The sequence below is a fragment of the Trichomonas vaginalis genome, chromosome IV, assembly GCF_026262505.1.
Source record: "Trichomonas vaginalis G3 chromosome IV, whole genome shotgun sequence".
In the NCBI taxonomy this organism is placed as follows: domain Eukaryota; phylum Parabasalia; order Trichomonadida; family Trichomonadidae; genus Trichomonas; species Trichomonas vaginalis.
Genome location: NC_067206.1, coordinates 21,078,714 through 21,150,109, shown reverse-complemented (window position 1 = coordinate 21,150,109; position 71,396 = coordinate 21,078,714). Strand labels below are relative to the sequence as shown.

The 71,396-nt window shown below is 30.8% G+C and overlaps 7 protein-coding genes across 7 annotated transcripts, besides 53 other annotated features; all 7 read left to right on the top strand.

Moving 5' to 3' along the window:
• Positions 1-322: part of a mobile genetic element that runs on past the window's edge.
• Positions 289-322: a terminal%2Cinverted (terminal inverted repeat of MuDR-4N1_TV transposon ID:TVAGG3_0139390).
• Positions 323-1,007: 685 nt separating this feature from the next.
• Positions 1,008-1,044: a mobile genetic element.
• Positions 1,008-1,044: a terminal%2Cinverted (terminal inverted repeat of Banshee-A3 transposon ID:TVAGG3_0139380).
• A 682-nt stretch (positions 1,045-1,726) lies between these two features.
• Positions 1,727-2,785: a mobile genetic element.
• A 600-nt stretch (positions 2,786-3,385) lies between these two features.
• Positions 3,386-3,423: a mobile genetic element.
• Positions 3,386-3,423: a terminal%2Cinverted (terminal inverted repeat of Banshee-A3 transposon ID:TVAGG3_0139360).
• Positions 3,424-4,623: 1,200 nt separating this feature from the next.
• TVAGG3_0139350 (uncharacterized protein) lies at positions 4,624-4,962 on the top strand (the record flags this gene model as incomplete). Its single annotated transcript, XM_051224213.1, has 1 exon — positions 4,624-4,962. One exon carries the CDS (start codon positions 4,624-4,626, stop codon positions 4,960-4,962), a length of 339 nt encoding a protein of 112 aa, XP_051109199.1.
• A 3,245-nt stretch (positions 4,963-8,207) lies between these two features.
• Positions 8,208-10,474: a mobile genetic element.
• Positions 10,474-10,511: a mobile genetic element.
• Positions 10,475-10,511: a terminal%2Cinverted (terminal inverted repeat of Banshee-A3 transposon ID:TVAGG3_0139330).
• Positions 10,512-11,064: 553 nt separating this feature from the next.
• Positions 11,065-11,101: a mobile genetic element.
• Positions 11,065-11,101: a terminal%2Cinverted (terminal inverted repeat of Banshee-A3 transposon ID:TVAGG3_0139320).
• A 2-nt stretch (positions 11,102-11,103) lies between these two features.
• Positions 11,104-11,905: a mobile genetic element.
• Positions 11,872-11,905: a terminal%2Cinverted (terminal inverted repeat of MuDR-4N1_TV transposon ID:TVAGG3_0139310).
• A 685-nt stretch (positions 11,906-12,590) lies between these two features.
• Positions 12,591-12,627: a mobile genetic element.
• Positions 12,591-12,627: a terminal%2Cinverted (terminal inverted repeat of Banshee-A3 transposon ID:TVAGG3_0139300).
• Positions 12,628-13,309: 682 nt separating this feature from the next.
• Positions 13,310-14,368: a mobile genetic element.
• Positions 14,369-14,969: 601 nt separating this feature from the next.
• Positions 14,970-15,007: a mobile genetic element.
• Positions 14,970-15,007: a terminal%2Cinverted (terminal inverted repeat of Banshee-A3 transposon ID:TVAGG3_0139280).
• Positions 15,008-16,207: 1,200 nt separating this feature from the next.
• TVAGG3_0139270 (uncharacterized protein) lies at positions 16,208-16,546 on the top strand (the record flags this gene model as incomplete). Its single annotated transcript, XM_051224212.1, has 1 exon — positions 16,208-16,546. One exon carries the CDS (start codon positions 16,208-16,210, stop codon positions 16,544-16,546), a length of 339 nt encoding a protein of 112 aa, XP_051109198.1.
• Positions 16,547-19,792: 3,246 nt separating this feature from the next.
• Positions 19,793-20,934: a mobile genetic element.
• Positions 20,901-20,934: a terminal%2Cinverted (terminal inverted repeat of MuDR-4N1_TV transposon ID:TVAGG3_0139260).
• A 685-nt stretch (positions 20,935-21,619) lies between these two features.
• Positions 21,620-21,656: a mobile genetic element.
• Positions 21,620-21,656: a terminal%2Cinverted (terminal inverted repeat of Banshee-A3 transposon ID:TVAGG3_0139250).
• Positions 21,657-22,928: 1,272 nt separating this feature from the next.
• On the top strand, positions 22,929-23,399 carry TVAGG3_0139240 (transposase family; the record flags this gene model as incomplete). Its single annotated transcript, XM_051224211.1, has 1 exon — positions 22,929-23,399. The coding sequence occupies one exon, from the start codon at positions 22,929-22,931 to the stop codon at positions 23,397-23,399; it is 471 nt and encodes a 156-aa protein (XP_051109197.1).
• Positions 23,400-23,997: 598 nt separating this feature from the next.
• Positions 23,998-24,035: a mobile genetic element.
• Positions 23,998-24,035: a terminal%2Cinverted (terminal inverted repeat of Banshee-A3 transposon ID:TVAGG3_0139230).
• A 1,200-nt stretch (positions 24,036-25,235) lies between these two features.
• Positions 25,236-25,574, top strand: TVAGG3_0139220 (uncharacterized protein; the record flags this gene model as incomplete). Its single annotated transcript, XM_051224210.1, has 1 exon — positions 25,236-25,574. The coding sequence occupies one exon, from the start codon at positions 25,236-25,238 to the stop codon at positions 25,572-25,574; it is 339 nt and encodes a 112-aa protein (XP_051109196.1).
• A 3,237-nt stretch (positions 25,575-28,811) lies between these two features.
• Positions 28,812-29,933: a mobile genetic element.
• Positions 29,900-29,933: a terminal%2Cinverted (terminal inverted repeat of MuDR-4N1_TV transposon ID:TVAGG3_0139210).
• A 683-nt stretch (positions 29,934-30,616) lies between these two features.
• Positions 30,617-30,653: a mobile genetic element.
• Positions 30,617-30,653: a terminal%2Cinverted (terminal inverted repeat of Banshee-A3 transposon ID:TVAGG3_0139200).
• A 2,336-nt stretch (positions 30,654-32,989) lies between these two features.
• Positions 32,990-33,027: a mobile genetic element.
• Positions 32,990-33,027: a terminal%2Cinverted (terminal inverted repeat of Banshee-A3 transposon ID:TVAGG3_0139190).
• A 1,196-nt stretch (positions 33,028-34,223) lies between these two features.
• TVAGG3_0139180 (uncharacterized protein) lies at positions 34,224-34,562 on the top strand (the record flags this gene model as incomplete). Its single annotated transcript, XM_051224209.1, has 1 exon — positions 34,224-34,562. One exon carries the CDS (start codon positions 34,224-34,226, stop codon positions 34,560-34,562), a length of 339 nt encoding a protein of 112 aa, XP_051109195.1.
• A 3,240-nt stretch (positions 34,563-37,802) lies between these two features.
• Positions 37,803-38,696: a mobile genetic element.
• Positions 38,663-38,696: a terminal%2Cinverted (terminal inverted repeat of MuDR-4N1_TV transposon ID:TVAGG3_0139170).
• A 683-nt stretch (positions 38,697-39,379) lies between these two features.
• Positions 39,380-39,416: a mobile genetic element.
• Positions 39,380-39,416: a terminal%2Cinverted (terminal inverted repeat of Banshee-A3 transposon ID:TVAGG3_0139160).
• A 682-nt stretch (positions 39,417-40,098) lies between these two features.
• Positions 40,099-41,154: a mobile genetic element.
• A 601-nt stretch (positions 41,155-41,755) lies between these two features.
• Positions 41,756-41,793: a mobile genetic element.
• Positions 41,756-41,793: a terminal%2Cinverted (terminal inverted repeat of Banshee-A3 transposon ID:TVAGG3_0139140).
• A 1,200-nt stretch (positions 41,794-42,993) lies between these two features.
• TVAGG3_0139130 (uncharacterized protein) lies at positions 42,994-43,332 on the top strand (the record flags this gene model as incomplete). The annotated part of the gene is made up of 1 exon (XM_051224208.1): positions 42,994-43,332. One exon carries the CDS (start codon positions 42,994-42,996, stop codon positions 43,330-43,332), a length of 339 nt encoding a protein of 112 aa, XP_051109194.1.
• A 3,241-nt stretch (positions 43,333-46,573) lies between these two features.
• Positions 46,574-47,469: a mobile genetic element.
• Positions 47,436-47,469: a terminal%2Cinverted (terminal inverted repeat of MuDR-4N1_TV transposon ID:TVAGG3_0139120).
• Positions 47,470-48,154: 685 nt separating this feature from the next.
• Positions 48,155-48,191: a mobile genetic element.
• Positions 48,155-48,191: a terminal%2Cinverted (terminal inverted repeat of Banshee-A3 transposon ID:TVAGG3_0139110).
• A 683-nt stretch (positions 48,192-48,874) lies between these two features.
• Positions 48,875-49,933: a mobile genetic element.
• A 601-nt stretch (positions 49,934-50,534) lies between these two features.
• Positions 50,535-50,572: a mobile genetic element.
• Positions 50,535-50,572: a terminal%2Cinverted (terminal inverted repeat of Banshee-A3 transposon ID:TVAGG3_0139090).
• Positions 50,573-51,772: 1,200 nt separating this feature from the next.
• TVAGG3_0139080 (uncharacterized protein) lies at positions 51,773-52,111 on the top strand (the record flags this gene model as incomplete). Its single annotated transcript, XM_051224207.1, has 1 exon — positions 51,773-52,111. One exon carries the CDS (start codon positions 51,773-51,775, stop codon positions 52,109-52,111), a length of 339 nt encoding a protein of 112 aa, XP_051109193.1.
• A 3,272-nt stretch (positions 52,112-55,383) lies between these two features.
• Positions 55,384-56,295: a mobile genetic element.
• Positions 56,262-56,295: a terminal%2Cinverted (terminal inverted repeat of MuDR-4N1_TV transposon ID:TVAGG3_0139070).
• Positions 56,296-56,993: 698 nt separating this feature from the next.
• Positions 56,994-57,027: a mobile genetic element.
• Positions 56,994-57,027: a terminal%2Cinverted (terminal inverted repeat of Banshee-A3 transposon ID:TVAGG3_0139060).
• A 4,687-nt stretch (positions 57,028-61,714) lies between these two features.
• Positions 61,715-61,751: a mobile genetic element.
• Positions 61,715-61,751: a terminal%2Cinverted (terminal inverted repeat of Banshee-A3 transposon ID:TVAGG3_0139050).
• Positions 61,752-62,507: 756 nt separating this feature from the next.
• Positions 62,508-62,543: a terminal%2Cinverted (terminal inverted repeat of MuDR-4N1_TV transposon ID:TVAGG3_0139040).
• Positions 62,508-63,421: a mobile genetic element.
• Between the last annotated feature and the right edge of the window lie 7,975 nt (positions 63,422-71,396).

The window sequence follows — 71,396 nt, the reverse complement described above, 5'->3', positions numbered from 1 at the left end:
CTCCTGAGACGAAGAATGGCTTCGCCGAATCTTTGATCAGCAGAGGCCAAATGAAAAGGCCTCTACTGATGGATTCTCAGGAGCCCTGAGGCTCCCTTTCGTAATGATTGGGAGCCTTGGGGCTCCTGAGACGAAGAATGGCTTCGCCGAATCTTTGATCAGCAGAGGCCAAATGAAAAGGCCTCTGCTGATGGATTCTCAGGAGCCCTGAGGCTCCCTTTCGTAATGATTGGGAGCCTTGGGGCTCCTGCAGCAGAGTATCGCTCCGCTCCATTAATTTTTTTTAAAAAAAAGTGCCGTGTGGCAAATTTGTCCTGTTCCCTCTCCTAACACATAACTCCACAACTACCCAAGTACTATATTGCCACTCCTTCCCGCATTGCATTTGAGAAACATTAAAAGTGGCGACAAGTGCACTTGCCATGGCATATTGTTGCGCGTATATACTACTTCTAATGAAAGAAGCAGTATATACGCGCAATTCGAGTGAGATTGCAGCAGAAAGTCGAGAAGAGAGCCCTTTCTTAAGGTTAGGACTCCCTTCTCGACTTTATTATACAATGAAATATAAATCATAGTATATTTTTGTCACTTTTCACATCGTATTACCCCGATAGAAACAAAACAAAACGACTTTCTTGATATATCAATAAATGGCACGGATAATTTATTGGATGCATTGGAAAAATATTTTAATACATATCCTATTGAGCAAAATCGATTTCAAAAAGATGAAATATTAGAATGGCCCAAGTATTTAATCATACAATTAAACTTTCGTAAGACGAAATGGTGGAAGTGAAGTGATGTTGAAACCTTGATATTTCCTCGAAATTTCTACAAAACATATATTAGACATAAAGCATATATCTTATTTTATTAAGAATGTTGAATAATAATATTATTAAATATTAAGCTTTAAAAAAGCTAATTAAATTCAAAAATGAATATATATTATTATTGGATAAATATTAATCAGAACAAATGATTTTTTTATTAATGCTATGTAATAAACAGAAATTCATCAAAAGTGACAGCTCTCAATTTTTGACATTTGTAAATTCTAAATTGAATGAGAAAAATGAAATAACACTAAGCATAATACAATATTCTAGATTTAATTATAATTAGGAAAAAGTTAGTTTTGAGAGTACTTTTCATAGGCATATAGAATGAAATCTTCTGAAAAATAATATCACATAAACTCATATTATTTTCTAATATATAACTATTTTATATAAAAATCAAATTCAATGATCTTAAAAGCGAAGGATAAACCTCAAAATTTACGAATATAATGAGTGGGAATATAATGCTTATCTATCATAAAACCATATGAAATATCAATTTTTGCTTTACGCCTAATTTTTGACGACAATTAGCAAAAAATGTTAAATGTTAACACTCAGTCCATTTGAATATGAAAAATAAAATTGACTTTGATTAAATGTTTTTATTTATCATGCAATTCTTCTTGCGACCAAAGATTTGAATAAAAGTTCAAAAAATAAGATAGCTTAAAAAATAATATACGGTAGTGTTTACTAATAGATGAATAGTATATAAATTCTATTAAAATGGATTTGATCCAAAAAATATATAAAATTTGATCATAAATAAAATCGTTTTAAATTACTTCTTCATTTAAATTATAACAATTATTTTTGATTTTTATTTATCATCCACATTCAAATTTGAATCTTATCACAAAAGAAGGACCACTTTTATGACTACTGCCAAATCTATAAACAGAGAATGGCTATTTGAAGCTAAAAGAAGAATAGAAGAAGGTGAATATTACAAAAGTGTGGGAAAGGAAGTTGAATTGGAAAATGGTAAAATTAAATTGAATGTTGCCGAAAATACAATAAGAAGAGCATTTCAACTTCAAGAAATCGAATTACCAAAAGTTAGTCGCGGCAGAAAACCAAATCCACCAACATTTGAACAAAAACAATTAATTAATTCTTGTGTTTCACAATATAAAGGAGGAATTTCAAAAACTTATTTATTGATTAAAAGGTTTCAAAATATTGTTCAAAATCCCGATTGTGAGAAAGAAAAAGAAGAAATTGCAAAAGAATTTGAAAATATAGAAGATTTGACAAAAGATCAAATTTTTGACAATTTACAAAAAATAAAGCCTCATCAAGTGGAAAAATTTATGATGGAATCAGGTTTATCTTCAAAAAGAGATTACAAACCAGCAGATCCACCTACCAAATATCGTGCCATATCAAAGAATTTGATATGGCACTGCGATATTCATTACCTTCACGGTAATGTTTCTTTTCCATTCTTTGCCATATTGAATGATATGACACGTAAAGTTCTCAAAACTAAATTATTGAAAAACAAGTCTTCCAACTCAACAGCGAATATTTTAAGAAAACTTTTAGAGGAGTTTATCCCTTACTGCATCTGGACCGATAACGGCGGTGAAAACCGCGGTGAATTCGGCCAGGTTATGCAGGAAAACGGAATAGTTTGGAAGCACACCTTGCCGTATATGCCAAGACAGAACGGCAAGGTGGAGCGCCTGTGGCCAAGCTTAGAAAAGTTTTTGCCAGACGAGTTGGATGATATTCAACAAATCAAGGACTCAGTTCAGCAGTTCATTGAAAAATACAACAATACACCACATTTATCTCTCGATATTAATCCAAAAACGAATAGTAATTACACTCCTAACGAATTATTCGAAGTTTCAAAATTTTGGTACGAGCCAGAAATGCAAAAATGGGAGTTATATATCAAAGAGGAATGGGTTTTAGCAAAATTTGAATAATTACATCATTTTAAATGACTTCTAAACAATTTTATTTATGATCAAATTTTATATATCTTTTTGGATCAAATCCATTTTAATAGAATTTATATACTATTCATCTATTAGTAAACACTACCGTATATTATTTTTAAGCTATCTTATTTTTTGAAATTTTATTCAAATCTTTGGTCGCAAGAAGAATTGCATGATAAATAAAAACATTTAATCAAAGTCAATTTTATTTTTCATATTCAAATGGACTGAGTGTTAACATTTAACATTTTTTGCTAATTGTCGTCAAAAATTAGGCGTAAAGCAAAAATTGATATTTCATATGGTTTTATGATAGATAAGCATTATATTCCCACTCATTATATTCGTAAATTTTGAGGTTTATCCTTCGCTTTTAAGATCATTGAATTTGATTTTTATATAAAATAGTTATATATTAGAAAATAATATGAGTTTATGTGATATTATTTTTCAGAAGATTTTGTGTTCTTCTTCAAAATTTTATTTTTTATTAAAAAGAATCTTTACAAATATACATTTACTTTAATTAATATTTAAAAACGTGCTCTATCAAAAGTTCCAAAAATTCAATATTATAGCTTTTCTGAGGTGTCACTTTTGATGAATTTCTGTTTTCAACACTAGACAAAAACAATTATATTAGATGCACATGATTAACATCTCTTGGTCTGATGATGTTTTTCAATTAAAAGATTATTATATACAGTTGAATTTACAAAATTCTTAATTCATAATTGCATGGCACAAGAGAGGTATGATCTGCTTATATGTTAATGATAGATATACCATATTATTTCCATTACTATAAATAACTTAAAGAAATATATCTTCTAAGTGTATTTTTTGTTCAATTTTGTTTGAAAAAAAAATTAAAACGCATTTCTTATCTTGTTTAGCTTTGATAAGTTGGATTAAATAATATTACTAAATACAAATCATGATAACAATTATATATCCATGCTAAATGCCTGAAGATCTGGTGAAAATATTGAGATATGCCTCACTTCCATCATTTCGTCTTACCACATAAAAATATGTGATTTTTAAAACAAGTTAGCTGATATGCTTTTAACAAAACCGAATCAAAAGTATTCAAAAAAATCTGAAATTGTAAAATATCTTAATCAAAAATAAAGGGTTGATCTTCATTTTCGGGATTTCAAAAAAATTTGGAATTTCACCTCCCAAACACACAGATTGTCCAGTTCATTGGCATAGAGAATATCCGATTTCCAGTGTTTTACTCTGAATCTTATTAGTTAAATACCGAATTTCGAACATAAATTCATCAAAATCGAATAAAGAGACTACCAAAAACGACACAAATATAATCAAGTCACAATCATTTAACAGGAACTCCTTAAATGAAGATTTTTACAATTTTAATCTCTATATTTTAGAAAAAAATATGCTCAGTCACAAACACAATTACTATGTTATGGAACAAGGCATTGACACTCGAATCTCTGGCCAATTCGAGGAACATCCAAAATTTCAATAATCTTATCCCACAGAATCCATAGCCCAAAAACTTTAATTTGCATAGTACATTTGAAGACGAATAATATTAGTCCAATTTTTTTTAACTTTGAAATTTTCAAAGATACAAAATTTATTACATTTAGAATTAATGCATTAATATATGCATTTGTTCCGTACCGAAAATGAACTTTACAAAAAGTGACATGAAAAGTCTTAATTACATTAAAGCCAAATGTAAACTTCATTGAGAAAAAGCAGTTTTGTCTCGTATTCAACGTAAAATCTTCAAAAGAAGACTAAACAAAAAGTGCTACACTGATAACAAAGATGAATTTCACATGGAACGCGATGATTCAATAACTGCAGAGTTGCGACATACAATTGCGGAAAATGTATGGACAACCACATGTAATGGTGGAGAACCATCGTATCTTTCAGAGGTCGAATTACTTGATTTTTATGGTGAAATCAATCAAAGAGCAAAAGGTCTTGCATGTGAAAAGGTAATCGAAGCTTATCAGATTGCCTACGAATTACTGGAGTATAGATACAGCAGAGCTTTATATCTAGCTGGCCTTGTTCATCCAGACGAATTTCCAACAAGAGGAAAAAGAATTGTTTACTTCGCTAGAAGTATATCTCCCCTCAAGATCATGGTTAAACAGAGTTTGCTCTGATCTCAACATTGAGATCAAAAGCTCAAAAGAAAATGAGGAAAAACGAGCAAAGTACTGTAACACAGCAACAGTTGCTAACTTCTTACATTAATTTCAGTATACGGCAGGAATTGATCCATGGAATAAGTGGAGTATTTATGAAACATCTCTGCTTCATCAAAGCGTTACAAAGTTATCTGCACTGAAAGCAACCCTCCTTTAACCAAAGAAGAGCATGAATTTGTGCTTGTTACTAGTATCTTCCCATATAATTCTGAAGGATACCGGATGAAACCATTTATTATTGTTCCAGGAATATAAAATTGTTCACAGGAACTCCGCTCCGTGAGAGCATTCCTTACAGGACAATCTTATGGATGGATGACAAAGAAGATATGGGATATCTTTAATTTAACTTTTATTATCGAAATCCAGAGATATCGCTCAAGTCTTGATGCTATCACAGCAGCTCAGCATAATATCGTATTCGGTGATAATCATATCAGCCGAGTAAGTTATTTTACTTGCAAACTTTTGAGTCTCTTCAGAATTGAACTCTTGACATTTCCAGCTTACTGCACAGTAGTTCTCCAGTTATTTGATGTAGGATGTGCAGCATCTTTGAGATCAAAGAATAACAGGTTAAAATATGTTCCGCTTTACACATATGAGCAAGATAATTTATCAAATACCCCAAAACCAAGGTTAAAAATTGTAAGAATTTTAATTGATGCTTGTGATTAAGTCAATGCATCAGTATGGTATTCATCCGTGGAACCCAGATAAAGCCTTATCCAACGAATTAACAAACAAAACATCAAACGCAATACCAAATCCCACATATATATTTAATTCTTCTTGCAAAAAATTAACATCTGACGCCGAATTACTTAAAATTGCGCAATTTGAAGCAATCAAATTCAAACATTAAATCAAGCACTGATAGTTATTGTAACAAATATTTCGAATTATTTAGATTATTATCCTCCAAATACAAAAATTCTCAGCAAAGGGATGAAATTGAGTCAATTTAATGGAGCAAAACGAAGTGAGGTGAAATTCACCACTTTGACACCTCGTATTTTTCAGATATATCGATTAATATTGAGTTTTATTGGGATGGAAAACATACTGAAAAACCTGCAATATCAACACCTTTTTATATAATATTGAATAAATAAAAATTTGTTTTTATTTTCCAAAAAGATATATGATACATTTTTATTATACAGGTTAAAAACTGTCTAGCTTTTGCTTTTAGTGCTCGACCAGAGGCATACATTGAAAATACAATCCTCTCCATGGTTTTTGTGTAGGATCTGATCTTCTCAAAACGATGATATTGACTATTATTATATGAATTGAATGTATTTATGAATATTTCGAAATTTTAATATAAATAATTTATTAAAAATAAAAATTGAACGTAAGTACAAAAAATATAATTTGAAAGCAAATTAAAAATTAACGATACGATAATTTGGAACTTTTACCTTTTGCCAATAAATATAAAAATAAAATTTTGGGAATTGGAACTTAAGAGTAGAGAGACCTTTGTTGATATGTATGAGGCTATGTATTTATGTGTAGATCTGAGTAAGCTTGGTTATCATATAGCGGTTTCTGATGAAATTGAGAACCTCGGAGACCCAAGACCTTTGTTGATATGTATGAGGCTATGTATTTGTGCGTAGTCATTAAACCCATTCTTGCAAATTAGAATATTATTTTATTTGTTATATTGAGCTTTCTTCCTGATAATTTGCATATCTTCAAAATCATTAAAGTAAGTAAAATCAGTTGTTTTTTCGGTGATTAATCTTAATTCTTCGCATTATATTTCTTTTTTTTGAAAAATCTTACTGTTTGGGGAAATTCTCTTTGCGAAATCTGTTGGCCTGAGGATTATCTGGTTGAATAAAAATATGTTCAATTCCCCTTTCGCATAATAATTAATGAAATTGTGTTTTATTTTCGAGAGTGTGCAAAACGTTCCCACTTCTTGAGAGGTACGTTTTGCAAATTTTTTTCTTTCATACATAGAAGATTTTTGGAAGATGATTGATCTCTACATGATATTATATCATATTTCTACATTGAGTCCTTAACAATATTAAATTGCAGGGTTTTCAAATCAAAAAACTAACTTTCGCTCTTTCAGGTCAAATCAGCAAGGCTCTTCTATATAGGTGTTGGATATATTATCAAACTGAAATGAAACTTTCCAGAGATGTCCATAAAATTATTTTGCAAAACATCCCTCTCAAAAAGTGGGAACGTTTTTGCAATTTTTCTTTATTTTTTGTACCATTATCGGTCCATAGAGCGAAATGGGGACCAGGTATTGTGCTTAATGCACGTTTGAGTACATTTGTTGTATACTCTGCAGTTTTCTGAGAAAAAGATTATGAGTGATCTCGTTTTTTCTTAAAGTCATTTTTTTCTTATCAAAAAAAATTAAAATTACGTAAAACTATGACAAAATTACGTAATTCACAATTTTAATGCTGAAAAATAGGAATATAAGCTTATAATACTACAGGTAGATTGAGCATCGATGCGCGCTAATGCCAACATGATTAATTTGAGTCGGTTTTATATATTATTGGAAATTAATCACAAATTGTCCATGAATATAAGTTATATTCTTCGATATTATGAGTTAATGAAGGCTACAATATTTGTAATCATGATTGGCTAGTTAAAATCTATTAGAATAAAAGAAATTGTAATTTAATAATATTGAATTGACATTTTAAATAATTTGAGGTCTAATCCATTATGAGTATGGTTATTACAGGTCACTTATTATTATTCTTTGATATACAAAGAGTTAAAACGATTTGGTAATGAGATATTGTAGAAAATAAAAATAACTGTAATCTATTGAAACTGATAAAAAAAATTAAATCCATTTATTTTTTATTCATATGTTATTATTGATGAGAATTAGATTCATTTAAAATTGAATACATATTTTTGAGAGAGTCAAAAATTTCAGGATCGATTTCATCTTCGCATTCATCCAAATATATTCTAAGCTCGGAATTTTCAAATGCATTCAAAATATTGGCAAAGTTTTCTTTACAAGAAGAGTTAAATAAAATTTCTTGTAAACAATTAATAATAAATTTTGGGTTAAATTCAACAAAATCCGAAAGAATTTCAAACACCTTTTCAAATTTGTCATTAAATATCGAAAGGGATATTGAATCTTTTATGATAATAGCGATGAGGATATTTATCAAAATTTCCTTATTTTTGAAGAGTGCGGGATAAATTTGTCAAGTGTCACTTTTCAATAACCTTAAATTACGCTGTTCTAATTTTTTAAAAAATAACCTTAAATTATATTTGAAGAAATTATGTCTATGATATATGTTTTATTCTAGAATCTTGGAGTTTTCATGCACTACACAAGAGCTCCAAGGTTCCAAGAGTGAATGCTCAATAGCAATTATAGAGATGTACCTTTTCAAAATGACTTTTACTGATTAAATTTAATCAATAGAAGACATTTTGAAAAGGTACCTCTACAATTAGATATACAAGAGATTCAAAGCTTCATTTCAGATAGATTTGAAACTTTGAAACTCTTGGTAGATTTTGAGTGAATGCTGACAATCATCTTTGAGAAGGTTTTCTTAAAGAAAACCTTCTCAAAGAGGTTTCTCAGGAGCCCTGAGGCTCCCTTTCGTAATGATTGGGAGCCTTGGGGCTCCTGAGACGAAGAATGGCTTCGCCGAATCTTTGATCAGCAGAGGCCAAATGAAAAGGCCTCTGCTGATGGATTCTCAGGAGCCCTGAGGCTCCCTTTCGTAATGATTGGGAGCCTTGGGGCTCCTGAGACGAAGAATGGCTTCGCCGAATCTTTGATCAGCAGAGGCCAAATGAAAAGGCCTCTGCTGATGGATTCTCAGGAGCCCTGAGGCTCCCTTTCGTAATGATTGGGAGCCTTGGGGCTCCTGAGACGAAGAATGGCTTCGCCGAATCTTTGATCAGCAGAGGCCAAATGAAAAGGCCTCTGCTGATGGATTCTCAGGAGCCCTGAGGAAACAATAAGAATTACCGAAAAAGTGACAAAACATCAAAAAACAGGGAAGGGGTCTCAATTTTATTACTTATATTATTTTACAATATTTATATAAATACTCTTTATAATATATTTTACTTAAAAATTATACCTCAAATTCAAAATATTATAATATTATTACATAATTATCTCAAAATTATATTTTTATATATTATTTTTCATATGTATAAATCATATAATCTATATCTATGCAAATCTCATCTAATTTTTTTTGAAAACAAACCGCTACCATTTTATAATGGTCCATCTTTAAATTCATCATAAATTCTGGTACATGTTAGTACCAGAGTCTTCAAATCTCAAACACTCTGGTACCAACATGTACCAGACGCGAGTTTCCAATGCCCTCGTACGATTTTCTATTAAGATCTTCTTGAATGAGAAAGGTCTTCATAGAAACTCGTACGAGGCCTTCTCTTTTAAATACTCTGGTACCTGCTGGTATCGGAGTCGACTTTACAGCCCTTTCCCAAATTTTAAGCTGGGGAAAGTTTTCAAGCAATGAAAGGGAAGCTCTCGCTATGAGGTGAAAATCTAGAATTTTTACCTCATAGCGAGTAATCCTTTGTTAATTGCTTGAAAACTTTCTTCAAATTATCAAAATTTCGAGGAAATTTTCCTTGCTTCAAAGTAGAGATGGAGCCCTTTGAGCCACTGCATATAGGTCAGTGACTCAAAATACTCCATCTCTACTAGAAATCGCCAAAATTTGGGTCGCAATCTTTGAAATGCGACGCAAGTTTTGGCAATTTCGCGAGGGACTTGCTCCATTGGTGATAGATTCACACTCTATGCACCAGATGGAACAATTCTTTCGCTGACAGCGGGAAACTTTGTCTGAATAGTTTAACATTCAGACAAAGTTTCCCGCTGTCAGAGAGGAATGGAAGGGTAAGAGGTATATATTCATAATGTATACCTCTTACTCTTCCATTCCCTCAAGAAAGTTCAAAAACTTGGTGCAATCAGTTCTGATTGCACCCAAGTTTTTGAACTTTATATAAGGAATTGTTGGCTATGTTGTACTGATCATGAATCAGTAATTCATCATAGCCAACAATCCTTCGCAAACAGTGGAAACTTTGTCTGAATAGTTTAACATTCAGACAAAGTTTCCCGCTGTCAGAGAGGGAATTAGAGGGTGGGAGATATATAGATAGACTATACATCTCTCACCTTTAATTCCCTCAAGAAAGTTCAAAAACTTGGGTGCAATCAGAACTGATTGCACCCAAGTTTTTGAATTTGTATAAGGAATTGTTGGCTATGATGTGGATAGCCGCTGCCAGACCAAATGAATTAACCGTTGTGAATAACGTTTCTGAATCTTTATTTAAAAAGATAAAATATCACGATTTTGGCTGCGTTAAAAATCAAAGAATTGATGTTTTTGTCAAAAATCTTTTAGAAGAAGTTGCACCCAATTACTTTTATCGTATTGTTGTAAACAGAAATTCATCAAAAGTGACACCTCAGAAAAGCTAAAATATGAATTTTTGGAACTTTTGATAGAGCACGTTTTTAAATATTAATTTAAGTAAATGTATATTTTGTAAAGATTCTTTTTAATAAAAAATAAAATTTTGAAGAAGAACACAAAATCTTCTGAAAAATAATATCACATAAACTCATATTATTTTCTAATATATAACTATTTTATATAAAAATCAAATTCAATGATCTTAAAAGCGAAGGATAAACCTCAAAATTTACGAATATAATGAGTGGGAATATAATGCTTATCTATCATAAAACCATATGAAATATTCCCACTCATTATATTCGTAAATTTTGAGGTTTATCCTTCGCTTTTAAGATCATTGAATTTGATTTTTATATAAAATAGTTATATATTAGAAAATAATATGAGTTTATTGATATTCTTTTTCAGAAGATTTCATTCTATATGCCTATGAAAAGTACTCTCAAAACTAACTTTTTCCTAATTATAATTAAATCTAGAATATTGTATTATGCTTAGTATTATTTCATTTTTCTCATTCAATTTAGAATTTACAAATGTCAAAAAATTGAGAGCTGTCACTTTTGATGAATTTCTGTTTATTACAGTATTAAAAAACGATTTACTTCAAACAGGTTTTATTCCTTCAATTAGAATTCGCGAGCCTCGATTGACAGATTATAAAACAAAATTGAAAAAAGAAGTTCAATCACGTTTATACCAAGTATTAAATTTTGTTCAGAATCAAGAAGCCAATTTGAATCCATTAAGATTTTTATTGGAAAATGCTGAAGAAAAACTTTCTCAAATAAATGAGAAGATACAAAATTCAATTACATATTTAAGATCGTTTGAAATTCCAAATGAATTGTTAGATACGTATATGTTAGAAATTAATGAATTTTGTTATAATTCTCCAGATTATATTTAGAACATTTCGAAGAATTTTTAGAGGATTTCAAAAGAAAAAGAATAATTTAATAGACTAAAAATTTATTATTTTTTATTGTGAATTTAAATTGTCACTTTTTAAGTGTTACTCCCTATTGAAAGTGTCACTTTTTGGGTGTCACTTTTTCGGAAATTCTTATATACTCGAAGAATGGCTTCGCCGAATCTTTGATCAGCAGAGGCCAAATGAAAAGGCCTCTGCTGATGGATTCTCAGGAGCCCTGAGGCTCCCTTTCGTAATGATTGGGAGCCTTGGGGCTCCTGAGACGAAGAATGGCTTCGCCGAATCTTTGATCAGCAGAGGCCAAATGAAAAGGCCTCTGCTGATGGATTCTCAGGAGCCCTGAGGCTCCCTTTCGTAATGATTGGGAGCCTTGGGGCTCCTGCAGCAGAGTATCGCTCCGCTCCATTAATTTTTTTTAAAAAAAAGTGCCGTGTGGCAAATTTGTCCTGTTCCCTCTCCTAACACATAACTCCACAACTACCCAAGTACTATATTGCCACTCCTTCCCGCATTGCATTTGAGAAACATTAAAAGTGGCGACAAGTGCACTTGCCATGGCATATTGTTGCGCGTATATACTACTTCTAATGAAAGAAGCAGTATATACGCGCAATTCGAGTGAGATTGCAGCAGAAAGTCGAGAAGAGAGCCCTTTCTTAAGGTTAGGACTCCCTTCTCGACTTTATTATACAATGAAATATAAATCATAGTATATTTTTGTCACTTTTCACATCGTATTACCCCGATAGAAACAAAACAAAACGACTTTCTTGATATATCAATAAATGGCACGGATAATTTATTGGATGCATTGGAAAAATATTTTAATACATATCCTATTGAGCAAAATCGATTTCAAAAAGATGAAATATTAGAATGGCCCAAGTATTTAATCATACAATTAAACTTTCGTAAGACGAAATGGTGGAAGTGAAGTGATGTTGAAACCTTGATATTTCCTCGAAATTTCTACAAAACATATATTAGACATAAAGCATATATCTTATTTTATTAAGAATGTTGAATAATAATATTATTAAATATTAAGCTTTAAAAAAGCTAATTAAATTCAAAAATGAATATATATTATTATTGGATAAATATTAATCAGAACAAATGATTTTTTTATTAATGCTATGTAATAAACAGAAATTCATCAAAAGTGACAGCTCTCAATTTTTGACATTTGTAAATTCTAAATTGAATGAGAAAAATGAAATAACACTAAGCATAATACAATATTCTAGATTTAATTATAATTAGGAAAAAGTTAGTTTTGAGAGTACTTTTCATAGGCATATAGAATGAAATCTTCTGAAAAATAATATCACATAAACTCATATTATTTTCTAATATATAACTATTTTATATAAAAATCAAATTCAATGATCTTAAAAGCGAAGGATAAACCTCAAAATTTACGAATATAATGAGTGGGAATATAATGCTTATCTATCATAAAACCATATGAAATATCAATTTTTGCTTTACGCCTAATTTTTGACGACAATTAGCAAAAAATGTTAAATGTTAACACTCAGTCCATTTGAATATGAAAAATAAAATTGACTTTGATTAAATGTTTTTATTTATCATGCAATTCTTCTTGCGACCAAAGATTTGAATAAAATTCAAAAAATAAGATAGCTTAAAAAATAATATACGGTAGTGTTTACTAATAGATGAATAGTATATAAATTCTATTAAAATGGATTTGATCCAAAAAAATATATAAAATTTGATCATAAATAAAATCGTTTTAAATTACTTCTTCATTTAAATTATAACAATTATTTTTGATTTTTATTTATCATCCACATTCAAATTTGAATCTTATCACAAAAGAAGGACCACTTTTATGACTACTGCCAAATCTATAAACAGAGAATGGCTATTTGAAGCTAAAAGAAGAATAGAAGAAGGTGAATATTACAAAAGTGTGGGAAAGGAAGTTGAATTGGAAAATGGTAAAATTAAATTGAATGTTGCCGAAAATACAATAAGAAGAGCATTTCAACTTCAAGAAATCGAATTACCAAAAGTTAGTCGCGGCAGAAAACCAAATCCACCAACATTTGAACAAAAACAATTAATTAATTCTTGTGTTTCACAATATAAAGGAGGAATTTCAAAAACTTATTTATTGATTAAAAGGTTTCAAAATATTGTTCAAAATCCCGATTGTGAGAAAGAAAAAGAAGAAATTGCAAAAGAATTTGAAAATATAGAAGATTTGACAAAAGATCAAATTTTTGACAATTTACAAAAAATAAAGCCTCATCAAGTGGAAAAATTTATGATGGAATCAGGTTTATCTTCAAAAAGAGATTACAAACCAGCAGATCCACCTACCAAATATCGTGCCATATCAAAGAATTTGATATGGCACTGCGATATTCATTACCTTCACGGTAATGTTTCTTTTCCATTCTTTGCCATATTGAATGATATGACACGTAAAGTTCTCAAAACTAAATTATTGAAAAACAAGTCTTCCAACTCAACAGCGAATATTTTAAGAAAACTTTTAGAGGAGTTTATCCCTTACTGCATCTGGACCGATAACGGCGGTGAAAACCGCGGTGAATTCGGCCAGGTTATGCAGGAAAACGGAATAGTTTGGAAGCACACCTTGCCGTATATGCCAAGACAGAACGGCAAGGTGGAGCGCCTGTGGCCAAGCTTAGAAAAGTTTTTGCCAGACGAGTTGGATGATATTCAACAAATCAAGGACTCAGTTCAGCAGTTCATTGAAAAATACAACAATACACCACATTTATCTCTCGATATTAATCCAAAAACGAATAGTAATTACACTCCTAACGAATTATTCGAAGTTTCAAAATTTTGGTACGAGCCAGAAATGCAAAAATGGGAGTTATATATCAAAGAGGAATGGGTTTTAGCAAAATTTGAATAATTACATCATTTTAAATGACTTCTAAACAATTTTATTTATGATCAAATTTTATATATCTTTTTGGATCAAATCCATTTTAATAGAATTTATATACTATTCATCTATTAGTAAACACTACCGTATATTATTTTTAAGCTATCTTATTTTTTGAAATTTTATTCAAATCTTTGGTCGCAAGAAGAATTGCATGATAAATAAAAACATTTAATCAAAGTCAATTTTATTTTTCATATTCAAATGGACTGAGTGTTAACATTTAACATTTTTTGCTAATTGTCGTCAAAAATTAGGCGTAAAGCAAAAATTGATATTTCATATGGTTTTATGATAGATAAGCATTATATTCCCACTCATTATATTCGTAAATTTTGAGGTTTATCCTTCGCTTTTAAGATCATTGAATTTGATTTTTATATAAAATAGTTATATATTAGAAAATAATATGAGTTTATGTGATATTATTTTTCAGAAGATTTTGTGTTCTTCTTCAAAATTTTATTTTTTATTAAAAAGAATCTTTACAAAATATACATTTACTTTAATTAATATTTAAAAACGTGCTCTATCAAAAGTTCCAAAAATTCAATATTATAGCTTTTCTGAGGTGTCACTTTTGATGAATTTCTGTTTTCAACACTAGACAAAAACAATTATATTAGATGCACATGATTAACATCTCTTGGTCTGATGATGTTTTTCAATTAAAAGATTATTATATACAGTTGAATTTACAAAATTCTTAATTCATAATTGCATGGCACAAGAGAGGTATGATCTGCTTATATGTTAATGATAGATATACCATATTATTTCCATTACTATAAATAACTTAAAGAAATATATCTTCTAAGTGTATTTTTTGTTCAATTTTGTTTGAAAAAAAAATTAAAACGCATTTCTTATCTTGTTTAGCTTTGATAAGTTGGATTAAATAATATTACTAAATACAAATCATGATAACAATTATATATCCATGCTAAATGCCTGAAGATCTGGTGAAAATATTGAGATATGCCTCACTTCCATCATTTCGTCTTACCACATAAAAATATGTGATTTTTAAAACAAGTTAGCTGATATGCTTTTAACAAAACCGAATCAAAAGTATTCAAAAAAATCTGAAATTGTAAAATATCTTAATCAAAAATAAAGGGTTGATCTTCATTTTCGGGATTTCAAAAAAATTTGGAATTTCACCTCCCAAACACACAGATTGTCCAGTTCATTGGCATAGAGAATATCCGATTTCCAGTGTTTTACTCTGAATCTTATTAGTTAAATACCGAATTTCGAACATAAATTCATCAAAATCGAATAAAGAGACTACCAAAAACGACACAAATATAATCAAGTCACAATCATTTAACAGGAACTCCTTAAATGAAGATTTTTACAATTTTAATCTCTATATTTTAGAAAAAAATATGCTCAGTCACAAACACAATTACTATGTTATGGAACAAGGCATTGACACTCGAATCTCTGGCCAATTCGAGGAACATCCAAAATTTCAATAATCTTATCCCACAGAATCCATAGCCCAAAAACTTTAATTTGCATAGTACATTTGAAGACGAATAATATTAGTCCAATTTTTTTTAACTTTGAAATTTTCAAAGATACAAAATTTATTACATTTAGAATTAATGCATTAATATATGCATTTGTTCCGTACCGAAAATGAACTTTACAAAAAGTGACATGAAAAGTCTTAATTACATTAAAGCCAAATGTAAACTTCATTGAGAAAAAGCAGTTTTGTCTCGTATTCAACGTAAAATCTTCAAAAGAAGACTAAACAAAAAGTGCTACACTGATAACAAAGATGAATTTCACATGGAACGCGATGATTCAATAACTGCAGAGTTGCGACATACAATTGCGGAAAATGTATGGACAACCACATGTAATGGTGGAGAACCATCGTATCTTTCAGAGGTCGAATTACTTGATTTTTATGGTGAAATCAATCAAAGAGCAAAAGGTCTTGCATGTGAAAAGGTAATCGAAGCTTATCAGATTGCCTACGAATTACTGGAGTATAGATACAGCAGAGCTTTATATCTAGCTGGCCTTGTTCATCCAGACGAATTTCCAACAAGAGGAAAAAGAATTGTTTACTTCGCTAGAAGTATATCTCCCCTCAAGATCATGGTTAAACAGAGTTTGCTCTGATCTCAACATTGAGATCAAAAGCTCAAAAGAAAATGAGGAAAAACGAGCAAAGTACTGTAACACAGCAACAGTTGCTAACTTCTTACATTAATTTCAGTATACGGCAGGAATTGATCCATGGAATAAGTGGAGTATTTATGAAACATCTCTGCTTCATCAAAGCGTTACAAAGTTATCTGCACTGAAAGCAACCCTCCTTTAACCAAAGAAGAGCATGAATTTGTGCTTGTTACTAGTATCTTCCCATATAATTCTGAAGGATACCGGATGAAACCATTTATTATTGTTCCAGGAATATAAAATTGTTCACAGGAACTCCGCTCCGTGAGAGCATTCCTTACAGGACAATCTTATGGATGGATGACAAAGAAGATATGGGATATCTTTAATTTAACTTTTATTATCGAAATCCAGAGATATCGCTCAAGTCTTGATGCTATCACAGCAGCTCAGCATAATATCGTATTCGGTGATAATCATATCAGCCGAGTAAGTTATTTTACTTGCAAACTTTTGAGTCTCTTCAGAATTGAACTCTTGACATTTCCAGCTTACTGCACAGTAGTTCTCCAGTTATTTGATGTAGGATGTGCAGCATCTTTGAGATCAAAGAATAACAGGTTAAAATATGTTCCGCTTTACACATATGAGCAAGATAATTTATCAAATACCCCAAAACCAAGGTTAAAAATTGTAAGAATTTTAATTGATGCTTGTGATTAAGTCAATGCATCAGTATGGTATTCATCCGTGGAACCCAGATAAAGCCTTATCCAACGAATTAACAAACAAAACATCAAACGCAATACCAAATCCCACATATATATTTAATTCTTCTTGCAAAAAATTAACATCTGACGCCGAATTACTTAAAATTGCGCAATTTGAAGCAATCAAATTCAAACATTAAATCAAGCACTGATAGTTATTGTAACAAATATTTCGAATTATTTAGATTATTATCCTCCAAATACAAAAATTCTCAGCAAAGGGATGAAATTGAGTCAATTTAATGGAGCAAAACGAAGTGAGGTGAAATTCACCACTTTGACACCTCGTATTTTTCAGATATATCGATTAATATTGAGTTTTATTGGGATGGAAAACATACTGAAAAACCTGCAATATCAACACCTTTTTATATAATATTGAATAAATAAAAATTTGTTTTTATTTTCCAAAAAGATATATGATACATTTTTATTATACAGGTTAAAAACTGTCTAGCTTTTGCTTTTAGTGCTCGACCAGAGGCATACATTGAAAATACAATCCTCTCCATGGTTTTTGTAGGATCTGATCTTCTCAAAACGATGATATTGACTATTATTATATGAATTGAATGTATTTATGAATATTTCGAAATTTTAATATAAATAATTTATTAAAAATAAAAATTGAACGTAAGTACAAAAAATATAATTTGAAAGCAAATTAAAAATTAACGATACGATAATTTGGAACTTTTACCTTTTGCCAATAAATATAAAAATAAAATTTTGGGAATTGGAACTTAAGAGTAGAGAGACCTTTGTTGATATGTATGAGGCTATGTATTTATGTGTAGATCTGAGTAAGCTTGGTTATCATATAGCGGTTTCTGATGAAATTGAGAACCTCGGAGACCCAAGACCTTTGTTGATATGTATGAGGCTATGTATTTGTGCGTAGTCATTAAACCCATTCTTGCAAATTAGAATATTATTTTATTTGTTATATTGAGCTTTCTTCCTGATAATTTGCATATCTTCAAAATCCATTAAAAAGTAAGTAAAATCAGTTGTTTTTTCGGTGATTAATCTTAATTCTTCGCATTATATTTCTTTTTTTTGAAAAATCTTACTGTTTGGGGAAATTCTCTTTGCGAAATCTGTTGGCCTGAGGATTATCTGGTTGAATAAAAATATGTTCAATTCCCCTTTCGCATAATAATTAATGAAATTGTGTTTTATTTTCGAGAGTGTGCAAAACGTTCCCACTTCTTGAGAGGTACGTTTTGCAAATTTTTTTCTTTCATACATAGAAGATTTTTGGAAGATGATTGATCTCTACATGATATTATATCATATTTCTACATTGAGTCCTTAACAATATTAAATTGCAGGGTTTTCAAATCAAAAAACTAACTTTCGCTCTTTCAGGTCAAATCAGCAAGGCTCTTCTATATAGGTGTTGGATATATTATCAAACTGAAATGAAACTTTCCAGAGATGTCCATAAAATTATTTTGCAAAACATCCCTCTCAAAAAGTGGGAACGTTTTTGCAATTTTTCTTTATTTTTTGTACCATTATCGGTCCATAGAGCGAAATGGGGACCAGGTATTGTGCTTAATGCACGTTTGAGTACATTTGTTGTATACTCTGCAGTTTTCTGAGAAAAAGATTATGAGTGATCTCGTTTTTTCTTAAAGTCATTTTTTTCTTATCAAAAAAAATTAAAATTACGTAAAACTATGACAAAATTACGTAATTCACAATTTTAATGCTGAAAAATAGGAATATAAGCTTATAATACTACAGGTAGATTGAGCATCGATGCGCGCTAATGCCAACATGATTAATTTGAGTCGGTTTTATATATTATTGGAAATTAATCACAAATTGTCCATGAATATAAGTTATATTCTTCGATATTATGAGTTAATGAAGGCTACAATATTTGTAATCATGATTGGCTAGTTAAAATCTATTAGAATAAAAGAAATTGTAATTTAATAATATTGAATTGACATTTTAAATAATTTGAGGTCTAATCCATTATGAGTATGGTTATTACAGGTCACTTATTATTATTCTTTGATATACAAAGAGTTAAAACGATTTGGTAATGAGATATTGTAGAAAATAAAAATAACTGTAATCTATTGAAACTGATAAAAAAAATTAAATCCATTTATTTTTTATTCATATGTTATTATTGATGAGAATTAGATTCATTTAAAATTGAATACATATTTTTGAGAGAGTCAAAAATTTCAGGATCGATTTCATCTTCGCATTCATCCAAATATATTCTAAGCTCGGAATTTTCAAATGCATTCAAAATATTGGCAAAGTTTTCTTTACAAGAAGAGTTAAATAAAATTTCTTGTAAACAATTAATAATAAATTTTGGGTTAAATTCAACAAAATCCGAAAGAATTTCAAACACCTTTTCAAATTTGTCATTAAATATCGAAAGGGATATTGAATCTTTTATGATAATAGCGATGAGGATATTTATCAAAATTTCCTTATTTTTGAAGAGTGCGGGATAAATTTGTCAAGTGTCACTTTTCAATAACCTTAAATTACGCTGTTCTAATTTTTTAAAAAATAACCTTAAATTATATTTGAAGAAATTATGTCTATGATATATGTTTTATTCTAGAATCTTGGAGTTTTCATGCACTACACAAGAGCTCCAAGGTTCCAAGAGTGAATGCTCAATAGCAATTATAGAGATGTACCTTTTCAAAATGACTTTTACTGATTAAATTTAATCAATAGAAGACATTTTGAAAAGGTACCTCTACAATTAGATATACAAGAGATTCAAAGCTTCATTTCAGATAGATTTGAAACTTTGAAACTCTTGGTAGATTTTGAGTGAATGCTGACAATCATCTTTGAGAAGGTTTTCTTAAAGAAAACCTTCTCAAAGAGGTTTCTCAGGAGCCCTGAGGCTCCCTTTCGTAATGATTGGGAGCCTTGGGGCTCCTGAGACGAAGAATGGCTTCGCCGAATCTTTGATCAGCAGAGGCCAAATGAAAAGGCCTCTACTGATGGATTCTCAGGAGCCCTGAGGCTCCCTTTCGTAATGATTGGGAGCCTTGGGGCTCCTGAGACGAAGAATGGCTTCGCCGAATCTTTGATCAGCAGAGGCCAAATGAAAAGGCCTCTCTACTGATGGATTCTCAGGAGCCCTGAGGCTCCCTTTCGTAATGATTGGGAGCCTTGGGGCTCCTGAGACGAAGAATGGCTTCGCCGAATCTTTGATCAGCAGAGGCCAAATGAAAAGGCCTCTACTGATGGATTCTCAGGAGCCCTGAGGCTCCCTTTCGTAATGATTGGGAGCCTTGGGGCTCCTGAGACGAAGAATGGCTTCGCCGAATCTTTGATCAGCAGAGGCCAAATGAAAAGGCCTCTACTGATGGATTCTCAGGAGCCCTGAGGCTCCCTTTCGTAATGATTGGGAGCCTTGGGGCTCCTGAGACGAAGAATGGCTTCGCCGAATCTTTGATCAGCAGAGGCCAAATGAAAAGGCCTCTGCTGATGGATTCTCAGGAGCCCTGAGGCTCCCTTTCGTAATGATTGGGAGCCTTGGGGCTCCTGCAGCAGAGTATCGCTCCGCTCCATTAATTTTTTTTAAAAAAAAGTGCCGTGTGGCAAATTTGTCCTGTTCCCTCTCCTAACACATAACTCCACAACTACCCAAGTACTATATTGCCACTCCTTCCCGCATTGCATTTGAGAAACATTAAAAGTGGTGACAAGTGCACTTGCCATGGCATATTGTTGCGCGTATATACTACTTCTAATGAAAGAAGCAGTATATACGCGCAATTCGAGTGAGATTGCAGCAGAAAGTCGAGAAGAGAGCCCTTTCTTAAGGTTAGGACTCCCTTCTCGACTTTATTATACAATGAAATATAAATCATAGTATATTTTTGTCACTTTTCACATCGTATTACCCCGATAGAAACAAAACAAAACGACTTTCTTGATATATCAATAAATGGCACGGATAATTTATTGGATGCATTGGAAAAATATTTTAATACATATCCTATTGAGCAAAATCGATTTCAAAAAGATGAAATATTAGAATGGCCCAAGTATTTAATCATACAATTAAACTTTCGTAAGACGAAATGGTGGAAGTGAAGTGATGTTGAAACCTTGATATTTCCTCGAAATTTCTACAAAACATATATTAGACATAAAGCATATATCTTATTTTATTAAGAATGTTGAATAATAATATTATTAAATATTAAGCTTTAAAAAAGCTAATTAAATTCAAAAATGAATATATATTATTATTGGATAAATATTAATCAGAACAAATGATTTTTTTATTAATGCTATGTAATAAACAGAAATTCATCAAAATTGACAGCTCTCAATTTTTGACATTTGTAAATTCTAAATTGAATGAGAAAAATGAAATAACACTAAGCATAATACAATATTCTAGATTTAATTATAATTAGGAAAAAGTTAGTTTTGAGAGTACTTTTCATAGGCATATAGAATGAAATCTTCTGAAAAATAATATCACATAAACTCATATTATTTTCTAATATATAACTATTTTATATAAAAATCAAATTCAATGATCTTAAAAGCGAAGGATAAACCTCAAAATTTACGAATATAATGAGTGGGAATATAATGCTTATCTATCATAAAACCATATGAAATATCAATTTTTGCTTTACGCCTAATTTTTGACGACAATTAGCAAAAAATGTTAAATGTTAACACTCAGTCCATTTGAATATGAAAAATAAAATTGACTTTGATTAAATGTTTTTATTTATCATGCAATTCTTCTTGCGACCAAAGATTTGAATAAAATTTCAAAAAATAAGATAGCTTAAAAATAATATACGGTAGTGTTTACTAATAGATGAATAGTATATAAATTCTATTAAAATGGATTTGATCCAAAAAAATATATAAAATTTGATCATAAATAAAATCGTTTTAAATTACTTCTTCATTTAAATTATAACAATTATTTTTGATTTTTATTTATCATCCACATTCAAATTTGAATCTTATCACAAAAGAAGGACCACTTTTATGACTACTGCCAAATCTATAAACAGAGAATGGCTATTTGAAGCTAAAAGAAGAATAGAAGAAGGTGAATATTACAAAAGTGTGGGAAAGGAAGTTGAATTGGAAAATGGTAAAATTAAATTGAATGTTGCCGAAAATACAATAAGAAGAGCATTTCAACTTCAAGAAATCGAATTACCAAAAGTTAGTCGCGGCAGAAAACCAAATCCACCAACATTTGAACAAAAACAATTAATTAATTCTTGTGTTTCACAATATAAAGGAGGAATTTCAAAAACTTATTTATTGATTAAAAGGTTTCAAAATATTGTTCAAAATCCCGATTGTGAGAAAGAAAAAGAAGAAATTGCAAAAGAATTTGAAAATATAGAAGATTTGACAAAAGATCAAATTTTTGACAATTTACAAAAATAAAGCCTCATCAAGTGGAAAAATTTATGATGGAATCAGGTTTATCTTCAAAAAGAGATTACAAACCAGCAGATCCACCTACCAAATATCGTGCCATATCAAAGAATTTGATATGGCACTGCGATATTCATTACCTTCACGGTAATGTTTCTTTTCCATTCTTTGCCATATTGAATGATATGACACGTAAAGTTCTCAAAACTAAATTATTGAAAAACAAGTCTTCCAACTCAACAGCGAATATTTTAAGAAAACTTTTAGAGGAGTTTATCCCTTACTGCATCTGGACCGATAACGGCGGTGAAAACCGCGGTGAATTCGGCCAGGTTATGCAGGAAAACGGAATAGTTTGGAAGCACACCTTGCCGTATATGCCAAGACAGAACGGCAAGGTGGAGCGCCTGTGGCCAAGCTTAGAAAAGTTTTTGCCAGACGAGTTGGATGATATTCAACAAATCAAGGACTCAGTTCAGCAGTTCATTGAAAAATACAACAATACACCACATTTATCTCTCGATATTAATCCAAAATCGAATAGTAATTACACTCCTAACGAATTATTCGAAGTTTCAAAATTTTGGTACGAGCCAGAAATGCAAAAATGGGAGTTATATATCAAAGAGGAATGGGTTTTAGCAAAATTTGAATAATTACATCATTTTAAATGACTTCTAAACAATTTTATTTATGATCAAATTTTATATATCTTTTTGGATCAAATCCATTTTAATAGAATTTATATACTATTCATCTATTAGTAAACACTACCGTATATTATTTTTAAGCTATCTTATTTTTTGAAATTTTATTCAAATCTTTGGTCGCAAGAAGAATTGCATGATAAATAAAAACATTTAATCAAAGTCAATTTTATTTTTCATATTCAAATGGACTGAGTGTTAACATTTAACATTTTTTGCTAATTGTCGTCAAAAATTAGGCGTAAAGCAAAAATTGATATTTCATATGGTTTTATGATAGATAAGCATTATATTCCCACTCATTATATTCGTAAATTTTGAGGTTTATCCTTCGCTTTTAAGATCATTGAATTTGATTTTTATATAAAATAGTTATATATTAGAAAATAATATGAGTTTATGTGATATTATTTTTCAGAAGATTTTGTGTTCTTCTTCAAAATTTTATTTTTTATTAAAAAGAATCTTTACAAAATATACATTTACTTTAATTAATATTTAAAAACGTGCTCTATCAAAAGTTCCAAAAATTCAATATTATAGCTTTTCTGAGGTGTCACTTTTGATGAATTTCTGTTTTCAACACTAGACAAAAACAATTATATTAGATGCACATGATTAACATCTCTTGGTCTGATGATGTTTTTCAATTAAAAGATTATTATATACAGTTGAATTTACAAAATTCTTAATTCATAATTGCATGGCACAAGAGAGGTATGATCTGCTTATATGTTAATGATAGATATACCATATTATTTCCATTACTATAAATAACTTAAAGAAATATATCTTCTAAGTGTATTTTTTGTTCAATTTTGTTTGAAAAAAAAATTAAAACGCATTTCTTATCTTGTTTAGCTTTGATAAGTTGGATTAAATAATATTACTAAATACAAATCATGATAACAATTATATATCCATGCTAAATGCCTGAAGATCTGGTGAAAATATTGAGATATGCCTCACTTCCATCATTTCGTCTTACCACATAAAAATATGTGATTTTTAAAACAAGTTAGCTGATATGCTTTTAACAAAACCGAATCAAAAGTATTCAAAAAAATCTGAAATTGTAAAATATCTTAATCAAAAATAAAGGGTTGATCTTCATTTTCGGGATTTCAAAAAAATTTGGAATTTCACCTCCCAAACACACAGATTGTCCAGTTCATTGGCATAGAGAATATCCGATTTCCAGTGTTTTACTCTGAATCTTATTAGTTAAATACCGAATTTCGAACATAAATTCATCAAAATCGAATAAAGAGACTACCAAAAACGACACAAATATAATCAAGTCACAATCATTTAACAGGAACTCCTTAAATGAAGATTTTTACAATTTTAATCTCTATATTTTAGAAAAAAATATGCTCAGTCACAAACACAATTACTATGTTATGGAACAAGGCATTGACACTCGAATCTCTGGCCAATTCGAGGAACATCCAAAATTTCAATAATCTTATCCCACAGAATCCATAGCCCAAAAACTTTAATTTGCATAGTACATTTGAAGACGAATAATATTAGTCCAATTTTTTTTAACTTTGAAATTTTCAAAGATACAAAATTTATTACATTTAGAATTAATGCATTAATATATGCATTTGTTCCGTACCGAAAATGAACTTTACAAAAAGTGACATGAAAAGTCTTAATTACATTAAAGCCAAATGTAAACTTCATTGAGAAAAAGCAGTTTTGTCTCGTATTCAACGTAAAATCTTCAAAAGAAGACTAAACAAAAAGTGCTACACTGATAACAAAGATGAATTTCACATGGAACGCGATGATTCAATAACTGCAGAGTTGCGACATACAATTGCGGAAAATGTATGGACAACCACATGTAATGGTGGAGAACCATCGTATCTTTCAGAGGTCGAATTACTTGATTTTTATGGTGAAATCAATCAAAGAGCAAAAGGTCTTGCATGTGAAAAGGTAATCGAAGCTTATCAGATTGCCTACGAATTACTGGAGTATAGATACAGCAGAGCTTTATATCTAGCTGGCCTTGTTCATCCAGACGAATTTCCAACAAGAGGAAAAAGAATTGTTTACTTCGCTAGAAGTATATCTCCCCTCAAGATCATGGTTAAACAGAGTTTGCTCTGATCTCAACATTGAGATCAAAAGCTCAAAAGAAAATGAGGAAAAACGAGCAAGTACTGTAACACAGCAACAGTTGCTAACTTCTTACATTAATTTCAGTATACGGCAGGAATTGATCCATGGAATAAGTGGAGTATTTATGAAACATCTCTGCTTCATCAAAGCGTTACAAAGTTATCTGCACTGAAAGCAACCCTCCTTTAACCAAAGAAGAGCATGAATTTGTGCTTGTTACTAGTATCTTCCCATATAATTCTGAAGGATACCGGATGAAACCATTTATTATTGTTCCAGGAATATAAAATTGTTCACAGGAACTCCGCTCCGTGAGAGCATTCCTTACAGGACAATCTTATGGATGGATGACAAAGAAGATATGGGATATCTTTAATTTAACTTTTATTATCGAAATCCAGAGATATCGCTCAAGTCTTGATGCTATCACAGCAGCTCAGCATAATATCGTATTCGGTGATAATCATATCAGCCGAGTAAGTTATTTTACTTGCAAACTTTTGAGTCTCTTCAGAATTGAACTCTTGACATTTCCAGCTTACTGCACAGTAGTTCTCCAGTTATTTGATGTAGGATGTGCAGCATCTTTGAGATCAAAGAATAACAGGTTAAAATATGTTCCGCTTTACACATATGAGCAAGATAATTTATCAAATACCCCAAAACCAAGGTTAAAAATTGTAAGAATTTTAATTGATGCTTGTGATTAAGTCAATGCATCAGTATGGTATTCATCCGTGGAACCCAGATAAAGCCTTATCCAACGAATTAACAAACAAAACATCAAACGCAATACCAAATCCCACATATATATTTAATTCTTCTTGCAAAAAATTAACATCTGACGCCGAATTACTTAAAATTGCGCAATTTGAAGCAATCAAATTCAAACATTAAATCAAGCACTGATAGTTATTGTAACAAATATTTCGAATTATTTAGATTATTATCCTCCAAATACAAAAATTCTCAGCAAAGGGATGAAATTGAGTCAATTTAATGGAGCAAAACGAAGTGAGGTGAAATTCACCACTTTGACACCTCGTATTTTTCAGATATATCGATTAATATTGAGTTTTATTGGGATGGAAAACATACTGAAAAACCTGCAATATCAACACCTTTTTATATAATATTGAATAAATAAAAATTTGTTTTTATTTTCCAAAAAGATATATGATACATTTTTATTATACAGGTTAAAAACTGTCTAGCTTTTGCTTTTAGTGCTCGACCAGAGGCATACATTGAAAATACAATCCTCTCCATGGTTTTTGTGTAGGATCTGATCTTCGCAAAACGATGATATTGACTATTATTATATGAATTGAATGTATTTATGAATATTTCGAAATTTTAATATAAATAATTTATTAAAAATAAAAATTGAACGTAAGTACAAAAAATATAATTTGAAAGCAAATTAAAATTAACGATACGATAATTTGGAACTTTTACCTTTTGCCAATAAATATAAAAATAAAATTTTGGGAATTGGAACTTAAGAGTAGAGAGACCTTTGTTGATATGTATGAGGCTATGTATTTATGTGTAGATCTGAGTAAGCTTGGTTATCATATAGCGGTTTCTGATGAAATTGAGAACCTCGGAGACCCAAGACCTTTGTTGATATGTATGAGGCTATGTATTTGTGCGTAGTCATTAAACCATTCTTGCAAATTAAATATTATTTTATTTGTTATATTGAGCTTTCTTCCTGATAATTTGCATATCTTCAAAATCATTAAAGTAAGTAAAATCAGTTGTTTTTTCGGTGATTAATCTTAATTCTTCGCATTATATTTCTTTTTTTTGAAAAATCTTACTGTTTGGGGAAATTCTCTTTGCGAAATCTGTTGGCCTGAGGATTATCTGGTTGAATAAAAATATGTTCAATTCCCCTTTCGCATAATAATTAATGAAATTGTGTTTTATTTTCGAGAGTGTGCAAAACGTTCCCACTTCTTGAGAGGTACGTTTTGCAAATTTTTTTCTTTCATACATAGAAGATTTTTGGAAGATGATTGATCTCTACATGATATTATATCATATTTCTACATTGAGTCCTTAACAATATTAAATTGCAGGGTTTTCAAATCAAAAACTAACTTTCGCTCTTTCAGGTCAAATCAGCAAGGCTCTTCTATATAGGTGTTGGATATATTATCAAACTGAAATGAAACTTTCCAGAGATGTCCATAAAATTATTTTGCAAAACATCCCTCTCAAAAAGTGGGAACGTTTTTGCAATTTTTCTTTATTTTTTGTACCATTATCGGTCCATAGAGCGAAATGGGGACCAGGTATTGTGCTTAATGCACGTTTGAGTACATTTGTTTATACTCTGCAGTTTTCTGAGAAAAAGATTATGAGTGATCTCGTTTTTTCTTAAAGTCATTTTTTTCTTATCAAAAAAATTAAAATTACGTAAAACTATGACAAAATTACGTAATTCACAATTTTAATGCTGAAAAATAGGAATATAAGCTTATAATACTACAGGTAGATTGAGCATCGATGCGCGCTAATGCCAACATGATTAATTTGAGTCGGTTTTATATATTATTGGAAATTAATCACAAATTGTCCATGAATATAAGTTATATTCTTCGATATTATGAGTTAATGAAGGCTACAATATTTGTAATCATGATTGGCTAGTTAAAATCTATTAGAATAAAAGAAATTGTAATTTAATAATATTGAATTGACATTTTAAATAATTTGAGGTCTAATCCATTATGAGTATGGTTATTACAGGTCACTTATTATTATTCTTTGATATACAAAGAGTTAAAACGATTTGGTAATGAGATATTGTAGAAAATAAAAATAACTGTAATCTATTGAAACTGATAAAAAAAATTAAATCCATTTATTTTTTATTCATATGTTATTATTGATGAGAATTAGATCATTTAAAATTGAATACATATTTTTGAGAGAGTCAAAAATTTCAGGATCGATTTCATCTTCGCATTCATCCAAATATATTCTAAGCTCGGAATTTTCAAATGCATTCAAAATATTGGCAAAGTTTTCTTTACAAGAAGAGTTAAATAAAATTTCTTGTAAACAATTAATAATAAATTTTGGGTTAAATTCAACAAAATCCGAAAGAATTTCAAACACCTTTTCAAATTTGTCATTAAATATCGAAAGGGATATTGAATCTTTTATGATAATAGCGATGAGGATATTTATCAAAATTTCCTTATTTTTGAAGAGTGCGGGATAAATTTGTCAAGTGTCACTTTTCAATAACCTTAAATTACGCTGTTCTAATTTTTTAAAAAATAACCTTAAATTATATTTGAAGAAATTATGTCTATGATATATGTTTTATTCTAGAATCTTGGAGTTTTCATGCACTACACAAGAGCTCCAAGGTTCCAAGAGTGAATGCTCAATAGCAATTATAGAGATGTACCTTTCAAAATGACTTTTACTGATTAAATTTAATCAATAGAAGACATTTTGAAAAGGTACCTCTACAATTAGATATACAAGAGATTCAAAGCTTCATTTCAGATAGATTTGAAACTTTGAAACTCTTGGTAGATTTTGAGTGAATGCTGACAATCATCTTTGAGAAGGTTTTCTTAAAGAAAACTTCTCAAAGAGGTTTCTCAGGAGCCCTGAGGCTCCCTTTCGTAATGATTGGGAGCCTTGGGGCTCCTGAGACGAAGAATGGCTTCGCCGAATCTTTGATCAGCAGAGGCCAAATGAAAAGGCCTCTACTGATGGATTCTCAGGAGCCCTGAGGCTCCCTTTCGTAATGATTGGGAGCCTTGGGGCTCCTGAGACGAAGAATGGCTTCGCCGAATCTTTGATCAGCAGAGGCCAAATGAAAAGGCCTCTACTGATGGATTCTCAGGAGCCCTGAGGCTCCCTTTCGTAATGATTGGGAGCCTTGGGCTCCTGAGACGAAGAATGGCTTCGCCGAATCTTTGATCAGCAGAGGCCAAATGAAAAGGCCTCTACTGATGGATTCTCAGGAGCCCTGAGGCTCCTTTCGTAATGATTGGGAGCCTTGGGGCTCCTGAGACGAAGAATGGCTTCGCCGAATCTTTGATCAGCAGAGGCCAAATGAAAAGGCCTCTGCTGATGGATTCTCAGGAGCCTGAGGCTCCCTTTCGTAATGATTGGGAGCCTTGGGCTCCTGAACGAAGAATGGCTTCGCCGAATCTTTGATCAGCAGAGCCAAATGAAAAGGCTCTGCTGATGGATCAGAGTGAGGCTCCTTTCGTATGATTGGGAGCCTTGGGGCTCCTGCAGCAGAGTATCGCTCCGCTCCATTAATTTTTTTTAAAAAAAAGTGCCGTGTGGCAAATTTGTCCTGTTCCCTCTCCTAACACATAACTCCACAACTACCCAAGTACTATATTGCCACTCCTTCCGCATTGCATTTGAGAAACATTAAAAGTGGCGACAAGTGCACTTGCCATGGCATATTGTTGCGCGTATATACTACTTCTAATGAAAGAAGCAGTATATACGCGCAATTCGAGTGAGATTGCAGCAGAAAGTCGAGAAGAGAGCCTTTCTTAAGGTTAGGACTCCCTTCTCGACTTTATTATACAATGAAATATAAATCATAGTATATTTTTGTCACTTTTCACATCGTATTACCCCGATAGAAACAAAACAAAACGACTTTCTTGATATATCAATAAATGGCACGGATAATTTATTGGATGCATTGGAAAAATATTTTAATACATATCCTATTGAGCAAAATCGATTTCAAAAGATGAAATATTAGAATGGCCCAAGTATTTAATCATACAATTAAACTTTCGTAAGACGAAATGGTGGAAGTGAAGTGATGTTGAAACCTTGATATTTCCTCGAAATTTCTACAAAACATATATTAGACATAAAGCATATATCTTATTTTATTAAGAATGTTGAATAATAATATTATTAAATATTAAGCTTTAAAAAAGCTAATTAAATTCAAAAATGAATATATATTATTATTGGATAAATATTAATCAGAACAAATGATTTTTTTTATTAATGCTATGTAATAAACAGAAATTCATCAAAAGTGACAGCTCTCAATTTTTGACATTTGTAAATTCTAAATTGAATGAGAAAAATGAAATAACACTAAGCATAATACAATATTCTAGATTTAATTATAATTAGGAAAAAGTTAGTTTTGAGAGTACTTTTCATAGGCATATAGAATGAAATCTTCTGAAAAATAATATCACATAAACTCATATTATTTTCTAATATATAACTATTTTATATAAAAATCAAATTCAATGATCTTAAAAGCGAAGGATAAACCTCAAAATTTACGAATATAATGAGTGGGAATATATGCTTATCTATCATAAAACCATATGAAATATCAATTTTTGCTTTACGCCTAATTTTTGACGACAATTAGCAAAAAATGTTAAATGTTAACACTCAGTCCATTTGAATATGAAAAATAAAATTGACTTTGATTAAATGTTTTTATTTATCATGCAATTCTTCTTGCGACCAAAGATTTGAATAAATTTCAAAAAATAAGATAGCTTAAAAATAATATACGGTAGTGTTTACTAATAGATGAATAGTATATAAATTCTATTAAAATGGATTTGATCCAAAAAAATATATAAAATTTGATCATAAATAAAATCGTTTTAAATTACTTCTTCATTTAAATTATAACAATTATTTTTGATTTTTATTTATCATCCACATTCAAATTTGAATCTTATCACAAAAGAAGGACCACTTTTATGACTACTGCCAATCTATAAACAGAGAATGGCTATTTGAAGCTAAAAGAAGAATAGAAGAAGGTGAATATTACAAAAGTGTGGGAAAGGAAGTTGAATTGGAAAATGGTAAAATTAAATTGAATGTTGCCGAAAATACAATAAGAAGAGCATTTCAACTTCAAGAAATCGAATTACCAAAAGTTAGTCGCGGCAGAAAACCAAATCCACCAACATTTGAACAAAAACAATTAATTAATTCTTGTGTTTCACAATATAAAGGAGGAATTTCAAAAACTTATTTATTGATTAAAAGGTTTCAAAATATTGTTCAAAATCCCGATTGTGAGAAAGAAAAAGAAGAAATTGCAAAAGAATTTGAAAATATAGAAGATTTGACAAAGATCAAATTTTTGACAATTTACAAAAAATAAAGCCTCATCAAGTGGAAAAATTTATGATGGAATCAGGTTTATCTTCAAAAGAGATTACAAACCAGCAGATCCACCTACCAAATATCGTGCCATATCAAAGAATTTGATATGGCACTGCGATATTCATTACCTTCACGGTAATGTTTCTTTTCCATTCTTTGCCATATTGAATGATATGACACGTAAAGTTCTCAAAACTAAATTATTGAAAAACAAGTCTTCCAACTCAACAGCGAATATTTTAAGAAAACTTTTAGAGGAGTTTATCCCTTACTGCATCTGGACCGATAACGGCGGTGAAAACCGCGGTGAATTCGGCCAGGTTATGCAGGAAAACGGAATAGTTTGGAAGCACACCTTGCCGTATATGCCAAGACAGAACGGCAAGGTGGAGCGCCTGTGGCCAAGCTTAGAAAAGTTTTTGCCAGACGAGTTGGATGATATTCAACAAATCAAGGACTCAGTTCAGCAGTTCATTGAAAAATACAACAATACACCACATTTATCTCTCGATATTAATCCAAAAACGAATAGTAATTACACTCCTAACGAATTATTCGAAGTTTCAAAATTTTGGTACGAGCCAGAAATGCAAAAATGGGAGTTATATATCAAAGAGGAATGGGTTTTAGCAAAATTTGAATAATTACATCATTTTAAATGACTTCTAAACAATTTTATTTATGATCAAATTTTATATATCTTTTTGGATCAAATCCATTTTAATAGAATTTATATACTATTCATCTATTAGTAAACACTACCGTATATTATTTTTAAGCTATCTTATTTTTTGAAATTTTATTCAAATCTTTGGTCGCAAGAAGAATTGCATGATAAATAAAAACATTTAATCAAAGTCAATTTTATTTTTCATATTCAAATGGACTGAGTGTTAACATTTAACATTTTTTGCTAATTGTCGTCAAAAATTAGGCGTAAAGCAAAAATTGATATTTCATATGGTTTTATGATAGATAAGCATTATATTCCCACTCATTATATTCGTAAATTTTGAGGTTTATCCTTCGCTTTTAAGATCATTGAATTTGATTTTTATATAAAATAGTTATATATTAGAAAATAATATGAGTTTATGTGATATTATTTTTCAGAAGATTTTGTGTTCTTCTTCAAAATTTTATTTTTTATTAAAAAGAATCTTTACAAAATATACATTTACTTTAATTAATATTTAAAAACGTGCTCTATCAAAAGTTCAAAAATTCAATATTATAGCTTTTCTGAGGTGTCACTTTTGATGAATTTCTGTTTTCAACACTAGACAAAAACAATTATATTAGATGCACATGATTAACATCTCTTGGTCTGATGATGTTTTTCAATTAAAAGATTATTATATACAGTTGAATTTACAAAATTCTTAATTCATAATTGCATGGCACAAGAGAGGTATGATCTGCTTATATGTTAATGATAGATATACCATATTATTTCCATTACTATAAATAACTTAAAGAAATATATCTTCTAAGTGTATTTTTGTTCAATTTTGTTTGAAAAAAAATTAAAACGCATTTCTTATCTTGTTTAGCTTTGATAAGTTGGATTAAATAATATTACTAAATACAAATCATGATAACAATTATATATCCATGCTAAATGCCTGAAGATCTGGTGAAAATATTGAGATATGCCTCACTTCCATCATTTCGTCTTACCACATAAAAATATGTGATTTTTAAAACAAGTTAGCTGATATGCTTTTAACAAAACCGAATCAAAAGTATTCAAAAAAATCTGAAATTGTAAAATATCTTAATCAAAAATAAAGGGTTGATCTTCATTTTCGGGATTTCAAAAAAATTTGGAATTTCACCTCCCAAACACACAGATTGTCCAGTTCATTGGCATAGAGAATATCCGATTTCCAGTGTTTTACTCTGAATCTTATTAGTTAAATACCGAATTTCGAACATAAATTCATCAAAATCGAATAAAGAGACTACCAAAAACGACACAAATATAATCAAGTCACAATCATTTAACAGGAACTCCTTAAATGAAGATTTTTACAATTTTAATCTCTATATTTTAGAAAAAAATATGCTCAGTCACAAACACAATTACTATGTTATGGAACAAGGCATTGACACTCGAATCTCTGGCCAATTCGAGGAACATCCAAAATTTCAATAATCTTATCCCAGAATCCATAGCCCAAAAACTTTAATTTGCATAGTACATTTGAAGACGAATAATATTAGTCCAATTTTTTTTAACTTTGAAATTTTCAAAGATACAAAATTTATTACATTTAGAATTAATGCATTAATATATGCATTTGTTCCGTACCGAAAATGAACTTTACAAAAAGTGACATGAAAAGTCTTAATTACATTAAAGCCAAATGTAAACTTCATTGAGAAAAAGCAGTTTTGTCTCGTATTCAACGTAAAATCTTCAAAAGAAGACTAAACAAAAAGTGCTACACTGATAACAAAGATGAATTTCACATGGAACGCGATGATTCAATAACTGCAGAGTTGCGACATACAATTGCGGAAAATGTATGGACAACCACATGTAATGGTGGAGAACCATCGTATCTTTCAGAGGTCGAATTACTTGATTTTTATGGTGAAATCAATCAAAGAGCAAAAGGTCTTGCATGTGAAAAGGTAATCGAAGCTTATCAGATTGCCTACGAATTACTGGAGTATAGATACAGCAGAGCTTTATATCTAGCTGGCCTTGTTCATCCAGACGAATTTCCAACAAGAGGAAAAAGAATTGTTTACTTCGCTAGAAGTATATCTCCCCTCAAGATCATGGTTAAACAGAGTTTGCTCTGATCTCAACATTGAGATCAAAAGCTCAAAAGAAAATGAGGAAAAACGAGCAAAGTACTGTAACACAGCAACAGTTGCTAACTTCTTACATTAATTTCAGTATACGGCAGGAATTGATCCATGGAATAAGTGGAGTATTTATGAAACATCTCTGCTTCATCAAAGCGTTACAAAGTTATCTGCACTGAAAGCAACCCTCCTTTAACCAAAGAAGAGCATGAATTTGTGCTTGTTACTAGTATCTTCCCATATAATTCTGAAGGATACCGGATGAAACCATTTATTATTGTTCCAGGAATATAAAATTGTTCACAGGAACTCCGCTCCGTGAGAGCATTCCTTACAGGACAATCTTATGGATGGATGACAAAGAAGATATGGGATATCTTTAATTTAACTTTTATTATCGAAATCCAGAGATATCGCTCAAGTCTTGATGCTATCACAGCAGCTCAGCATAATATCGTATTCGGTGATAATCATATCAGCCGAGTAAGTTATTTTACTTGCAAACTTTTGAGTCTCTTCAGAATTGAACTCTTGACATTTCCAGCTTACTGCACAGTAGTTCTCCAGTTATTTGATGTAGGATGTGCAGCATCTTTGAGATCAAAGAATAACAGGTTAAAATATGTTCCGCTTTACACATATGAGCAAGATAATTTATCAAATACCCCAAAACCAAGGTTAAAAATTGTAAGAATTTTAATTGATGCTTGTGATTAAGTCAATGCATCAGTATGGTATTCATCCGTGGAACCCAGATAAAGCCTTATCCAACGAATTAACAAACAAAACATCAAACGCAATACCAAATCCCACATATATATTTAATTCTTCTTGCAAAAAATTAACATCTGACGCCGAATTACTTAAAATTGCGCAATTTGAAGCAATCAAATTCAAACATTAAATCAAGCACTGATAGTTATTGTAACAAATATTTCGAATTATTTAGATTATTATCCTCCAAATACAAAAATTCTCAGCAAAGGGATGAAATTGAGTCAATTTAATGGAGCAAAACGAAGTGAGGTGAAATTCACCACTTTGACACCTCGTATTTTTCAGATATATCGATTAATATTGAGTTTTATTGGGATGGAAAACATACTGAAAAACCTGCAATATCAACACCTTTTTATATAATATTGAATAAATAAAATTTGTTTTTATTTTCCAAAAAGATATATGATACATTTTTATATACAGGTTAAAAACTGTCTAGCTTTTGCTTTTAGTGCTCGACCAGAGGCATACATTGAAAATACAATCCTCTCCATGGTTTTTGTGTAGGATCTGATCTTCTCAAAACGATGATATTGACTATTATTATATGAATTGAATGTATTTATGAATATTTCGAAATTTTAATATAAATAATTTATTAAAAATAAAATTGAACGTAAGTACAAAAAATATAATTTGAAAGCAAATTAAAAATTAACGATACGATAATTTGGAACTTTTACCTTTTGCCAATAAATATAAAAATAAAATTTTGGGAATTGGAACTTAAGAGTAGAGAGACCTTTGTTGATATGTATGAGGCTATGTATTTATGTGTAGATCTGAGTAAGCTTGGTTATCATATAGCGGTTTCTGATGAAATTGAGAACCTCGGAGACCAAGACCTTTGTTGATATGTATGAGGCTATGTATTTGTGCGTAGTCATTAAACCCATTCTTGCAAATTAGAATATTATTTTATTTGTTATATTGAGCTTTCTTCCTGATAATTTGCATATCTTCAAAATCATTAAAGTAAGTAAAATCAGTTGTTTTTTCGGTGATTAATCTTAATTCTTCGCATTATATTTCTTTTTTTTGAAAAATCTTACTGTTTGGGGAAATTCTCTTTGCGAAATCTGTTGGCCTGAGGATTATCTGGTTGAATAAAAATATGTTCAATTCCCTTTCGCATAATAATTAATGAAATTGTGTTTTATTTTCGAGAGTGTGCAAAACGTTCCCACTTCTTGAGAGGTACGTTTTGCAAATTTTTTTCTTTCATACATAGAAGATTTTTGGAAGATGATTGATCTCTACATGATATTATATCATATTTCTACATTGAGTCCTTAACAATATTAAATTGCAGGGTTTTCAAATCAAAAAACTAACTTTCGCTCTTTCAGGTCAAATCAGCAAGGCTCTTCTATATAGGTGTTGGATATATTATCAAACTGAAATGAAACTTTCCAGAGATGTCCATAAAATTATTTTGCAAAACATCCCTCTCAAAAAGTGGGAACGTTTTTGCAATTTTTCTTTATTTTTTGTACCATTATCGGTCCATAGAGCGAAATGGGGACCAGGTATTGTGCTTAATGCACGTTTGAGTACATTTGTTGTATACTCTGCAGTTTTCTGAGAAAAAGATTATGAGTGATCTCGTTTTTTCTTAAAGTCATTTTTTTCTTATCAAAAAAAATTAAAATTACGTAAAACTATGACAAAATTACGTAATTCACAATTTTAATGCTGAAAAATAGGAATATAAGCTTATAATACTACAGGTAGATTGAGCATCGATGCGCGCTAATGCCAACATGATTAATTTGAGTCGGTTTTATATATTATTGGAAATTAATCACAAATTGTCCATGAATATAAGTTATATTCTTCGATATTATGAGTTAATGAAGGCTACAATATTTGTAATCATGATTGGCTAGTTAAAATCTATTAGAATAAAAGAAATTGTAATTTAATAATATTGAATTGACATTTTAAATAATTTGAGGTCTAATCCATTATGAGTATGGTTATTACAGGTCACTTATTATTATTCTTTGATATACAAAGAGTTAAAACGATTTGGTAATGAGATATTGTAGAAAATAAAAATAACTGTAATCTATTGAAACTGATAAAAAAAATTAAATCCATTTATTTTTTATTCATATGTTATTATTGATGAGAATTAGATTCATTTAAAATTGAATACATATTTTTGAGAGAGTCAAAAATTTCAGGATCGATTTCATCTTCGCATTCATCCAAATATATTCTAAGCTCGGAATTTTCAAATGCATTCAAAATATTGGCAAAGTTTTCTTTACAAGAAGAGTTAAATAAAATTTCTTGTAAACAATTAATAATAAATTTTGGGTTAAATTCAACAAAATCCGAAAGAATTTCAAACACCTTTTCAAATTTGTCATTAAATATCGAAAGGGATATTGAATCTTTTATGATAATAGCGATGAGGATATTTATCAAAATTTCCTTATTTTTGAAGAGTGCGGGATAAATTTGTCAAGTGTCACTTTTCAATAACCTTAAATTACGCTGTTCTAATTTTTTAAAAAATAACCTTAAATTATATTTGAAGAAATTATGTCTATGATATATGTTTTATTCTAGAATCTTGGAGTTTTCATGCACTACACAAGAGCTCCAAGGTTCCAAGAGTGAATGCTCAATAGCAATTATAGAGATGTACCTTTTCAAAATGACTTTTACTGATTAAATTTAATCAATAGAAGACATTTTGAAAAGGTACCTCTACAATTAGATATACAAGAGATTCAAAGCTTCATTTCAGATAGATTTGAAACTTTGAAACTCTTGGTAGATTTTGAGTGAATGCTGACAATCATCTTTGAGAAGGTTTTCTTAAAGAAAACCTTCTCAAAGAGGTTTCTCAGGAGCCCTGAGGCTCCCTTTCGTAATGATTGGGAGCCTTGGGGCTCCTGAGACGAAGAATGGCTTCGCCGAATCTTTGATCAGCAGAGGCCAAATGAAAAGGCCTCTACTGATGGATTCTCAGGAGCCCTGAGGCTCCCTTTCGTAATGATTGGGAGCCTTGGGGCTCCTGAGACGAAGAATGGCTTCGCCGAATCTTTGATCAGCAGAGGCCAAATGAAAAGGCCTCTGCTGATGGATTCTCAGGAGCCCTGAGGCTCCCTTTCGTAATGATTGGGAGCCTTGGGGCTCCTGAGACGAAGAATGGCTTCGCCGAATCTTTGATCAGCAGAGGCCAAATGAAAAGGCCTCTGCTGATGGATTCTCAGGAGCCCTGAGGCTCCTTTCGTAATGATTGGGAGCCTTGGGCTCCTGCAGCAGAGTATCGCTCCGCTCCATTAATTTTTTTTAAAAAAAAGTGCCGTGTGGCAAATTTGTCCTGTTCCCTCTCCTAACACATAACTCCACAACTACCCAAGTACTATATTGCCACTCCTTCCCGCATTGCATTTGAGAAACATTAAAAGTGGCGACAAGTGCACTTGCCATGGCATATTGTTGCGCGTATATACTACTTCTAATGAAAGAAGCAGTATATACGCGCAATTCGAGTGAGATTGCAGCAGAAAGTCGAGAAGAGAGCCCTTTCTTAAGGTTAGGACTCCCTTCTCGACTTTATTATACAATGAAATATAAATCATAGTATATTTTTGTCACTTTTCACATCGTATTACCCGATAGAAACAAAACAAAACGACTTTCTTGATATATCAATAAATGGCACGGATAATTTATTGGATGCATTGGAAAAATATTTTAATACATATCCTATTGAGCAAAATCGATTTCAAAAAGATGAAATATTAGAATGGCCCAAGTATTTAATCATACAATTAAACTTTCGTAAGACGAAATGGTGGAAGTGAAGTGATGTTGAAACCTTGATATTTCCTCGAAATTTCTACAAAACATATATTAGACATAAAGCATATATCTTATTTTATTAAGAATGTTGAATAATAATATTATTAAATATTAAGCTTTAAAAAAGCTAATTAAATTCAAAAATGAATATATATTATTATTGGATAAATATTAATCAGAACAATGATTTTTTTATTAATGCTATGTAATAAACAGAAATTCATCAAAAGTGACAGCTCTCAATTTTTGACATTTGTAAATTCTAAATTGAATGAGAAAAATGAAATAACACTAAGCATAATACAATATTCTAGATTTAATTATAATTAGGAAAAAGTTAGTTTTGAGAGTACTTTTCATAGGCATATAGAATGAAATCTTCTGAAAAATAATATCACATAAACTCATATTATTTTCTAATATATAACTATTTTATATAAAAATCAAATTCAATGATCTTAAAAGCGAAGGATAAACCTCAAAATTTACGAATATAATGAGTGGGAATATAATGCTTATCTATCATAAAACCATATGAAATATCAATTTTTGCTTTACGCCTAATTTTTGACGACAATTAGCAAAAAATGTTAAATGTTAACACTCAGTCCATTTGAATATGAAAAATAAAATTGACTTTGATTAAATGTTTTTATTTATCATGCAATTCTTCTTGCGACCAAAGATTTGAATAAAAGTTCAAAAAATAAGATAGCTTAAAAATAATATACGGTAGTGTTTACTAATAGATGAATAGTATATAAATTCTATTAAAATGGATTTGATCCAAAAAAATATATAAAATTTGATCATAAATAAAATCGTTTTAAATTACTTCTTCATTTAAATTATAACAATTATTTTTGATTTTTATTTATCATCCACATTCAAATTTGAATCTTATCACAAAAGAAGGACCACTTTTATGACTACTGCCAAATCTATAAACAGAGAATGGCTATTTGAAGCTAAAAGAAGAATAGAAGAAGGTGAATATTACAAAAGTGTGGGAAAGGAAGTTGAATTGGAAAATGGTAAAATTAAATTGAATGTTGCCGAAAATACAATAAGAAGAGCATTTCAACTTCAAGAAATCGAATTACCAAAAGTTAGTCGCGGCAAAACCAAATCCACCAACATTTGAACAAAAACAATTAATTAATTCTTGTGTTTCACAATATAAAGGAGGAATTTCAAAAACTTATTTATTGATTAAAAGGTTTCAAAATATTGCTCAAAATCCCGATTGTGAGAAAGAAAAGAAGAAATTGCAAAAGAATTTGAAAATATAGAAGATTTGACAAAAGATCAAATTTTTGACAATTTACAAAAAATAAAGCCTCATCAAGTGGAAAAATTTATGATGGAATCAGGTTTATCTTCAAAAAGAGATTACAAACCAGCAGATCCACCTACCAAATATCGTGCCATATCAAAGAATTTGATATGGCACTGCGATATTCATTACCTTCACGGTAATGTTTCTTTTCCATTCTTTGCCATATTGAATGATATGACACGTAAAGTTCTCAAAACTAAATTATTGAAAAACAAGTCTTCCAACTCAACAGCGAATATTTTAAGAAAACTTTTAGAGGAGTTTATCCCTTACTGCATCTGGACCGATAACGGCGGTGAAAACCGCGGTGAATTCGGCCAGGTTATGCAGGAAAACGGAATAGTTTGGAAGCACACCTTGCCGTATATGCCAAGACAGAACGGCAAGGTGGAGCGCCTGTGGCCAAGCTTAGAAAAGTTTTTGCCAGACGAGTTGGATGATATTCAACAAATCAAGGACTCAGTTCAGCAGTTCATTGAAAAATACAACAATACACCACATTTATCTCTCGATATTAATCCAAAAACGAATAGTAATTACACTCCTAACGAATTATTCGAAGTTTCAAAATTTTGGTACGAGCCAGAAATGCAAAAATGGGAGTTATATATCAAAGAGGAATGGGTTTTAGCAAAATTTGAATAATTACATCATTTTAAATGACTTCTAAACAATTTTATTTATGATCAAATTTTATATATCTTTTTGGATCAAATCCATTTTAATAGAATTTATATACTATTCATCTATTAGTAAACACTACCGTATATTATTTTTAAGCTATCTTATTTTTTGAAATTTTATTCAAATCTTTGGTCGCAAGAAGAATTGCATGATAAATAAAAACATTTAATCAAAGTCAATTTTATTTTTCATATTCAAATGGACTGAGTGTTAACATTTAACATTTTTTGCTAATTGTCGTCAAAAATTAGGCGTAAAGCAAAAATTGATATTTCATATGGTTTTATGATAGATAAGCATTATATTCCCACTCATTATATTCGTAAATTTTGAGGTTTATCCTTCGCTTTTAAGATCATTGAATTTGATTTTTATATAAAATAGTTATATATTAGAAAATAATATGAGTTTATGTGATATTATTTTTCAGAAGATTTTGTGTTCTTCTTCAAAATTTTATTTTTTATTAAAAAGAATCTTTACGAAATATACATTTACTTTAATTAATATTTAAAAACGTGCTCTATCAAAAGTTCCAAAAATTCAATATTATAGCTTTTCTGAGGTGTCACTTTTGATGAATTTCTGTTTTCAACACTAGACAAAAACAATTATATTAGATGCACATGATTAACATCTCTTGGTCTGATGATGTTTTTCAATTAAAAGATTATTATATACAGTTGAATTTACAAAATTCTTAATTCATAATTGCATGGCACAAGAGAGGTATGATCTGCTTATATGTTAATGATAGATATACCATATTATTTCCATTACTATAAATAACTTAAAGAAATATATCTTCTAAGTGTATTTTTTGTTCAATTTTGTTTGAAAAAAAAATTAAAACGCATTTCTTATCTTGTTTAGCTTTGATAAGTTGGATTAAATAATATTACTAAATACAAATCATGATAACAATTATATATCCATGCTAAATGCCTGAAGATCTGGTGAAAATATTGAGATATGCCTCACTTCCATCATTTCGTCTTACCACATAAAAATATGTGATTTTTAAAACAAGTTAGCTGATATGCTTTTAACAAAACCGAATCAAAAGTATTCAAAAAAATCTGAAATTGTAAAATATCTTAATCAAAAATAAAGGGTTGATCTTCATTTTCGGGATTTCAAAAAAATTTGGAATTTCACCTCCCAAACACACAGATTGTCCAGTTCATTGGCATAGAGAATATCCGATTTCCAGTGTTTTACTCTGAATCTTATTAGTTAAATACCGAATTTCGAACATAAATTCATCAAAATCGAATAAAGAGACTACCAAAAACGACACAAATATAATCAAGTCACAATCATTTAACAGGAACTCCTTAAATGAAGATTTTTACAATTTTAATCTCTATATTTTAGAAAAAAATATGCTCAGTCACAAACACAATTACTATGTTATGGAACAAGGCATTGACACTCGAATCTCTGGCCAATTCGAGGAACATCCAAAATTTCAATAATCTTATCCCACAGAATCCATAGCCCAAAAACTTTAATTTGCATAGTACATTTGAAGACGAATAATATTAGTCCAATTTTTTTTAACTTTGAAATTTTCAAAGATACAAAATTTATTACATTTAGAATTAATGCATTAATATATGCATTTGTTCCGTACCGAAAATGAACTTTACAAAAAGTGACATGAAAAGTCTTAATTACATTAAAGCCAAATGTAAACTTCATTGAGAAAAAGCAGTTTTGTCTCGTATTCAACGTAAAATCTTCAAAAGAAGACTAAACAAAAAGTGCTACACTGATAACAAAGATGAATTTCACATGGAACGCGATGATTCAATAACTGCAGAGTTGCGACATACAATTGCGGAAAATGTATGGACAACCACATGTAATGGTGGAGAACCATCGTATCTTTCAGAGGTCGAATTACTTGATTTTTATGGTGAAATCAATCAAAGAGCAAAAGGTCTTGCATGTGAAAAGGTAATCGAAGCTTATCAGATTGCCTACGAATTACTGGAGTATAGATACAGCAGAGCTTTATATCTAGCTGGCCTTGTTCATCCAGACGAATTTCCAACAAGAGGAAAAAGAATTGTTTACTTCGCTAGAAGTATATCTCCCCTCAAGATCATGGTTAAACAGAGTTTGCTCTGATCTCAACATTGAGATCAAAAGCTCAAAAGAAAATGAGGAAAAACGAGCAAAGTACTGTAACACAGCAACAGTTGCTAACTTCTTACATTAATTTCAGTATACGGCAGGAATTGATCCATGGAATAAGTGGAGTATTTATGAAACATCTCTGCTTCATCAAAGCGTTACAAAGTTATCTGCACTGAAAGCAACCCTCCTTTAACCAAAGAAGAGCATGAATTTGTGCTTGTTACTAGTATCTTCCCATATAATTCTGAAGGATACCGGATGAAACCATTTATTATTGTTCCAGGAATATAAAATTGTTCACAGGAACTCCGCTCCGTGAGAGCATTCCTTACAGGACAATCTTATGGATGGATGACAAAGAAGATATGGGATATCTTTAATTTAACTTTTATTATCGAAATCCAGAGATATCGCTCAAGTCTTGATGCTATCACAGCAGCTCAGCATAATATCGTATTCGGTGATAATCATATCAGCCGAGTAAGTTATTTTACTTGCAAACTTTTGAGTCTCTTCAGAATTGAACTCTTGACATTTCCAGCTTACTGCACAGTAGTTCTCCAGTTATTTGATGTAGGATGTGCAGCATCTTTGAGATCAAAGAATAACAGGTTAAAATATGTTCCGCTTTACACATATGAGCAAGATAATTTATCAAATACCCAAAACCAAGGTTAAAAATTGTAAGAATTTTAATTGATGCTTGTGATTAAGTCAATGCATCAGTATGGTATTCATCCGTGGAACCCAGATAAAGCCTTATCCAACGAATTAACAAACAAAACATCAAACGCAATACCAAATCCCACATATATATTTAATTCTTCTTGCAAAAAATTAACATCTGACGCCGAATTACTTAAAATTGCGCAATTTGAAGCAATCAAATTCAAACATTAAATCAAGCACTGATAGTTATTGTAACAAATATTTCGAATTATTTAGATTATTATCCTCCAAATACAAAAATTCTCAGCAAAGGGATGAAATTGAGTCAATTTAATGGAGCAAAACGAAGTGAGGTGAAATTCACCACTTTGACACCTCGTATTTTTCAGATATATCGATTAATATTGAGTTTTATTGGGATGGAAAACATACTGAAAAACCTGCAATATCAACACCTTTTTATATAATATTGAATAAATAAAAATTTGTTTTTATTTTCCAAAAAGATATATGATACATTTTTATTATACAGGTTAAAAACTGTCTAGCTTTTGCTTTTAGTGCTCGACCAGAGGCATACATTGAAAATACAATCCTCTCCATGGTTTTTGTGTAGGATCTGATCTTCTCAAAACGATGATATTGACTATTATTATATGAATTGAATGTATTTATGAATATTTCGAAATTTTAATATAAATAATTTATTAAAAATAAAAATTGAACGTAAGTACAAAAAATATAATTTGAAAGCAAATTAAAAATTAACGATACGATAATTTGGAACTTTTACCTTTTGCCAATAAATATAAAAATAAAATTTTGGGAATTGGAACTTAAGAGTAGAGAGACCTTTGTTGATATGTATGAGGCTATGTATTTATGTGTAGATCTGAGTAAGCTTGGTTATCATATAGCGGTTTCTGATGAAATTGAGAACCTCGGAGACCCAAGACCTTTGTTGATATGTATGAGGCTATGTATTTGTGCGTAGTCATTAAACCCATTCTTGCAAATTAGAATATTATTTTATTTGTTATATTGAGCTTTCTTCCTGATAATTTGCATATCTTCAAAATCATTAAAGTAAGTAAAATCAGTTGTTTTTTCGGTGATTAATCTTAATTCTTCGCATTATATTTCTTTTTTTGAAAAATCTTACTGTTTGGGGAAATTCTCTTTGCGAAATCTGTTGGCCTGAGGATTATCTGGTTGAATAAAAATATGTTCAATTCCCCTTTCGCATAATAATTAATGAAATTGTGTTTTATTTTCGAGAGTGTGCAAAACGTTCCCACTTCTTGAGAGGTACGTTTTGCAAATTTTTTTCTTTCATACATAGAAGATTTTTGGAAGATGATTGATCTCTACATGATATTATATCATATTTCTACATTGAGTCCTTAACAATATTAAATTGCAGGGTTTTCAAATCAAAAAACTAACTTTCGCTCTTTCAGGTCAAATCAGCAAGGCTCTTCTATATAGGTGTTGGATATATTATCAAACTGAAATGAAACTTTCCAGAGATGTCCATAAAATTATTTTGCAAAACATCCCTCTCAAAAAGTGGGAACGTTTTTGCAATTTTTCTTTATTTTTTGTACCATTATCGGTCCATAGAGCGAAATGGGGACCAGGTATTGTGCTTAATGCACGTTTGAGTACATTTGTTGTATACTCTGCAGTTTTCTGAGAAAAAGATTATGAGTGATCTCGTTTTTTTTAAAGTCATTTTTTTCTTATCAAAAAAAATTAAAATTACGTAAAACTATGACAAAATTACGTAATTCACAATTTTAATGCTGAAAAATAGGAATATAAGCTTATAATACTACAGGTAGATTGAGCATCGATGCGCGCTAATGCCAACATGATTAATTTGAGTCGGTTTTATATATTATTGGAAATTAATCACAAATTGTCCATGAATATAAGTTATATTCTTCGATATTATGAGTTAATGAAGGCTACAATATTTGTAATCATGATTGGCTAGTTAAAATCTATTAGAATAAAAGAAATTGTAATTTAATAATATTGAATTGACATTTTAAATAATTTGAGGTCTAATCCATTATGAGTATGGTTATTACAGGTCACTTATTATTATTCTTTGATATACAAAGAGTTAAAACGATTTGGTAATGAGATATTGTAGAAAATAAAAATAACTGTAATCTATTGAAACTGATAAAAAAATTAAATCCATTTATTTTTTATTCATATGTTATTATTGATGAGAATTAGATTCATTTAAAATTGAATACATATTTTTGAGAGAGTCAAAAATTTCAGGATCGATTTCATCTTCGCATTCATCCAAATATATTCTAAGCTCGGAATTTTCAAATGCATTCAAAATATTGGCAAAGTTTTCTTTACAAGAAGAGTTAAATAAAATTTCTTGTAAACAATTAATAATAAATTTTGGGTTAAATTCAACAAAATCCGAAAGAATTTCAAACACCTTTTCAAATTTGTCATTAAATATCGAAAGGGATATTGAATCTTTTATGATAATAGCGATGAGGATATTTATCAAAATTTCCTTATTTTTGAAGAGTGCGGGATAAATTTGTCAAGTGTCACTTTTCAATAACCTTAAATTACGCTGTTCTAATTTTTTAAAAAATAACCTTAAATTATATTTGAAGAAATTATGTCTATGATATATGTTTTATTCTAGAATCTTGGAGTTTTCATGCACTACACAAGAGCTCCAAGGTTCCAAGAGTGAATGCTCAATAGCAATTATAGAGATGTACCTTTTCAAAATGACTTTTACTGATTAAATTTAATCAATAGAAGACATTTTGAAAAGGTACCTCTACAATTAGATATACAAGAGATTCAAAGCTTCATTTCAGATAGATTTGAAACTTTGAAACTCTTGGTAGATTTTGAGTGAATGCTGACAATCATCTTTGAGAAGGTTTTCTTAAAGAAAACCTTCTCAAAGAGGTTTCTCAGGAGCCCTGAGGCTCCCTTTCGTAATGATTGGGAGCCTTGGGGCTCCTGAGACGAAGAATGGCTTCGCCGAATCTTTGATCAGCAGAGGCCAAATGAAAAGGCCTCTACTGATGGATTCTCAGGAGCCCTGAGGCTCCCTTTCGTAATGATTGGGAGCCTTGGGGCTCCTGAGACGAAGAATGGCTTCGCCGAATCTTTGATCAGCAGAGGCCAAATGAAAAGGCCTCTGCTGATGGATTCTCAGGAGCCCTGAGGCTCCCTTTCGTAATGATTGGGAGCCTTGGGGCTCCTGAGACGAAGAATGGCTTCGCCGAATCTTTGATCAGCAGAGGCCAAATGAAAAGGCCTCTGCTGATGGATTCTCAGGAGCCCTGAGGCTCCCTTTCGTAATGATTGGGAGCCTTGGGGCTCCTGCAGCAGAGTATCGCTCCGCTCCATTAATTTTTTTTAAAAAAAAGTGCCGTGTGGCAAATTTGTCCTGTTCCCTCTCCTAACACATAACTCCACAACTACCCAAGTACTATATTGCCACTCCTTCCCGCATTGCATTTGAGAAACATTAAAAGTGGCGACAAGTGCACTTGCCATGGCATATTGTTGCGCGTATATACTACTTCTAATGAAAGAAGCAGTATATACGCGCAATTCGAGTGAGATTGCAGCAGAAAGTCGAGAAGAGAGCCCTTTCTTAAGGTTAGGACTCCCTTCTCGACTTTATTATACAATGAAATATAAATCATAGTATATTTTTGTCACTTTTCACATCGTATTACCCCGATAGAAACAAAACAAAACGACTTTCTTGATATATCAATAAATGGCACGGATAATTTATTGGATGCATTGGAAAAATATTTTAATACATATCCTATTGAGCAAAATCGATTTCAAAAAGATGAAATATTAGAATGGCCCAAGTATTTAATCATACAATTAAACTTTCGTAAGACGAAATGGTGGAAGTGAAGTGATGTTGAAACCTTGATATTTCCTCGAAATTTCTACAAAACATATATTAGACATAAAGCATATATCTTATTTTATTAAGAATGTTGAATAATAATATTATTAAATATTAAGCTTTAAAAAAGCTAATTAAATTCAAAAATGAATATATATTATTATTGGATAAATATTAATCAGAACAAATGATTTTTTTATTAATGCTATGTAATAAACAGAAATTCATCAAAAGTGACAGCTCTCAATTTTTGACATTTGTAAATTCTAAATTGAATGAGAAAAATGAAATAACACTAAGCATAATACAATATTCTAGATTTAATTATAATTAGGAAAAAGTTAGTTTTGAGAGTACTTTTCATAGGCATATAGAATGAAATCTTCTGAAAAATAATATCACATAAACTCATATTATTTTCTAATATATAACTATTTTATATAAAAATCAAATTCAATGATCTTAAAAGCGAAGGATAAACCTCAAAATTTACGAATATAATGAGTGGGAATATAATGCTTATCTATCATAAAACCATATGAAATATCAATTTTTGCTTTACGCCTAATTTTTGACGACAATTAGCAAAAAATGTTAAATGTTAACACTCAGTCCATTTGAATATGAAAAATAAAATTGACTTTGATTAAATGTTTTTATTTATCATGCAATTCTTCTTGCGACCAAAGATTTGAATAAAAGTTCAAAAAATAAGATAGCTTAAAAAATAATATACGGTAGTGTTTACTAATAGATGAATAGTATATAAATTCTATTAAAATGGATTTGATCCAAAAAAATATATAAAATTTGATCATAAATAAAATCGTTTTAAATTACTTCTTCATTTAAATTATAACAATTATTTTTGATTTTTATTTATCATCCACATTCAAATTTGAATCTTATCACAAAAGAAGGACCACTTTTATGACTACTGCCAAATCTATAAACAGAGAATGGCTATTTGAAGCTAAAAGAAGAATAGAAGAAGGTGAATATTACAAAAGTGTGGGAAAGGAAGTTGAATTGGAAAATGGTAAAATTAAATTGAATGTTGCCGAAAATACAATAAGAAGAGCATTTCAACTTCAAGAAATCGAATTACCAAAAGTTAGTCGCGGCAGAAAACCAAATCCACCAACATTTGAACAAAAACAATTAATTAATTCTTGTGTTTCACAATATAAAGGAGGAATTTCAAAAACTTATTTATTGATTAAAAGGTTTCAAAATATTGTTCAAAATCCCGATTGTGAGAAAGAAAAAGAAGAAATTGCAAAAGAATTTGAAAATATAGAAGATTTGACAAAAGATCAAATTTTTGACAATTTACAAAAAATAAAGCCTCATCAAGTGGAAAAATTTATGATGGAATCAGGTTTATCTTCAAAAAGAGATTACAAACCAGCAGATCCACCTACCAAATATCGTGCCATATCAAAGAATTTGATATGGCACTGCGATATTCATTACCTTCACGGTAATGTTTCTTTTCCATTCTTTGCCATATTGAATGATATGACACGTAAAGTTCTCAAAACTAAATTATTGAAAAACAAGTCTTCCAACTCAACAGCGAATATTTTAAGAAAACTTTTAGAGGAGTTTATCCCTTACTGCATCTGGACCGATAACGGCGGTGAAAACCGCGGTGAATTCGGCCAGGTTATGCAGGAAAACGGAATAGTTTGGAAGCACACCTTGCCGTATATGCCAAGACAGAACGGCAAGGTGGAGCGCCTGTGGCCAAGCTTAGAAAAGTTTTTGCCAGACGAGTTGGATGATATTCAACAAATCAAGGACTCAGTTCAGCAGTTCATTGAAAAATACAACAATACACCACATTTATCTCTCGATATTAATCCAAAAACGAATAGTAATTACACTCCTAACGAATTATTCGAAGTTTCAAAATTTTGGTACGAGCCAGAAATGCAAAAATGGGAGTTATATATCAAAGAGGAATGGGTTTTAGCAAAATTTGAATAATTACATCATTTTAAATGACTTCTAAACAATTTTATTTATGATCAAATTTTATATATCTTTTTGGATCAAATCCATTTTAATAGAATTTATATACTATTCATCTATTAGTAAACACTACCGTATATTATTTTTAAGCTATCTTATTTTTTGAAATTTTATTCAAATCTTTGGTCGCAAGAAGAATTGCATGATAAATAAAAACATTTAATCAAAGTCAATTTTATTTTTCATATTCAAATGGACTGAGTGTTAACATTTAACATTTTTTGCTAATTGTCGTCAAAAATTAGGCGTAAAGCAAAAATTGATATTTCATATGGTTTTATGATAGATAAGCATTATATTCCCACTCATTATATTCGTAAATTTTGAGGTTTATCCTTCGCTTTTAAGATCATTGAATTTGATTTTTATATAAAATAGTTATATATTAGAAAATAATATGAGTTTATGTGATATTATTTTTCAGAAGATTTTGTGTTCTTCTTCAAAATTTTATTTTTTATTAAAAAGAATCTTTACGAAATATACATTTACTTTAATTAATATTTAAAAACGTGCTCTATCAAAAGTTCCAAAAATTCAATATTATAGCTTTTCTGAGGTGTCACTTTTGATGAATTTCTGTTTTCAACACTAGACAAAAACAATTATATTAGATGCACATGATTAACATCTCTTGGTCTGATGATGTTTTTCAATTAAAAGATTATTATATACAGTTGAATTTACAAAATTCTTAATTCATAATTGCATGGCACAAGAGAGGTATGATCTGCTTATATGTTAATGATAGATATACCATATTATTTCCATTACTATAAATAACTTAAAGAAATATATCTTCTAAGTGTATTTTTTGTTCAATTTTGTTTGAAAAAAAAATTAAAACGCATTTCTTATCTTGTTTAGCTTTGATAAGTTGGATTAAATAATATTACTAAATACAAATCATGATAACAATTATATATCCATGCTAAATGCCTGAAGATCTGGTGAAAATATTGAGATATGCCTCACTTCCATCATTTCGTCTTACCACATAAAAATATGTGATTTTTAAAACAAGTTAGCTGATATGCTTTTAACAAAACCGAATCAAAAGTATTCAAAAAAATCTGAAATTGTAAAATATCTTAATCAAAAATAAAGGGTTGATCTTCATTTTCGGGATTTCAAAAAAATTTGGAATTTCACCTCCCAAACACACAGATTGTCCAGTTCATTGGCATAGAGAATATCCGATTTCCAGTGTTTTACTCTGAATCTTATTAGTTAAATACCGAATTTCGAACATAAATTCATCAAAATCGAATAAAGAGACTACCAAAAACGACACAAATATAATCAAGTCACAATCATTTAACAGGAACTCCTTAAATGAAGATTTTTACAATTTTAATCTCTATATTTTAGAAAAAAATATGCTCAGTCACAAACACAATTACTATGTTATGGAACAAGGCATTGACACTCGAATCTCTGGCCAATTCGAGGAACATCCAAAATTTCAATAATCTTATCCCACAGAATCCATAGCCCAAAAACTTTAATTTGCATAGTACATTTGAAGACGAATAATATTAGTCCAATTTTTTTTAACTTTGAAATTTTCAAAGATACAAAATTTATTACATTTAGAATTAATGCATTAATATATGCATTTGTTCCGTACCGAAAATGAACTTTACAAAAAGTGACATGAAAAGTCTTAATTACATTAAAGCCAAATGTAAACTTCATTGAGAAAAAGCAGTTTTGTCTCGTATTCAACGTAAAATCTTCAAAAGAAGACTAAACAAAAAGTGCTACACTGATAACAAAGATGAATTTCACATGGAACGCGATGATTCAATAACTGCAGAGTTGCGACATACAATTGCGGAAAATGTATGGACAACCACATGTAATGGTGGAGAACCATCGTATCTTTCAGAGGTCGAATTACTTGATTTTTATGGTGAAATCAATCAAAGAGCAAAAGGTCTTGCATGTGAAAAGGTAATCGAAGCTTATCAGATTGCCTACGAATTACTGGAGTATAGATACAGCAGAGCTTTATATCTAGCTGGCCTTGTTCATCCAGACGAATTTCCAACAAGAGGAAAAAGAATTGTTTACTTCGCTAGAAGTATATCTCCCCTCAAGATCATGGTTAAACAGAGTTTGCTCTGATCTCAACATTGAGATCAAAAGCTCAAAAGAAAATGAGGAAAAACGAGCAAAGTACTGTAACACAGCAACAGTTGCTAACTTCTTACATTAATTTCAGTATACGGCAGGAATTGATCCATGGAATAAGTGGAGTATTTATGAAACATCTCTGCTTCATCAAAGCGTTACAAAGTTATCTGCACTGAAAGCAACCCTCCTTTAACCAAAGAAGAGCATGAATTTGTGCTTGTTACTAGTATCTTCCCATATAATTCTGAAGGATACCGGATGAAACCATTTATTATTGTTCCAGGAATATAAAATTGTTCACAGGAACTCCGCTCCGTGAGAGCATTCCTTACAGGACAATCTTATGGATGGATGACAAAGAAGATATGGGATATCTTTAATTTAACTTTTATTATCGAAATCCAGAGATATCGCTCAAGTCTTGATGCTATCACAGCAGCTCAGCATAATATCGTATTCGGTGATAATCATATCAGCCGAGTAAGTTATTTTACTTGCAAACTTTTGAGTCTCTTCAGAATTGAACTCTTGACATTTCCAGCTTACTGCACAGTAGTTCTCCAGTTATTTGATGTAGGATGTGCAGCATCTTTGAGATCAAAGAATAACAGGTTAAAATATGTTCCGCTTTACACATATGAGCAAGATAATTTATCAAATACCCCAAAACCAAGGTTAAAAATTGTAAGAATTTTAATTGATGCTTGTGATTAAGTCAATGCATCAGTATGGTATTCATCCGTGGAACCCAGATAAAGCCTTATCCAACGAATTAACAAACAAAACATCAAACGCAATACCAAATCCCACATATATATTTAATTCTTCTTGCAAAAAATTAACATCTGACGCCGAATTACTTAAAATTGCGCAATTTGAAGCAATCAAATTCAAACATTAAATCAAGCACTGATAGTTATTGTAACAAATATTTCGAATTATTTAGATTATTATCCTCCAAATACAAAAATTCTCAGCAAAGGGATGAAATTGAGTCAATTTAATGGAGCAAAACGAAGTGAGGTGAAATTCACCACTTTGACACCTCGTATTTTTCAGATATATCGATTAATATTGAGTTTTATTGGGATGGAAAACATACTGAAAAACCTGCAATATCAACACCTTTTTATATAATATTGAATAAATAAAAATTTGTTTTTATTTTCCAAAAAGATATATGATACATTTTTATTATACAGGTTAAAAACTGTCTAGCTTTTGCTTTTAGTGCTCGACATACATTGGAAAATACAATCCTCTCCATGGTTTTGGTTGTCGGAATTTGATCTTCTCAATAACGATGAATTTGACTATTATTATTATGAATTGGAATGTATTTATGAATATTTTCGAAATTTTTTAATCTAATAATTTATTAAAAATAAAATTGAACGTAAGTACAAAAAATGATAATTAGTGAAAGCAATTAAAAATTAACGGATACGATAATTTGGAACTTTTACCTTTTGCACCAATAAATATAATAAATTTTGGAATTGGAAATTAAGAGTAGAGAGACTTTTGGGTTGATATGTATGAGGCTATGTATTTATGTGTCAGTATCTGAGTAAGCTTGGTTATCAAATAGCGGTATACCATATAATAAGAGAGATCGGAGACCCAAGACTTTTGTTGATATGTAATGAGGCTATGTATTTTGTGCGTATTCATTAACCATTCTTGCAAATTAGAATGCATTTTTTAATTTGTTAGTATTGAGCCTTTACTTCCTGATAATTTAGCATTCTTACAAATCCATTAAATAATAAAATCGTGTTTTTTGGTGATTAATTTAATTCTTCGCATTATATTTTCTTTTTTTTGAAAATCTTACTGTTTGGGGAATTCTCTTGTCGAATCTGTTGTGCCTGAGGATTATTGGTTAAATCAAAATTGTTCAATTCCCTTTCGCATTAATAATTAATGAAATTGTGTTTTATTTTCCCGAGATGTGTGACAAAGACGTTCCCTGACTTCTGAGAGGTACGTTTTTGCAAATTTTTTCTTTCATACATAGAAGTATTTTTTGGAAGATTTATTGATCTCTTCTACATGAATATTAAATATATATTTCTACATTGAGTCCTTAACAATATTAAATTGCAGGGTTTTTCAAATCACAAACTAACCTTTCGTCTTTCAGGTCAATCAGCAAGGCTCTTCTATATAGGTGATTGGATATATTATTCCAAACTGATGAAAAACTTTCCAGAGATGTCCATAAATTCTTTTTGCAAAAAACATCCCTCTCAAAAAGTGGGACGTTTTTGCAATTTTCTTTATTTTTTTGTACCATTATCGGTGCTCATAGAGCGAATGGGGGTACCAGGTATTGTGCTTAATTGAGCTTTGAGTACATTTGTTGTATACTCTGCAGTTTCTGAGAAAAAGATTATGAAGTGATCTCGTTTTTTCTTAAAGTCATTTTTTCTTCATCAAAAAATTAAACTTAAGCGTAAAACTACTGACAAATTACGTAATTCACGATTTTAATTGCTGAAAAATAGGAATATAAGCTTTATAATACTAGCAGGTAGATTGAGCATTCGATGCGCGCTTATGCCAACATGATTTAATTTGAGTCGGTTTTTATATATTATTGGAATTAATCACAAATTGTCCATTGAATATAAGTTTATATTCTTCGATATTAGAGTTAATTGAAGGCTACAATATTTGTAATCATGATTGGCAGTTAAAAATCTATTAGAATAAAAAATTGTAATTTAATAATATTGAATTGACATTTTAAATAATTTGAGGTCTAATCCATTATGAGTATGGTTATACCCAGGTATTATTATTTTTCCTTTGATATACAAAGAGTTAAAACGATTTGGTAATGAGATATTGTAGAAAATAAAAATAACTTGTAATCCTATTGAACTGATAAAAAAATTAAATCATTTTATTTTTTATTCATGATGTTATTATTGATGAGGAATTAGATTCATTTTAAATGAATAATATTTTTGAGAAGAGTCAAAAATTTCAGGATCGATTTCATCTTCGCATTCATCCAAATATATTATAGCTCGGAATTTTCAATGCAATTCAAACTTATTGGCAAAGTTTTTCTTTCAAGAAGAGTTATAAAATTCTTGTAAACAATTAATAATAATTTTGGGTTAAATTCAACAAAATCCGAAAGAATTTCAAACGCCCTTTTCAAATTTGTCATTAAATATCGAAAAGGGAATATTGAATTTTATGATAATTAAGGCGATGAGGATATTTATCAAAATTTCCTTATTTTTGAAGAGTGGCGGGATAAATTTTGTCAAGTGTCTGACTTTTCAATAACCTTAAATTACGCTGTTCTAATTTTTAAAAACTAACCTTAAATTATATTTGAGAGAATTATGTCTATGATATATGTTTTATTCTAGAATCTTGGAAGTTTCATGCCCTACACAAGAGTCCAAGGTTCCAGAGAGTGAATGCTCATTAGCATTATAGAGATGTACCTTTTTAAAATGACTTTTTACTGATTAAACTTTTCAATAGCAGAACATTTTCGAAATAGTACCGTCTATCAATTAGATATACAAAGATTCAAAGCGTTCATATTTCAGATAGTTTGAAACTTTGAACTCTTGGTAAGATTTTTGAGTGAATGCTGACGAATCATTCTTTGAGAAGGTTTTCTTAAAGAAAACCTCTCAAAGAGGTTTCTCAGGAGCTGTTTTTTAGGCTCCTTTTCGTAATGATTGGGAGCCTTGGGGGTCTGAGACTGACGAATGGCTTCGCCGATCTTTTGATCAGCAGAGGCAAATGAAAGGCCTTCTACTGATTTGGATTCTCAGGAGCCCTGAGGCTCGCTTTCGTAATGATTGGGAGCCTTTGGGGCTCTGAGACGTAAGAATGGCTTCGCCGAATCTTGAATCAGCAGAGGCCCAATGAAAAGGCCTCTGCAGATGGATTCTCAGGAAGCCTGAGGGCTCCCTTTCGTAATGATTGGGAGCCTTGGGGCTCCTAAGGACGAGAATGGCTTTCGCCGATCTTTGATCAGCAGAGGCCAAATGAAAAGGCCTCTGCTGTGGGATTCTCAGGAGCCTGAGGCTCCCTTTCGTAATGATTTTGGGAGCCTTGGGGCTCCTCGCAGCAAGTATCGCTCCGCTCCATAATTTTTTTTAACAAAAGTGCCGTGTGGCAAATTTGTCCTTGTTCCCTCTCCTAACACATAACTCCAAACTACCCAAGTACTATATTGCCACTGCTTCCCTCTTGTTGCATTGCATTTGACGAAACTTAAAAGTTGGGCGACAAGTGCACTTGCCATGGCATACTTGTTGCGCATTACTACGGGGTGTGTTCTGAATTGTAAAGAAGGTTAGTATATACGGCAATTCGAGTGGAGATTGGCAGCAGAAAGTCGAGAAGAGAGCCCCTTTCTTAGGTTAGGACTCCTTCTCGACTTTATTATACAATGAAATATAATCATAGTATATTTTTGTCACTTTTCACATCGTATTACCCCGGATAGAAACAAAACAAACGATTTCTTGATATAATCAATAAATGGCACGGATAATTTATTGGAATGACATTGAAAAATATTTAATACATATCCTATTGAGGCAAAATCGATTTAAAGATGAAATATTAGAGAATGGCCAAGTATTTAATCATACAATTAAACTTTCGTAAGACAAATGGTGGAATGAAGTGATGTTGAACCTTGATATTTTTCCTCGAATATTTCACAAAACATATTATTAGACATAAGCAATATATCTTATTTTATTAAGATGTTGAAATAATAATATTATTAAATATAAGCTTAAAAAAGCTAATTAATTCAAATTGAATATATATTATTATTGGATAAATATTTAATCAAGAACAATGATTTTTTTATAATGCTATGTAATAAACAGAAATTCATCAAAGTGACACGCTCTTCATTTTTTGACATTTGTAAATTCTAATTGAAATGAGAAAAAATGAAATAACACCTACGCAATACATACAATATTCTAGATTTCAATTATAATTAGGATAAAGTTAGTTTGAGAGTACTTTTCAGGCATATAGATGAAATTTCTGAAAAAATAAATTCACATAACTCATTATTTTCCTAAATAATTAACTATTTTATATAAAAATCAAAATTCAACTGATCTTAAAAGCGAAGGATAAACCTCAAAATTTTACGATATAAATGAGTTGGGAATTAATGCTTACTCTATCAATAAACCCATATGAATATGCAATTTTTGCTTTACGCCTCATTTTTTGACGAAATGTGCAAAAAATGTATTAATATGTTAACACTCAGTCCATTTGAATATGAAAATAAAATTGACTTTGATTAAATGTTTTTTATTTATCTGCAATTCTTTTGCGACGAAAGATTTGAATAAAGTTCCAAAAAATAAGATAGCTTAAAAAATAATATACGGCTAGTGTTTATAATTAGATTGAATAGTATATTAATTCTATTGAAAATGGATTGATCCAAAAATATATAAAATTTGATCATACATAAAATCGTTTTAAATTACTTCTTCATTTAAATTATCACAATTATTTTTGATTTTTATTTATCATCCAGCATTCAAATTTGAATCTTATACCAAAGAAGGACCACTTTTTGACTACTGCAAATTATAACATGAGAATGGCTATTTGAAGCTAAAGAAGAAATAGAAGAAGTGAATATTACCAAAAGTGTGGAAAGGAAGTTTGATTAATTGGATAAATGGTAAATATAAATTGAATGTTGCCTGGGAAAATACAATCAGAAGAGATTTAACTTTCAAGAAATGAATTACCCAAAGTTAGTCCGCGGGCAGAAAACCAAATCCATCAAATTTGAAAAAAACTAATTATTAATCTCTTGTGTTTCACAATTATAAAGGAGGAATTTCAAAAACTTATTTATTGATTAAATAAGGTTTAAAATATTGTTCAAGCATCCGATTGTGAGAAAGAAAAAGACAGAAAATTGCAAAAAGAATTTAAAATATGATAGATTGACAAAAGATCAAAATTTTTGACAATTTACAAAAATAAAGCCTCATCCCAGTGGAAATTTATGATGGGAATCAGGTTTATCTTCAAAAAGAGATTACAAACCAGCAGATCCAACCTAACCAAATATCGTGCCATATCTAAAGAATTTGATATGGCACTGCGATATTCATTACTTCCACGGTAATGTTCTTTTCATTCTTGCCATATTGAATGATAATGGACACGTAAAAGTTTTTTCAAAACTAAATATTGAACAACAAGTCTTCCAACTCAAGCAGGAATATTTTTAAGAAAAATTTTAGAGGAGTTTATCCCTTAACTGCATCTGGACCGCTAACGGCGGTGAAATCGGGTGAATTCGCCGCGGTTATGCAGGAAAACGAAATAGTTTGGAAGCAGCACCTTGCCGTATATGCCAAGATCGAACGGCTAAGGTGGAGCCGCTCGTGGCAATGCTTAGACAAGTTTTTCTGCCAACGAGTTGGATGATATTTCAACAATCAAGGACGTAGTTCAGCATTTTCATTGAAAAATACAACAATACACACATTTATTCTCTCGATATTAATACACACACACAAACAACCCGATTCACGCTCTCTACACCCTCTAACGAATTATTCGAAGTTTCAAATTTTGGTAACGAGCCAGAAAATGCAAAAATGGGAGTTATATTCAAGCGGAATGGGTTTTAAGCAAAATTTGAATAATTACATCAATTATTAAATGACTTCTAAACAATTTATTTATGATCAAATTTTATATATCTTTTGATCAAATCCACTTTTTAATAGAATTTATATACTATTCCATCTATTAGTAACACTACCGTATATTATTTTTAAGCTATCTATTTTTGAACTTTTTATATCAAATCTTTGGTCGCAAGAGAGAATTGCATGATACAATAAACACCATTTAATATAAAGTCAATTTTTAATTTTTCATGATTCCAAATGGACTGAGTGTTTCACATTTAACATTTTTTGCTAATTGTCGTCAAAAATTCCACACGGCGCGTAAAGCGCAATTGATATTGATCATATGAGTTTTATGATAGATAGCATAATAATTATTCCCCATTTTTTCTCATTATATTCGTGTAAATTTTTGAGGTCTTATCCTTACGCTTTTATAAGATCATTGAATTTTGATTTTATCTCTTCATGATAAGGTGATGGATGCTAGCTGGTGGTGTGGGTGTTTGTTGACACTTGCTCAACACATACTCCTAAAACATACGTCCACCATTAGCACCCACTAAGAGGGGAGAGATACCAATTCAACCATCTCACCAATCCCCACCTCCTCCCTCAAAAGCGAAGGATATAACCTCAAAATTTACGAATGATAAGAGTGGTGAATATAATGGCTTTATTCTTCATAAAACCCTATGAAATATCAATTTTTGCTTTACGCCTAATTTTTGACGACCATTAGCAAAAAAAATTGTTAAAATTTAACACTCCCAGTCCATTTTGAATATGAAAAATACAAATTGACTTTGATTAAATGTTTTTATTTATCACTGCAATTCTTCTTTGCGACTCAAAGATTTGAATAAAATTCAAAAAATAAGAATATGCTTAAAAATAATATAACGGTAGTGGTTACTAATAGATGCATAGTATATAAAATTCTATTAACATGGATTGGAATCCAAAAAGATATATAAAAATTGATCATCACAATAAAAATTGTTTAGAAGTCATTTAAAATGATTAATTATTTCAAATTTTTGCTCCCAAACCCATTCCTCTTTGATATATAACCCATTTTTGCTTTCTCTCGTCATTTGAAACTTCGAATAATTCGTTACGGTGTGTAATTACTATATCGTTTTGGTATTAATATCGAGAATAAATGTGTGTATTGTTGTATTTTTCAACCACTGAACTGCTGACTGAGTCCTTCGATTTGTGAAATATCATCCAACTCGTCCTGGGCAAAAACTTTTCTAAGCTTGGCCCTACAGGCGTCCAAGCCTTGCAAGTTCTGTCTGGCAACATAACGGCAAGGTGGTGCTTCCAAACTATTCCTTTTTCCTGCATTAACCTGGCCGAATTCACCGCGGTTTTCACCGCCGTATCGTCCAGGATGCAGTAAGGGATAAACTCCTCTAAAAGTTTTCTAAATATTCGCTGTTGAGTTTGAAGACTTGTTTTTTCAATTAATTTCAGTTTTTTTGAGAACTTTACGTGTCATATCATTCAATATGGCAAAGAATGAAAAGAAACATACGTCGAACCGTATAATTATCCGCAGTGCCATATCAAACTTCTTTGATATGGCGTTTGTGCGGGGGAGCGATAATTTGGTAGGTGGATCTGCTGGTTGTAATCTCTTTTGCCACAAGATAACAGCCTGATTCCATCATAAATTTTTCCTACTTGATGAGGCTTTATTTTTTGGTAAATTGTCAAAGAATTCTGAATCTTTGCTGTCAAATTGGCGTGGCTATATTTCAAATTCTTTTGCCGATTGTTCTTCTTTTCTTTCGTCAAATGGCGGGGATGGTTGAGCAGAGTATTTTGAAGACCTTGTTCGAATCAATAGAGATAAGTTTATATGAAATTCGCTCCTTATATTGTGAAACACAAGAATTAATAATTGTTTTGTTCAAAATGTTGGTGGATTTGGCATTTCTGCCGCGAGCTTAACTTTTGGTAATTCGATTTCCCTTGAAGTGAAAATGCTCTTCTTATTGTATTTTCGGCAACAACATTCAATTTAATATTAAAACCATTTCCAAATTCAAATCTTCAACTTTCCCAACACTATTTGTAAAATATTCACCTTCTTGCTATTCTTCTTTTATCTTCAAATACCACCTGTTTATGAGATTTGGCAGGGTAGTCATAAAAGTGGTCCTTCTTTTGTGATAAATTCCCAATTTGAATGTGATGAAAAATATAAAATCAAAAATAATTGTTATAATTTAAATAAGAAAGTAATTTAAAACGAGTTTTATTTATGATCAAAATGTTTTATATTTCTTTTGGAAATCAAAATCCGATTTTAATAGAATTTAATATACTAATTCATCTCTTAGTAACCACTACCGTGAATATATTTTTTAAGCATCTTATTTTGTTTGAACTTATTCAAATCTTTGGGTCGCAAAAGAATTGCATATAAATTAAAAACATTTGAGAATCAAAAGTCAATTTATTTTTCATATTCAACATTGACCTCGACGTGTCAAACAATTTAACATCTTTTGCTAATTGTCGCCCAAAAAATTAGGCCCGTAAGCAAAAAGATTGATAATTTCATAGGTTTATGAAGTAGATAAGCATTATCATTCCGCCACTCATTATTTCGTAAATTTTGAGGTTTACGCTTTCGGGGCTTTAAGATCAATTCGCAACTTCTGATAGTTTCTAATATACACCATCAGTTTACTCAGTACTTCAGACAACCTGCATTGACGCTGGTACTGTGATACCTTATTTCTTCAGAGATTCCCTCTCCTCACTATGCCTATGAAAAAGTACCTCTCAAAACTAACTTTTTCCTAAATCTATAATTAATATCTAACGACGTATGTATTATGCTTAGTTGTTATTTCATTTTTCTCATTCAATTTAGAATTTACACAATGTCAAAAAGTTGAGAGCTGTCAACTTTTGATGAATTTCTGTTTATTCCTAGCAAGTAATAAAAATGACAAATTCATTTGTTACTGATTAATATTATTCGCGAATAATAATATATATTCATTTTTGAAGTTTATATTATGCTTTTTTAAGCTTAATATTTAATAATATTATTATTTCAATCATTCTTTAATAAAAATAAGATATATGCTTGTTGTCCTGAAATATATGTTTTGTGTAGAAAATTTCGAAGGAAATTATCAAGGTTCAACATCACTTCACTTTCCACCATTTCGTCTTACGAAAGTTTTAAATTTGTATGATTAAATACTTGGGCCATATTCTGAAATATTTCATCTTTTTGAAATCCGGGATTTTGCCTCAATAGGATATGTATCTAAAAAATTTTTCCCATGCATCCAATCAAATTATCCAGTGCCATTTATTGATATATCAAGAAAGTCGTTTTGTGTTGTTTCTAATCGGGGTAAATACCGAGTGAAAGAGTGAACAAAAATATACTAATGATTTAATATTTCACGTTGTATAATAAGAGTCGAGAATGGGAGTCCTAACCTTTAAGAAAGGGCTCTTCTTCTCGACTTTCTGCTGCAAATCTCAGCTCGAATTTGGCCCCCTCGGCCCCCGTATATACGGGCTTCTTTCATTGAGAAGTAGTATATCACCGCAACAATAGCCATGGCAAGTGCATCATTGTCGCACTTTTTAAGTTGTTTCTCAAATTGCAATGCGGGAAGGAGTGGCAATATATACTTGGGTAGTTGTGGCAGTTATGTGTTAGAGAGGGAAACAGGACAAATTTGCCACACGGCGAACTTTTTTAAACAAATTAATGGAGCCGGAGCGATCACTCTGCTGCAGGAGCCCCAAGGCTCCATCATTACGATAAAGGGAGCCTAAGGGCTCCTGAGAATCCATCAGCAGCGGACCTTTCATTTGGCTCTGCTGATCAAAGATTCGGCCGAAGCCATTCTTCCCGTCTCAGGAGCCCCAAAGGCTCCCAATCATTACGAAAGGGAGCCTCAGGGCTCCTGAAGAATCCATCAGAAGAGGCCTTCTTCTTTGGCCTCTGCTGATCAAAGCATTCGGCGAAGACATTCTTTCGTCTCCCGGAGCCCCAAGGCTCCCAATCATTACGCAAGGGACCTCAGGGCTCCTGAGCATCCATCAGTAGCGCCTTTTCATTTGGCCTCTGCTGATCAAGATTCGGCCCAAGCCATTCTTCGCTCAGGAGCCCAAGTGCTCCCACATCACCTTAGCCGAAAGGAGCCTCAGGGCTCCTGAAAACCGTCTTGCGAAGGGTTTTCTTTAAGAAAACCCTTCTCAAGGATGATGTCAGCATTCACATCAAAACACAGAGTTTCAGTTTCATCTAATCTGAAATGAACTTTGGACCCTCTTGCTATATCTAAATTGTAGAGGTACAATTTTCAGAATAATGTCTTACTATTCGATTAGATTTAAATCAAGTAAAAGTCATTTGAAAAGGTACATTCTCTAATAATTGCTAAACATTGAGCATTCACTCTTGGAACTTGAGCTTTGTGTAGTGCATGAAAACTCCCATGATCTTTAGAATAGGACATATATACATAGATCAATTTCTTCCAAATATAATTTAATGGTTATTTTAAAAAATTAGCAACAGCGTAATTTAAGGTCTTGTATTGAAAAGGTGACACTTGAACACATTTATCCCAGCAACATCTTCAAAATAAGGAAATTTTGATAAATTATTGTCCTGCACGCTACTTATCATAAAAGATTAATATCCCTTTCGAATATTTAATGACAAATTTGAACAAAGGCGTTTTGAAATTCTTTCGGATTTTGTTGAATTTAACCCAAAATTTATTATTAATTGTTTACAAGAAATTTTATTTCAACATCTTCTTGTAAAGAAAACTTTGCCAATATTTTGAATGCATTTGAAGAATTCCCGACTTAGAAAGTATATTTGGATGAATGCGAAGATGAATATCGCTCTGAAATTTTTGACTCTCTCAGAAACATATGTATTCAAGTTTTAAATCGTCCTAATCTCTCAATCAATATAACATTGATAAAATAAATGGATTTTAATTTTTTTATTCAGTTTCAATAGATTACAGTTATTTTAATTTTCTCCAATATCTCAATTACCTATAAATCGTTTTAACCTTTGTATATAAAGAATATATAAGTAAGTACCTGTAAATATACCATACTCTAATAGAGGTGGATTAGACCTCATTAAAGTTTAATTTTGGTAATAATGTGTGGATATTTCAATAATTATTTGTGTTATTACCATATTTTCTTTTATTGCTAATTAGATTTTTTTAACCTTGAGCCACCTCATTGATACAAATATTTGTTTGAGTCTCGGCAGGTTTAAGAGCTGTCATTAATTATCTGAAATTATGTAACTTGTTTTATTATGTCGATTGTTGGGTTGGGACTAATTTTGTTGTATATGTTTGTTACAAATATAATATATAAAACCCGACTCAAAGTTTAGGATTCGATGTGGGTGCAATTTGTAGCGCTTGCAGGTCGATGGCTCAACCTTGACGCTTTTGGTAGTAGGTTTATATTTATTGGCTGTATTAGGTTCGCGAGTGTGGTTTTTCAAGCATTTTGATAAGATTTTTTTGTGTTAATTTTTACGTGGTAATGTTGGGTTGTCAGGTAGTTTTGTACGTGAATTTTAATGTTTTTGTGTCGTTTTGACTATTATTGGGCGAAATGAGGAGAGTGACCACTCTAGATATATGAAAACGTAGAGTGCAGAGCTCAGTAATTTATTCTGTTTTTTCTTGGCAGAAATGAACTGCATGATGGTAGTTACGATTGACATAATTGTATCCTGGCAAGGAGGCGTGCATTGTGAAGGACCACTAAATACCTGTGCCGTGCCCATTTCGCTCTATGCGCGCATAATGGTACAAAAAATAAGAAACGAAAAAGTGTGGCAAAATTACGTCCTATTTGTATGAGGGAGGTGATTTTTTTGTGTTGTGGTCAAGATGGATAAAATGTTACTTGGAAGATTTCTGGTAAGAAGTGTTTTCATTCTAGTTTGATAATTTATTGAGGTCTCAGGAGCAAGCCTATGTAGTTGGGGAAGAGTCCTGCTTGAGGTTTGGTAGCCTGAGGATAGGTAGGCTTTGACCCAGTTAGGTTGTTTTTTTTTGTGGGGTTAGTTGAAGAAGGACCATGCTATAGTGGGTTGTGGTGGGTTGGTGTAAAGTTATGTGGTGGTAGGTGTTCAGGTGACTGCATATGGTTAGAAATTTTAATGATATATATCATAGTATGAGTGTCAGATCCACTGTGCGCTTTAAAATATCGTTTGTTTCTATGTATTGAAATGGGTAAAAGATATATGTTCATCACACGGGTATTCCTCTCAGAGAAGTGGACACGTTTGCAACACTCCTCGAAAAATAAAACATCAATTTCATTAATTATATGCGACAGGGAGATGTGAACTATTATTATTATGTCAACCAGATAATCCTCAGCCAACAGATTTCGCAAAGAGAATTTGCCCCTATTATACTATTAAGATTTTTGCAGATAAAAAAGAGATGAGGATATATGATGCGAAAGAATTAGAGGGTATTGGGTAAGTTCAACGCTGAGAAAAACAAGCTGGAGTTTTTGGGACTAGCGTTTTGATGAGGGAGTGTTTGAGAAGGTCAGTATATTGGTTGAGTCAGGGATAAGTAAAGCTCAGAGTGGTAGGATTAAATTATAAAGTTTATTGTAGTAGTTCTAGGATTGTGTTGTCCTATTGAATGGTTTAATTTACTACGCAGGCGAATATGATCATAGCCTCTGGGGATTTATTCGATTAGTGCGAACTTAGAAGATGTTCTTGGTCTCCGAGGTTCTCGCCCTCATTTCCAAGTTTTCAGGAAGACCGTCGGTATACTGATATAACTCAGTTGGTCTTTACTTTTGCGGATGGAGTTCTGACGGACATCAAATATCTCATAGCCGCGGCTATTGATGTCATGAGTCAGATGCAGTAGTATTGGGTGCTCTCTCTACTTCTTTAAGTTCCAATTTCTCTGTTCCAAAAGTGTGTATTTTTATATTTATTGGCAAAAGGTAAAGTCCCATAAAAATTTTATGCGTATTCTGTCTGATATTTTTTAATTTGCTTCATAAGTTAAGTATTGTTTTGTTGACTGTATCTTTCCAATTTGTATTTTTAATAAGAGTTGTATTTTATATTAATATGAGTGTTGCGGGAATGTATTATTTCATAGATATTTGAGCATTGCAATTTCATTTAGATAATGTTTAATATTGTCGTTTCCTATGGGTATTGTCTAGAGTCGTTTTTTGAGGAGAGATCAGATCCCCCACACAAAACCATGTGAGAGGATTTCGTAATTTCACGATGTAGCCATCTGGCTCGAGCACTAAAGCAAAAGCTAGAGCCAGTTTTTTAACTCTGGTTGTGTGTTGGTTGTGGGTTGGGTGGGTGGTTTCTGTCTATAAAATGTATCAATATATCTTTTGTATGAAATAATAATCATAATTTTATTTATTTATTCAATATTTTATATATAAAAGGTGTTGATTTATGCAGGTTTTTTCAGTATGTATTTCTCATCCCAATTAAACTCTCAATTATTAAATCGATTTATATCTGAAAAAATAGCGAGTTGTCAAGTTGGTGAATTTCACCTTCACTTCGTTTTTGCCTCACCATAATTGTCCTCAAATTTTTCATCCCTTTGCTTGAGAATTTTTTGTTTTTGGAGGATATTACTAAATAATTCGAAATATTTGTTATAAAATAACTATTTAGTCTATGATTGCTTAATTGTTTTTGTAATTTTGATGCTTCAAATTTGCGCATTTAAGTATATTCGCCGTCAGTATTGTTTAATTTTTTGCAAGAAGAATAAATATTGACTGTGGGATTGTATTGCGTTTGATGTTTTGGTTGTTAAATTCGTTATGATAAGGCTTTATCTGGGTTCCACGATGAATACCATACTGATTTCCATTGACTTAATCACAAAGGCATCAATTAAAATTTCTTTATCAATTTTTAACCTTGTTTTTGGACGGATATCTTGATACAAATTATCTTGCTCATATGGTATGTTAAAGCGGAACGATATTTCTAAACCTGTTCATTCATCTTGATCCAAAGATGCTGCACACTCCTACATCAAATAACTGGCAAGAACTCTCTGTTGCATGCTAAGCATGGAAGATGTCAAGAGTTTCTATATTGTCTCGAAAGAGTACTCAAATGTTTGTCAATGTAAAATCTTACACTTCTCGGGACTGATATGAATTTATACTCACCGTTATACCAAACGATTATTATGCTGATCTGTCTGTTGAGCTTCAGAACTTGAGCGATATCTTCTTGGATTTCGAATAATTAAAAGTTAATATATAGTTATCTCCCCATCTTCTTTGTCATCATCTCTATAATGATTGTCTGTCAAGGAATGTTACTCCTCACGGGAGATCGGAAGTTCCCTCCGTTGCAACAATTTTTATATTCCCGTGGAACAATAATTAAATGGTTTTCAATCCGTTGGTCTTTAGAATTATTATGGGGTAAGCGATACTCGTAACAAGGCACAACATTTTCGTGCTCTCTTCTTTGTTGGTTAAGGAGGGTTCGTCTTTTCAGCTGTCAATTAAACTTTTTGTAACTCGTGTTGATTGAAGTCAGAGATGTTTTTCATATAATACTTCCACTTATTCCATGGATATCCATATTCTAGCCGTAATATTCTGATAATTTTATGAAAGTTAGCATAATCTAGTTACTTTGTGTTATCAGTAATTTTGCTCGCTTTTCCCTGATTTTCTTTTTGAGCTTTTGTCTCAATTGTTTCGAGTTGATCAAAGCAAAATCTGTTTTATACCATGATCCTTGAGCGAGATATACTCCCTAGCGAAGTAAACAAATTCCTTTTTTCCTCTGTTGGAACATCTCGTGCTGCCAAGAAACAATGGCAGCTGATATATTAAGCTCTGCATGTATCTATACTCAGTAATTCGTAGGCAATTCTAGATAGCTTCGTATTACCTCTTTCACATTGCAACCTTTCTTTGCTGCTTGATTGATTTCACCATAAAAAAAAATTTCAAGTTTAATTTTTCGACCTCTGAAAGAATACGAAAGGTTCTCCACCATCTAATGCTGGTTGTCCATCATTTCTCGCACATTCTATGTCGAACCATCCTCTGCAGTTTATGTGAATCATCGCGTTCCATTGAAATTCTCATCTTTCGTTTCAGATGTATGCACTTTTCGTTTATCTTCTTTTTTGAAAAGATTTTACAGCTTTGACATACGAGACAAGATACTGCTTTTTCTCAATGAAGTTTTTCATTTGCTTTAATTAATTAAGACTTTTCAATGGTCACTTTTTTGTAAAGTTTTCTATTTTCGGTCACCGGTGAAACAAAATGCATACTATTAATGCATTTATTCTTAAATGTAAATTAATTTTTGATCTTGACAATTTTCAAAGTTTAAAAAAAATTGCGACTAATATTATTCGTCTTCAATATGTACTTCATGCAATTTAAAGTTTCGTGGGCTATGCGATTCTGTGGGATAAGTTTATTGAAATTTTGGATGTTCCTCGAATTGGCCAGAGTATCCGAGTGTCCAATGCCTTGTTCCATCAAACCAATAGTAATCTGTGTTTGTGACTGAGCATATCTTTTTTCCTAAAATATTAGAGAATCTAATCAATTGTAAAACATCTCATTTAAGGAGTTCCTGTTAAATGATTGATTCCTATTGATAATATTTGGTGCGTTCTTTGGTAGTCTCTTATATTCTGATTCTTGAATGATTATGTTATTCGAATTGCCGGTATTAACTAAATAAGATTCAGAGAATACGTTCTTGGATGATGTGCAGGAGTATATTGCTATCCCAATGACTACTGAGAACAATCTCGTTGTATTGGATCTGGCAGAAGGGGTGATTGAATTGCCAACATTTTTTTGAATTCCCGAAAAATCGAAGATCACCCTTATTTATATATGTTAAGATATTTTACAAATGTTCAGAATTTTTTGAAATACTTTTGAATTCGCGTTTATGGTTAAACACAATAGTTCAGAACTAACTTGTATTTAAAAAATCAACTTATTTTTTACTCGTGTGTAAAAACGAACTGATGGAAGTAAGCATATCTCAATATTTCACCAGATCTTCGGCATTTATGATGGATATATAATTGTTATCTTGATTTGTTTTAGTAAATATGTATTTAATTACATTATCCAAAGCTAAACAGATAGAATGGCTTTTTATTTTTTTTCACAAATTGGACAAAATACACTTAGAAGTTTATATTTCTTTAAGTTTTCATTTATAGTAATGGAACAATTATATGGTATATGCTCATCATTGCAATCATATCAGACAGATCATACTCTTCTCTTGCTGCCATTGCACTTTGTATTTAGAAATTTTTGTGAATATTCAACTGCATACTCATGAATTATCTTTTAAATCTAGAAAAACCTATTCACCAGGAGAGTCTGTTAGATTGTGCCATCTAATATAATTGTTTATTGTCTAGTGTTGAGAACAGAATCATTTCAATAAATGACACTCAGAAAAGCTATAATATTTGATTATTTGTGAACTTTTGTAAGAGCACGTTTTTTATAAATATTTTAATTAATAGTATGATTTTGCGTAATAGATTCTGTTTATATAAAAATAAATTTGAAGAAGACACCAAAATCTTCTCGAAAATAATATCACTAAACTCATATTTATTTCTAATATAACTAACTATTTTATTATAAAAATCAAATCTCAATGATTCTTAAAGCGAAGGTAACCACCTCAAAATTTACGAATATATGAGTGGAATATATGGCTTATTATCATAAAACCATTATGAAATATCAAATTTTTGTCTTTACGCCTAATATCTTTTGACGAAATTAGCAAAAAATAGTTATAGATGTTGTACACTCAGTCCATTTGAATATGAAAAATAACAAAATTGATTCTGATTAAATGTCTCTTTATTTATCATCAATTTCTTCTTGCGACCAAAGACTTTTGAATAACGTTCAACACTCAGATAGCTTAAAAACACATTATATCGGTAGTGTTCTTTATGCGTTCGATGACATATAGTAATATAGAATTCTATTAAAAATGGATTTGATCAAAAAGGATATCATAATGTCGTAGATCATAAATAAATTGTTTAGAAGTACTTTAAATGAATGTATTATTATTCAATTTTGCTAAACCCGTATCTCTCTTTGTATGATATAATCCATTTTTGATTTTCTGGCTGCGTACCAAATTTTCGACAACTTTCGAATACATTCGTTAGGAGTGTGTAATTACTATTGTTTTTGCATTTTTTAATAGTCGAGAGATAGATTGTCGGTGTAGTTGTTGTAATTTTTCAATGAAGCTTGAGAAAAGTCTTTTGATCTTGTTGAATATCATCCACACTTCGTTGGCAAAAAACTTTTATAAGCTTGGCCACAGCGGCTCCACCTTGTCCGTTCTTGTCTTGGCATATATCGGAAAGGTGTCTTTTCCACAACTATTCCGTTTTCTCTGCATAAACCTGGCGAATTCACCGCGGTTTTCCGCGTTATCGTCCAGATGCAGTAAGGATAACTCCCTCTAAAGTTTTCTTAAAATATTACACTGTTGAGTTGGAAACCATTGCTTTTTCAATATTTAGTTGTTGTTGAACTTTCCGTGTATATCACTTCATTATATGGCAGAATGGAAAAGAAACATTACGATGACGTAAATGATATATCGCAGTGCCATATCAAATTTCTTGTTATGGCGCTTCGTCTGCTGCGCTGATTGCTTGGAATTGTAATCCTATTTTTGAAGATCAACCTGATTCCATACTTAAATTATTTCACCTCGCGCCTGACTCTGCTTTATTTTGCTAAATTGTCAAAAATTTATCATTTTTGTAATCTTTCTATATTTCAAATCTTTTGCAATTTCTTCCTGTTTTCTTTCTCACCAATCTGGTTTGAACATATTTTGAATCCTTCTTAATCAATAATAAGTTTTTGAATTCCTCCGGTTATAATATTTGTGACAACACAAGAATTAATTAATTTGTTCTTGTTAACATTGATTGTAGGATTGGTTTTTCCTGCGCGCTACTCAACTTTTTAGGATATCTGAGATTTTTTGAAGTTGATATGCTCTTTATTGTAATTTTCGCAAATTGCAATTTAATTTTACCAATTTTCACCATTCCAAGCTTCCTTTCCACCCCACTTTTTGATATATTCACCTTCTTCTATTTTCTCTTTTAGCTTCAAACAGCCATTCTCTGTTTATAGATATTGCGCAGTTAGTCAAAAATGGTCCTTTCTTCTTGGTGCTAAGATTCAAATTTGAATGTGCATGTTTAAATACAAAAATCAAAAATAATTGTTATAATTTAAAATGAAAGACAGTAATTTAAAACGATTTTGTATTTATGATAAATTTTTATATTATTTTTGGATCAAATCCATTTTAATTAGAATTTAATATACTATCATCATAATTAAGGAAACACTACCGTATATTATTTTTTAAGGTATCTTATTTTTCGAATCTTTTATTCAACTCTTATGGTCGCAGCCGAAGAATTGCATTGATAAATAAGAAACATTTAATCAATAAATTTTAT